This window comes from Pantherophis guttatus, chromosome 9 (genome assembly GCF_059756535.1).
Source record: "Pantherophis guttatus breed Tessera chromosome 9, ASM5975653v1, whole genome shotgun sequence".
Lineage (NCBI taxonomy): Eukaryota > Metazoa > Chordata > Lepidosauria > Squamata > Colubridae > Pantherophis > Pantherophis guttatus.
This window is the reverse complement of record NC_142071.1, coordinates 11,875,641-11,947,729: the sequence shown is the minus strand read 5'-3', so window position 1 is coordinate 11,947,729 and position 72,089 is coordinate 11,875,641. Positions and strand designations below refer to the sequence as shown.

Sequence of the window (72,089 nt, the reverse complement as noted above, 5' to 3'; positions counted from 1 at the left end):
GGTAATCTAGTCCAATCCCCTGCACACGCAGGAGACCTATACTAGGGATTCGAACTGCTGAACTGCCGACCTTTCTGATTGGCAAGCTCAGTGTTTTAGCCACTGAGCCAAGTGTACTTACTAGGCTCTGGGCTTCTGGTGAAATTTACTTCTAAGAAAATCTATTTGTGGTCATATATACACCAAGGAAACACCATATACTCCCAGATAACATGTTGGTGTTTGTGCTTTTCTAGAAAGCTGCTTCCACATTCTTTGAGCTGGCAAAGCCCAGGTGACAGCTATGACTGATGATTCCACACCAATAGGGGTTGTTCTTACATAAATTGCCTTCCTCAGCAACTTGCCTCTGCTATCGCTTTAATTTCACTGCAAAAGGTACACTCCCAATATATTTGCATATTTCCTTTCACAATAACCTAATCTGCCTTCCATTTTATACATACATACTGTGATGATTTTTCTCTTTCCCCCCCCCCTTCCTTTCTTTTGTTTTCTTTCTCCCCCCGCCCCCCAAAGCATCTATCTATCCAGTGGGGAGCAGCAACTGAATTTAAATATCAGTAATTTCATTATCTCTAGCCCAGAAAAACAAATTTGAGAGGGGAAGCATAGCAATGCTGGAAACATGGGAACAATACATTCCATAATTGAACAAATGTATGGTGTATATGTGGGTGTGAGAGAGAGGGAGGGAGAGAGAGAGAGAGAGAGAGGCAGAGAGAGAGAGAGGGATGGAAGGAGAGATGTCTGCTGCCTTGTGATATTTAATATACTTTACCCAACATTTTAAAATGGAAACAGATACAGATCATACATCATTATGTTACCTTTGGTGTTGTCTTCTTTGTATTGGCCATAAAACTATTTTTGATATGGAAAATGGGCAAGATCTTTCTAGGTGCATGACAGACATTTTCAGAAACAGTGCATGGAGTCTTCAAGAGATCACAAAAAGCTAAATTGCATATTTGATGGATCTAACACAGGGTCACTTATGACCTTCCAACCCAATCTTTGTATCCTTCCAAACCTCCTCTAATCATATTGCCAAATTTCATTAGCAAAAATACCAATAATCATAGGTGTGCTTGTATTAAAACATACAATACCACAACTATACAATACTATATTTCCTTTCATCTATTTTACCCTGGAATTAGATCCTGTATTTTATTTTTGTTTTGTTTTTTAATATGGTCCTAAGACTAATCAATTAATAATTAATTAATAATTAATAAACTATCTACTACTACTATTTTTTTTCAAAAGAATATATACTAGTGTTGCCAAAATGTTATTAGCATTTTGAGAGATTATTCATCTTATGCTGCATAGCAGCCCAATTTAATCCAGAAGAGACAGGTTTCACAAGATGCATATCTCTGGTAGTATAGATGCATATAGCAGGTTTCCTGTGCTTCTGTCATTTTGGATGGCCATCCTTTTTGACATTTTTTGTATATTGGTAGGACCAATGCCACTTTACCTATTCCACAGATTACTTCTGGATGCTAATGTCCAGGATCACTACAGCCAATTCTGAGAAACATTGGTCAAAAATGAAATTTTATTGGTGTAGATTGCATCTTTCCACATAACCTTGTGCCCTTCCTTCCTGTTACCTGTCTGCTATGCCATTTCTGGCATAGAGTTTGCACTCTTTCAGAAGACAGACACATATTCATAAATATGTCACTGATACATTGCAACCATAATACCTAGCAAGAGAGTTGATGAGTTCCATCCTGATTCCTCACATGTCATTCCTCCACCTGTCAGTCATCCTATTTTGGGCCATAAATCTAACACTCTTTCAGAAGTTCATTGAACCCATGTTCAGAAATAGGCCAAATGATAGATAACAGATTGGTTTCAACCAGTTAGTCAGATGCCAATTATTCGAAGCACTCCTATACCCTTGACCATCCTCACTCAACCATCTGTTAAAGAGAGCAATTGAGGATTGTTTTTTCTACCACTTCTTCAGTGGGAGAAGAAATTAAGCAAGGAAACCCACCAATCACTTTCCTTAAATTGTCCCACATTAAAACAGTAAGAACAGCATCACTTGCCAGCTTCATTACTGAAGCATAATAGGGATCAAAAATGAGGGCAGTTTAGTTTATGCCAGTATGTTCTTCTCCCGGCTCAAAAACTGGAGGAAAGCACTTTATCATAGCAAAGTAACTATGCCAAGACATTATGTACTGGTAAGGAATAAAATCAGGAAACAGATTCAAATGAAAGTCTCCAGAAGTTGAAGGTATCTAAACCATATTTTGCATTTTGTTCACATGGCCTGAACAAAATTTTGAACTTGGTATTTGGAATGTAGCTTCATTTTGCCCATAAATATGACACCTAGATTCAAGGAACAAGACTTCTGTATATTATCATCCAAAAAACTATAGAAATAGAAAGATAGAAAGAACAAAATGTGTTTTGTGTTCTGTTCTATGAACATCTATAGGCTTTTGACTTAGTAGACAAACATTGGTCTCTCTGTTCTTTGTGTCTGTCTCCTTTTCTCTCTTTTTGCAAATGTTCAGGATGACATTGCAAAATAGCAATGTCATCCTGGACATTTTGTATGAAATGAGAGTGGGCAAACGTTCTGGTAATGATAGCCAATACTACCTTTCTGGCATTTGCTTTGCAGCAATAACACTAGGAGACACCTAAAATTGAAAGGGGGAGCAGGAGAGGGAGAGGGGGAGAGAGAGAGAATAAATAGAAACATGTCACAACATTCTTGCACTTAAATTGAAGAGTAGCTGTCACCTGTGAAGTTTGTGACTTATGGGCCTTTTCTGTTTGTGGAAGAAATGTAATACAGATCTTTGGTCAGACAGATCCAAGAGTTGGAGCCTAAGCTTCTTAGGTATACATGACTTCAAAGGATATGTAATTAGATCTTGATTGATTATATGCCAGAGACTTGGTGTATTAATTATATCTCAGTCAATTAATCATGTACATTTTGGTCAAGGAATTCATCAGTTAAAATAGCTTCTATCTGCATATAAACCAAAGGAAATGCTTATTTTTAAATTATGCATGCAAGTATGAATAATGCATGCAAATATAAGTAACCACTCAGAAAAAAATTGTCCCCTTTTATGATAAAGGTAGATCTCTTCTCAGATAATACCTACCAGTCTTTTTCATAGTTCTATGAAAATATGCTCTTATGCTGAATTCTCAACCTTACAACATGCCATGGTTTGTAGAATATACCAAAGGAACCAGGGTCATGCATCAATCTAAAATATAAACCATGCTTTACAAACACAATGTTAGGCTTCACTTGTCAAGTGAAAAAAATCAACCAAATCATATTAAAACTTTAATGCTGTGACCCCAGCCTATAACCTAAAATATTGCATACATTACAGGCTCGGGAGTCTGACCTGCCAATGATAAAAGCAAATGTTAATTAGATTATGGGTGGATTAATGCAGTGTACTCTAATATGGGATTACCATCAAAGAGCCTTAAAGCAGTAGTACTTCCAGCCCTCAGCAATAACATTGCTAGTGAGACTGTAGGGCCAAGTTACATTTGTATTTCATATCCTGTCTCATCTGCCTTGATACCAAATTGCTATATCATTTCTGTCTTTGGTCTCTGCTTCTGTTGAATTATGTTGAAGCATAATTACCCTTAAGGATAATTTGTTAGTTTCCCATAGGATATGAGTTACCAATTGTAAATACCAAGTTATTTAGGAATGAGAAAATAAACCTGATATGATTTAATCTACATCATTGATTAGAATTCATTTGCAAAATTTATTTATTCAATTTTCAAAATAAATGTTTTAAAAATATTTTAATTGAAATTTCAAATCAGTTCAGAGATGATTCAGTCTGAATTGCTGATTTAAGTCATAAAGTCAGTTCAGTTCAGAGATTTGATGAAATCTAATCTTTGTGCAAGCCTTACTAATTATATTGTTGCTCTCATAGCCATTCAAATTTCCCAACAGACTAATCTCCAGATCTCAAGAATCTAAGCTAAATGCAAGAGTTGCGTAAATATATTTAAATATTTTCATGAGTAGTAAACAGAAAATTCCTCCACAAAGATTAATATTTTAGTCAATTTCAACCAGTTTAAAACAATGTTTTATTAAGTAATCTAATGATGAATAGAAAGATAGACAGGCAGACGGACAGGACAGGACAGGACAGACAGATCTAGTTCTGTTTATTTTGATTCTCTACTGAAATAGGCATAAAAAGAATCAATATCAGAACCAGTGCTAAGAAAATAAATAAATCCCAGGACTGTGTTTCCTTCAGTCTTTCAATTTTCACTACTTGATGCTAAAAAGAAAAGAACAAAAATGTTGCTAGCTTTTCGCTAAAAAGTGGGAAATGGAGATCACTCCCCAAGGTCAATTTCCTTTGAAGAAGCGACCACTGGAGACTTTGTAGGAAATTCTTTGCTTACACATTTTTAATCTGAGAAGAACAGAGTGAATAGTACAATCCATCTTTGGACTCCAATTGAAGAAGCTTGGACTAAGCTCTCCAAGCCAGGATACTGATAAAAGTATGATCCAAGTGGTGAAAAGTAAAGGGAAGGGTAATAATTCAAAGGTAAAAGAGAAAATGTTCTCTTCGCTCCCTGGCATTTGTTGTTAAAAGGGCTTGAGAAGTCTGCTGTTGCAGCAGAGCTATGACAGAGGCCAATTGGCTTTCTTTCCTCTCAAGCTCCAAAATTAAATAGTGGTTTGAAACAATAAAGCTCAATACAAGTGGCTTGAAGAAGAGAGGTAGAGTGCCAAATGACTAGAGAGGATGACGTTGTGTTCAAAATGTCTATTTTCAGTCATCCAGGCCATGGTTGTTTCAAAGGTGCTTTTTCGAAAGACAACTGGACTGTTTTTTCCTTGAAGAAGAAGATATTTTGCTTCTCATCCAAGAAGCTTCATCATTTCTGGCAAGAAGGATCGTGTTTCTTTGCAACCATCTGATTGTTAGCATTCTCTCTGAGAGCTCTTGAGCCCACTTATCTGTGCCCTCAGGGTCACCTGTATCAGTGTGCAAATAGGAATAAAACCTTATTGGAAGTGTTGCAAGAGCTGCGTTGTAGACAGGAGATAGGAAGTGTCTCTGTTGAGAGAGGGCTGCTTAATGTTAACATAAATGGCCTCTTTTACCCCACTTTCAAACCAGTGATCCTCTCTATCCATTGTCCTCTCTATCCATTTTGCCAGAACCAATGAAGCTTCTGGAATGAGAAGCAGAATGTCTTCTTCAAGATAAAACAGTCCACTTACCTTTTGAAAAAGCACCTGTGAGATTATGTTCAAAATTATGAGCTAATAACTGCATGCTTTGCACCACAATGGTATGCAAATTCTATTTCTTGTCTGCGTTCCAGAAAACCCACCACTCCAAGTAAAGACACGGAAGCAAGCATTTTCCAAAGTCCTCTTTACTAGAATAGGCAAACTGACACATCTGGGGAAAACCTGAATCTGAAAAGCCCGGGTTTTCCTTCAGTAAGTCAAAGCTCCCAAAACCATCCCCTTTTCCACCCAGTTGGTCACATGCTCCAATCAACGTCCGTTCCATCCCGATCCAGCCCCCTGATCACTCCTTCTCCAGATGCAGGATTGCGCTGACCTTGACCAACAGGAAGAATGTTATTATGTCTACTAACCCCCCTCTACTACTTTCCCACACATGAGGAGGTGGCAGCATTGGAGCTTCCGGCCTAATATGGCTTCCAAAACTGACACGGGTCCCCACCCCCACCCCGCAAAAAGAACCACCTCCTCCAGACAAAACACAATATAAGGGGTTACCGCCTAGCACCAATCCCTTTAACCCCCTCTTCCCCCCCCCAGGAGGACCTTTCGGTTTGTCAGGAAATTTGTCGTGAAACTGTTTCATGAGCATATCAGCATTTACATCCCAACTCTTAACCCAAGTAGCTTCAGCCAAAGGGTAGCCTTTCCAATGCACCAAATATTGTAAGCGATCTCTGTAGAGTCTAGAGCCCAGGATTTTCTTCACCTCATAATGAGTCTGCCCTTGCACTAGCAAAGGAGGGGGTGGAGCAGATGGCAAGGGTCTTAGAGTAGATTTTCTGACCGGTCTCAATAAGCTACTTATTGAGCGGGGTGTACTTTCCCTAAGATGCGAGGGAGTCTAAGTTGGACAGTCACTGGGTTAATAACTTTCACTATAGGGAAGGGACCTATGAATTTGGGTCCAAACTTCTTGCTGGGTACCCTCAATCTTAAGTACTTGGTTGACAAAAACACCTTATCGCCTATTCGGAACAGTGGTTGGAGGGACCGGCGTTTGTCGGCCTGGGCCTTATATTGTTCCGCTGACTCCGCTAAAGCTTTTTTTGTATTCTCCCAACCCTTTCTCAACGAGGTCATCCACTCTGTTAGGGACATAGAAGTAGGCGGCTCTCTAGGGCCTAGGCAACTCAGGCATCAGCACAAAATCCATGCCCGTAGTTATTTGAAAAGGAGTCAACCCAGTACTGGTGTGTACTGCATTATTATAAGCCACTTCTGCGAATGGTAGCAAGTCCGCCCAGTTCTCCTGTTGATAATTTACATAACACCTAATGTATTGCTCCACCATTGAGTCCAATTTTTCAGCTGATCTGTTAGTTGACGGGTGAAAAGCTGAGCTAAGTCCCTGGGACAACCCAATGGATCGCAGTCCCCTGACCACTCCTTCTCTAGATGCGGGATCGCCCTGACCTTGACCAACAGGAAGAATGCTACTATGTCTACTAACCCCCCTCTACTACTTTCCTACACATGAGAAAATGGCAGTATTGGAACTTCCGGCCTAATATGGCTTCCAAAGCTGACATTTCTATTATATTCTTCCAGTTGCTTCAATATATGTACAAATGTCTACATAAGCTCTGACTCTTAATATTTTATGCTGATTTCAAACTGAACACTAGTTACAACCTTGTACAAATTTATATTGATCTTTCAACACCAACATTATCTATCCTTGCTTGCAACATTGCAACCACCAAGGAACATGTTTTTTTCCATTCTTTATCAAGTGATTTTTTTAAAAAAACAAAGAGATGCTTAGAATTTTCTGCATGTAAATATATGCTCCACCACTGAGGTATTCTAAGAATTATATTTCCCTTGAAGACTTACCAACTATTATAACATACACCAATATCTTGCTAGTGGTTTGTAGACCACAGATGAAGAACCACTAGTCTAAAATATCCCCATCCAGTTAATAATAATTCATCTACATTGGAAAATAGCAGGAAATTGTTTTTTCAGTCTGCTTTCTATTTTCCTCTGGCCAATATTCAGTTTCTGTTGGAAATTTTACAAAGGCATATAAAAAAACTGTGTAAGGAAGTAATCTATCTCTCAATCTTTCTCCAAGTGTGGTCTTCCAAAGCATGATGGTTTTGGGCTACCTTGTCTGAGCAAAACAGTGCTTTAAATAAAGAAAGACTTAAATGTGTCTCATTAGTCAGCCAGAGTAAGTAACTTAATCATAATCTTCTGTGGTTTAGAGCAAGGTCTAGGAAAACAGCATTCTGGCACAATGGAATATTATATTTATTGATTCATGGTTTGTGCTATTAACTATAATTTTGATTACCACAACTAAAGAAAGCAGACTAGCAAAAATATTGTAAATATTAATTTTAATTCCCAAATTGTTTCTGATGCACTATGATTTTACAGCTAAGCAAGACTTGTGGTTTGATTCTGTTTTTAATAGTTTGCTTTCTGTGTGAACATTAACTTTGTAAATAATTTGTTATTCTACATAGGCTTTACTCAAACTGGGCATCCTTCAGATGTATGGATTTCAAATTTATTTATTTATTCATTTATTTATTCATTTATTCATTCAATTTACATGCCGTCTTTCTCCGGAGATTCAGGACGGTTTACAATGCATTTTTAAAAAAAACCATTATAAAAACATTTAAAAATTAAAACATTAAAACCCATTCATACCATTCATGGCTGGATCTCACAAGATCGCAACAGCGAGATCAACGGCCCCAGGCCTGCCGGAAAAGCCAGGTCTTCACCGCTTTTCCGAAGGCCAATAGGATGGGGGTGGTCCAGACCTCAGGAGGTAACTGGTTCCAAAGAGCTGGGGCAGCCACAGAGAAGGCCCTCCCCCGCAGGCCCGCCAGCCGGCATTGTTTAGCTGACGGGACCCGGAGGAGACCAACTCTGTGGGATCTTACCGGTCTCTGTGAGCTATGTGGTAGAAGGCGGTCTCGAAGATAAACTGGCCCTGAGCCATGTAGGGCTTTAAAAGTAATAACCAACACCTTGAATTGTGCCCAGAGACCAATAGGGAGCCAGTGCAGCTCGCAGAGAATTGGTGTAATGTGGGTGTATCTAGGTGCACCCACGATAGCTCACGCGGCTGCATTCTGGACCAACTGTAGTCTCCGAACACTTTTCAAGGGTAGCCCCATGTAGAACGTGTTGCAATAAGCTAACCGTGAGGTGACAAGAGCATAAGTGACTGTGAGGAGAGAATCTCAGAATTCTCAGCAATTGTCTTATGAGCTAGGCAATTATGACAGTTGTAGTGCACATACCTGAAGACAATCAAGTTCAAGAAAATGTCTAGGTGCCCTATGATGCATCATAACAAAAGTTCATCAATCAAAAACAACCACCAAAAACCATTCACATGTGTGCTTTCTTTTTTAACATTTATTTTCTTCTTCACTGAAAAGTAGTCTTACACCTGGAATCCTATTATGGCTTCCTTCCATGGATGGGCATATATTTATGGAGCAATGAAATACACCCTTTTGTTCATGCCTATGATGATGAGTGGTGTGGTGGCCTAATGGTTGAAGACACTCACCTCCCATTCGGAAGGTTGAGAGTTCAATCCTAGGTAGCGACAGATGTTTTTCTCTTCGGGTGCAAAGAAAAAAATATCTGCTGAGAACTCTGCATGGCGTCAAGAAGGGCATCCAGTCACCCCAACTCTACCCCGAATTAAGAGATTACAGGGACGTAAAAAGGGAGGGTTCATGCTCTAAATTAAGCACAGTAATAAAAAATCAGATCATGGGGAACAGTACCAAAATTGATAGGGACTAATATCCATAGGAAGTGTGTTACCTAATGAAGGCCAAGCTTCACTTAAAACTGAACTCAGTCTCTATAATGACATACAATATACAAGAAAATATTCTTTGTATGTACCAAATATCACTTCTCCCATAATGAACAGATTAGTTTATGGAATAAACAGCAAAAAATAATAGAAAAGCAACTAATATGTTGATAATTGTATAATTGTGGTATACAAATGTCAAACATTAAGTGACTGATTGAATGACTGAAAAGAAAACAGTGTTCTGAGTTAAGCAGGAGAAAAAATAGAATCAGGTGAAAAGAAAGTTGTGTCTTAACCTGAGGATTGGGAAGAAATTATCTTGAACTTATTTCATTTTGCATTTTCAGACCAATACCCTAGCCATAACAGTTATCATTTCAATTTTCTGAATTTTGCAATGCGTTTCTCTAATTATATGTGTTCAAAATGCATATATTCACAAAACTAATGTCTTTTATTATGATATAATAGTTCATTATATAAAAAGTAATTTGCAAATGCTGGTATATGAAGCGACGTTGCAAACAGAAATGCCTAGTCTTGGGGAAAGGCTTATCATAAGGCATATAAATTTTAAACTATTTTTAAAAAGCCTCAAGTTCAACAAACTAAATTGAGAAATTGAAATTAAGCTTTATCTCCATCTTTTATAATTCTAGCTAAAAAAGACGGGTGCAAGGATCAGTCCATCAAGCCTGTCAATACCAGCGGAGCAGAAGAGCAAAATAGGTTACTCTGTGATCTATGTTCAGCTATGAAACAATAGAAAATATATTTCTCCCTGGCAGTAAATTCTTGCTTCTTCCATTCTTTCTCCATCTACTTCCTGTGAACCTGAGGGAAAGTAAGCCATTTTACATTTTTTTTGCAATGGCCACAGTTATTCCTCATGGGGGAGGGGGGGAATGCATGTGTTTTCAATAGAATGCATCTATTCATTGCCACGTTTGTCGTACAAATTCCCATCCAACATTTTTTGACACAATATTAACATCTAATTAAGAAGAACTGAGCAACTTAACTCATCACTGGATGCAATTATTTCTAATTTTGGGGGACGGAAGGAAGGAAGGAAGGAAGGAAGGAAGGAAGGAAGGAAGGAAGGAAGGAAGGAAGGAAGGACTATACAACAAAATAACAGATATAAAAGAATAGTAAAAAGGTATTTGGTAATTTCCACCTTTGTCACAGACTTGAACTTTAGATGTGAATTTATGCCAGTTTTGACATTAAAAAAGAGATTTAAGAATTCTTGCAAAACAAATCAACAGTAACAACAAAAAATTAAAAAGAGAAAGAAAGGAGAGAGAGAATTCACAAAAAAGATTTTGTGTTCCAGGCGGAATAAATTATAGAATGATGTTATTAAAACACTTAGTTGTTAAGTTGCCAAAGGAAAAAAAATCCAGTACATTCACACGGACTTGAGGACCTGTCTCCATGCAAAGTAATTAAATTAGATTTATGGTCTGCATTACATCAGTGTTTGATAGTTCATTTTTCCTTTCTTCATATTTTGTCCTGGTTTATTAGAGCATGTGACAGATGGTAAAAATAGTGTGAAGTTTCTTGGCCCTGTGCTAAATCCCCCTTTGGTAGTATATCTCTCTTCTGTCAGTTCTCCCCAGTGATGATAAATTAACCTCTCTTCCTTTATCCCTAGTGTGGCAGTAAAGCAGTCTTTGACACAGAACTATCACTTTATCTTAATCTGTGCTGTTTTAGGGGTGGGGCAGCATGGAGAAGAGACAGACAGACAGTGAAAGATGATGCAATTGCAATTCTGAATTTATTGTGCCAGAAGAGGATTTAGCTATGGGGCATAAGGCAAGAGGGTCATCTTGGAGAGGAAGAACTGCACAAAAGTACCCTAGTTCACATGTTTCATGCTAGAAATCACTAGCAAGACAACTCTGGCCTCTAGATATTTTTGACGTTCCCAGAAAGCATACCTAAAATAGCCATCATTAAAAAGTATTTCTGTATGTCATGGTTACAATAGCAAATAATGCCAATCCTATAAAATTGTAATATTATTGCATAAACTCCAATATATGCCATGGTTAGAATGCAGCATTGCAGGCTAACTCTGCTGACAGTCAGTAGTTTGATCCTGACCGGCTCAAGGTTGATTCAATTTTCCATCCTTCTGAGGTCAGTAAAACGAGAACCCAGATTGTTGGGGGCTATTTGCTGACATTGTAAACTTCTTAGAGCATGCTATACTATGAAGTGGTATATAACTCTAAGTGCTATTGCTATTGCCATCAGGAAAGCATGAGTATAACACCTACCGTACTTTCCAGCATATAAGACAACTTTTTAACACATGAAAATCTTCTCAAAAGTCGGGGGTCATCTTATACGCCGGGTGTTATTCTCCTGTAACCAGGCAGACCAGCCCGAAAGACTCTGACGAGCCTTAAATGGCTCTGGCGATCCATGCTATGATGATCCCAGCTTTGCCTGCTAATCAGGCAACTCAGCTGGGATCGCCAGAGCCCTGTAAAAGAAAAAAAAGTTTTTCCCCTCCAGCTTGCTTACCTTAGCTGCTAATCGCAACGCTTGCCTTGCTTCGCTTGCCTGAATCCATTCCATCAGCAAGCCACTCCCTGCCTGCAATCAAGCAGGCAAGAGTTGTGGACTTCAACTCCCAGAATTCCTCAGCCAGCAAAACAAAGCTGGCTGAGGAATTCTGGGAGTTGAAGTCTACAAGTCTTAAAGTTGCCAAGGTTGGAGACCCCTGATCTATTGGGTAAGTTTTTTTCCCCTTTGGGATCTTTAAAAAAAATAGTTAATTGGGTTTTTTTTTAGTTGTTCTTTTTTAGAGTGAAAGTTGTTTTTTGGGGCTTTTTGTGGCTGTGTGAGGTTCCTGGCTTGTTGCAGGGGCCATTTTGGGTCTAGCACAGCTGCTTTTACATTGTGGGTGAGCCAGTTTATGTTTTTTAATTTTTATTTGGTGTGCATTGGAAGAGGGGTAGTCTTATACGGTGAGTATAGCCTAAACCCTATATTTTAACAGGAAAAGTTGGGGGTCATCTTATACGCCCAGTCATCTTATACGCTGGAAAATATGGTACCTGGAAATATTCAACCCTATCAATGGACAATGTCTGGCAGGGACCACTGAATGTATATATCATTTCCAGATAGGGGCTGCAAGTCTAAGAAACACTCCTTGAAAGTAGTTGAGAAAATCCAGAATATGGTGAGGACAAAGATATACTAGACCCCTTGATCTTTCATGGGGCTCCCCCTGAAGAGCACTCGGAGGCTCCAGCTGGTCCAGAATGCGGCCGCGCGGGTGGTTATGGGTGCAACTCGTTGTGCCCACGTGACACCCCTCCTGCGCGAGCTGCACTGGCTCCCAGTGGTCTTCCGGGTGCGATTCAAGGTGCTGGTTACCACCTTTAAAGCGCTCCATGGCATAGGACCCGGGTACCTTCAAGACCGTCTTCTGCCACCAGTAGCCTCCCACCGGCCAGTTCGCTCCCACAGGGTGCCATCGGCCAAATTATGTCGGCTGGTGACACCCAGGGCGAGGGCCTTCTCTGTGGGAGCCCCAGCCCTGTGGAATGAACTGCCCCCGGAAATATGTAAGATCTCCGACCTCCGGGTATTTCGTTGCGCACTCAAGACCCTGTTGTTCCGCCAGGCTGGGCTATCAATATAACAATTTTAAATTGGGTTTTAAAATTCTGGGGTTTTAAAATTCAGCCAAATTCATTTAATAATTTTAAACTATTTTAACTGATGTTGTTTTGTGTTTTTAATAGGCTGTACACCGCCCTGAGTCCTTCGGGAGAAGGGCGGTATAGAAATAAAATTATTATTATTATTATTATTATTATTATTATTATTATTATTATTATTATTATTATTATTATTATTATTATTATTATTATTATTTCATGTGACCTTCGGGCTGTAGACCACTGAGCTTGCATATGCAGAATGTTCTGATCAAGAAGATCCTCCTCCAACACTCATACCTTTTCAGGATGTCATAATATGACTACAATCATTGGATATCTCAGATGAACTATGTCCTAAAATTAGCTAAGGAAGCAGAAAATGAGCCAGGAAGCAGAATGAGATAGAAACTGAGCACTACATAATATGTGTAGTAAAATTAATTTTTCTGCATTGCCCATTCACGGCAACAAAACTGATTAAATTTAGAAGAGGGACAAGTTAATGCCAGAGGATGCATGGCACTGATTCATATCCACCCAGCATCCTTTGACTGCTGTTATCCCAGGTGATGCTAGCTGGAGTCTATGCTGGTTTAGGAGAATTCTGTTGAGATTGGGACATTTTGGCAGAATATGCCAGGTGTTCAGTTGTGACTGCCAGTTAACACAACCCCCATTGGACTTTTCTTATGCTCCTGCATTATCCCAAATTTTTGTTCCCTGAAAACCAATGGCCAATCAATTTCTCTCAATAGGTCTCAGTAGGTAGATGTCTGTGGGTTTTTGTGTGTGTGTGTGTGTGTGTGTCTGTCTGTGTCTGTGCAAAATGATTTTTTGTGTGTGTATGTGCAGAGAGGAGATCAACGTAAGACCTACCCATAGTTTGTGTATGTAAAGTATGTGCATATAAAATAATATATATCTAAAGTTATATTAATCTTTAATATGTAAACTTAAGGCATCCAAGCAAACATTATATATAGAGGTGCACACAGGTTAAACAACCAGCTTTAAAATTTAAAAAAAATCCACACTAATGTAGATTCCCATTTTAACTCAATAAACTTTTGCATCCTGCTGCCTTTTTTAGCACCACTGCAATACTTGTTATAGAAACTTTTCAATAGTTCAGTGGTTATAACTTTTGTGCCAGTGGCGGGCTTTAAAATTTTTAACAACCAGTTCTCTGCCCTAATGACTGGCTGGGTGGGCGTGGCTGGGTGGTCATGTGACTGGGTGGGGGTGGCCAACTCAAAAACCTCACAGCATCAGAAATTGTGCCAAGAGACTCAAGCCAGCCCTTCCCCCGTTGGGAAAACTCAGAGCAGCCCAAGTAACAACTGAGAATAGAAACACTTAAGTACAGCCATTATACACACCTGGAACTTCTCTTTTCCTCTTTCCTGGCAGAATTAACCCTCAGGATAGGAAAGACAAAGCCCCAGGAATAGGATTAACCCATTAAGGCAGGAAGACAGAATTCAGAACAATCACCTTAATTGTCCCAGCTGGAAACAAACAGGGAAATTTCTTCCAACAGGCAATTATATCACAATGTTTTCTACTATTCCAAAAGATTTCACACAAAAAACAATCAGATGTAACCAAATACTAATCCAAACATTCTCGTTACCATTTTATTCTGTAGAAAGTTAGCACCCACCCATCTCCTAGAAGAATGAAATATTCTAGGAAGTATTAAAAAGGCAGAATATTATACCTCCCTGGATGAGAAAAGGGGAAAACAGCCCCCACCTTTGTTAATAGCCCCAGAAAGACTGGGCCATCCTATTCCTATCTACAAAACAAAAGCCCTTCAGCTCCAGCCTCCAGGGTGATAGGATTCCAAATCAGGTTCCAAATCAGGTCAAACTTCAAAGCCAATAATCCAGAATAGGAATTGCTCAGCAACACCCTTTCACAACACAACTGTCACACATCATGATATGTCACCCAGCAAGATTCAACCAAGCCTGAGACACAGACAGCCTACAAGGTTAGCTGGCCTAGATCCCTCCCCCTGGGAGTCTGATGGCCATTAGGATACTTACTTGCCACAGGAACAGAAAGAGCAGCTCTTGCTGGGAGAGTGTCCTGCATAGCACAGCAAAATTTAGCAGCTGTGAGCCGCCGCTTTCCTCTAAGTCCCATCTGGAAAGCACTGAGGCAGAGAGAAGCAGCCAGATTGAATGCTGCTTCTCTCTGTCGCAGCACTTTCCAGATGGGACTTACAGGACCCAAAGCAGCGGCTCACGCCTGCTAAATTTTGCTGTGCTGCACAAGACGTTCTCCCAGCAAGAGCAGCGGAAGAGAGAAACAGCTGCTGACCCAGAGAGCACATGGAGCATCTCTGCAAGCGACTGAGGCTTGCCCAACACCAAGGGCTGGAAAAAGCAGCTGAAAGATCTGAGAGACACTGGAGGTTCAACCCAGCTGCTTCTCTCTGCTGCAGCGCTTTCTGGATGGGACTTCTTACAGGTAAGAACCTTACCCAAACCGCTTTGACCCCCTGTGCCCACGCCACCCTCCCCACTGCCCCCGCCCCATGGCCCTTTGGCCAAGGATGACAGGCCACACAGGCTGGATAAATTGCTTTGGCCCAGGGAGGTGTAGTTTGAAGCCAGAGGGGGGCATGCGGGCGGCATGCAGGTGGCATGCAGGTGGAGGCCCTGGGAAAGGCCAGAGCCAGGGACTGTCACATCCCCTGACCAGTGTTGGGCTGCTACCGGGTTCTCCCTGGTTCAGGAGAGCCGGTAGTGGAAATATTCATAGGAGAAAGAACCAGTTCGATATGAATGTAAGTTTGGCCTTCCCCCCCCCCGCCCTTGCGCTATACCTACCTTTCTTTCCTTTGTTTTTTGGTCAGCTGTAAGGCATGGCTGAGGTGATTGCCATGCCTCAGCTGTTTTATTTCCTAATGTGCTTGCGCGAAGTGCAAGTTCATTGCATGTGTGAGCGAAGCGAGCATGTGCACAGCGATTGCGTGCAAAGCATGTGCATGATGTGAACTGGTGGTAACTCAGGCAAGGCCAGAGCCAGGGACTGGCACTTCCCCCAACCCGAGGTGAAGGGTGAATGGGCATTTGGGCAGCTGCCAGAGCCAGGGACTAGCGTGTCCCTTGGGCCCCAACGCGAGATGAAGGGTGAGCGGGTAGCATGTGGGCAGAGGCCCTGGGGAAGGCCAGAGCCAGGGACCGGCATGTCCCCTGGGCCTGACCCAAGGCAAAGGATGAATGGGTGGTATGTAGGCAGAAGGATGGCAAGAGCCAGGCCCGAAAGGTGGCCGAGCCTCACCGTGTCCATCCCAAGGCTGATTTTCAGCTGAGTGCCTTACCTTCGCAGGCAGCCACAGTGAGCAGAGCGGATGATGCACGAAGATCAGATGGGCTGTGTGGTAGGTCGCGGCGAAGGCAGGCAAGTGGATAGGTTAACCAAAGAATTACAAGAAAAAGAAGAATCAGACTATTATAAAATATGGAATAATTGGTATAATTGGTTAAAAATTAGAAATATACAAAAAATATAGGGGATATATTACCGATTGATACATATATATGTAATAAAAATATTATTAGATTAAAGAGAGGTGAAGGAATATATTATAAGTAGAATTGTAGAACGTCACTCTGAAAAAATGCTTAAGAAGAAATTACACTCTTTTTGTGTATATGTTGTATAAATGTTTGTTGTGTATATGTTATGTATGTCTTTTCTAATATTTATATTCAATAAAAACTATTTAAAAAAAAAAAGAAAGCAGGCAAGTAGGCAAGGTGCAGAGATCAGGGGCCCCGCATGGTCTGGGTGAGCAAGCCAAAGAGTTGCTTGGCACGGGCATGACTCTAGCCACCAGCCAAGGCGGGCGAGGTGAAATAGGGTGGGCTGCGGCAGAGCAGGCCAGGGTGGGCGGGGGCAGCCAGTGGTGGGATTTGCTGGTTCATCGAACTGTGCAGAATCGTAACAACCAGTTCGCCTGAACCGGTCCGAACCAGTAGCAGCCCACCTCTGCTTTGTGCAATATGCAGAACATTCAAAATTCAATTGAAGCCATTTTTATTAATATATTTCTTCCTCCAAAATACCACTGTATTGTTTTTTCTTAAATCCACTGATGTGTTATTTCATCATTTTTTCTACTTGCTTGAGATAGAACAGTTTACCCCAATTTATACTCCAGTGACTAAAAATGATCATATTTTGCGTTAGTATTTTTTTTAAAAGGTAAAGTAGACAGTTCAGGAAATAATATTTCTTTAAAAATTTCTGCTGCATATTAAACCAGCTGATGCATGTCAAGCAACTGTGTGCTTAAAGCTATGAACCCCATCAATAACAACTGCAGCAGAGTTTAGAGGGCTACAAGGCAGCAACCATAGACCCAGCTGAGGGTGGTTGAAGGAAGGAAACTGGATAACAGTGCTTGAGTGAGTGCAAATCAAAATAAAAACCTGTTTTCAACACAATGCAGAAAAATATGGCAGATGCCGCTTTTGTGGTGGACTGTGAGAGGCTAGAGGACGGTGTGACCTTTACTGGCCTCAGGAGCATATCCATACTGCTCACTTGTTTCATCATGCATACAGGTAGTCCTCGATTTACGACCACAATTGAGCCCAGAATTTATGCTGATAAATGAGAAATTTGTTATGTGAGTTTTGTCCCATTTTACAACCTATTTCACTTAACAAGTGCAGTTGTTAAATTAGTAGCACAGTTGTTAAGTGCATCTGGCTTCCCCATTGACTTTGCTTGTCAGAAGGTCACAAAAGGTGATCACATGACCCCGTGACTTTGAAACCATCATAAATATGAACCAGTTGTCAAGCATCTGAATGTAAATTACAGGGCCATGGGGATGCTGCAATAAATGTGAAAAATGGTCATAAGTCACTTTTTCCAGTGCCATTGTAATGTCGAACAGTCACTAAATGAACTGCTTTAAGTCAAGGACTACCTGTATGCATGATGAAACAAGTGAGCAGTATGGATATACTCAAAAACACCATAATGCAAAAAATTAGAGATACTGTAAAAATATTCCTATCTAGAGGGATTCAGCTTTTTCCTTGCTTGCAATTTTTTTACAGTATATTATTGTGGATTTTCTTTCCTGCGCAGGCCTGAATGTCTCATCATATTAACTAACCAATCCAATTCTATTATCATTCTAAGTAATTCTTATCGTTAAACATGTAATTTATTTTTTCTGCATTTTACAAAATGTGAAATATGACTGTTCGTTGTATGCACAGAGAGAAGGTGAATGCTCCATTAAGTTCAACACAGCTCCTCCATAAGATGCAGTAATTATATGCATTTTACTGCTAATTTCCTACTTGCAGATGCTAACAAAAGAAATAAGCTTTTAATCCAAACATAATTAATATGAATTACCTTCAAACTATACCCAGGCTTTGCACCATTAAACTTAATTTTTGTTTTGCCTGATAATTGTGTTATCATTATCATTTATAAGAGGACTTGGGGACTTTAACACTATTCTTAGCCAAGAATTCTGGGAGTTGAAGTCCACCAGGCTTAAAAGTTGCCAAGGTTGGAGACCCCTGGCTTATGCAATTGAACTGTTTGCAGTCCAGTTTCTGAGATTGTAGAAGAAAGCATCATTTTGGCAAGGATTAAGCTTTTTTTAAACGATGGTTATGAACTGGGAAGAATTCATAGGTTTTGTCAGGCTAATGAACACTGAACCCAAGAGCAAAGATACTGAAGAAAGGTGACAGAACATCAAAGGACTGAAAGAAAGGAACTTGAATTAAGTAAGAATTGAGATAGAAGCAAGCAAGGAGCCAAAGTTCTTAAGTCAAAAAGGACTTTACGCTATTAAAGAGGTAAAAAGAAGTGATAAGACCCATGGAAGCTAAAGGAGATGATGGTGATAGTGATCCATCAAGTTAGTGTCTGGTCTTGATGACCACGTAGATAGATTTCTTCTGTAACAATCTGTTCCTAAGCTGATCTTTCAGGTCTTCCAATGTTGCACTCTAAGTCCATCCTCTTGCTGTTGGTTATTCTCTTCCCTGTCTTTTTACCTTTCCAAGATTTAGAGCTTTCTCCAGACTAATTGGTCTTCATTTAATGTGTCCAAATTAGGATAGTTTAAGTCCAGTCATCTGTGCTTCAAGAGAGAATTCTGAATTGATTAGTTCATTTATATAGTTGTTTATTCTCTTGGTTGTCCATGGTAAAAAAAAAAAAAGTATCTATAAAATCTGGACTTGAGAAACTAATAACTGCAACTGAAGAAAAGACGAGTCATAGAGCAAAGAGAACTGGGTTAACCTTCAGACAGAGGCAGTATATGGGCATGTAGGAAAAAGTTTATGAAGATTCAGCCCCTTCTGTTGGCTTCTGCTATGTACTAAACCACCTCTATGAATACCCTATAAAAGAATGTAAGGGAAAACTAAATATAATAGATTTTCTTTGCAGGGTACTAAGTTATCCCTCCCTTTCACATTTATTTAACAGATTTCAATCTCTTCCTTCTCCAGGATACTGTAAGGTTGTAAGGCTCTAAAATAAAGAATTGCACACCCTTCCCCTCTGCTTTTCCATATATGTATGTATGTATGTATGTATGTATGTATGTATGTATGTATGTATATAGAGATAGATAGAGATAAAGATAGAGGTAGAGATATTCAGCTCAATCTTCATTGAACTGTTTGTGTGTATATGGGTATGCACAAATGATTTATTTTATCTGATTTTTCAAATTTAAAATATTAATGTATTGCTTCTCATTATAAACAAGGCAGTTGTTATTTATTTTGTTTTTATTAAGCTGTTTGTACTTCTCCAAATCCTGTGGTTTCTCCCAGCATGTGGAGACCTCCTCTTGTTTTTTTCAGTATCCTGAAAAGCAAAAAGTTTAAGTTTGGGGGGGAATAATAAAATACTAGTAGATCAAGCATCTGTTAAGCCTAAAAAGTGCAAAAGAAAAAATGTGGAAAGAAGAGCAATTAAGATGATTAAAGGCCTGGAGACAAAAGCATATGAAGAACAACTGCAGGAATTGGGTATGGCCAGTCTAGAGAAAAGGAGGACTGGGGTGACATGGTAGAAGTATTCCAATATTTGAGGGGCTGCTGCAAAGAAGAGGGTGTCAACTTGTTTTCCAAAGCATCAGAAGACAAGAAACAATGGATGGAAACTAATCAAGAAGAGAAGCAATCTGGAATTAAGAAGAAACTTCCTACAAATGAGGACAATTAACCAGTGGAACAGCTTGCCTTCAGAAGTTTCAGGGGCTTCGTCACTGGAGGTTTTTAAGAAAAGACTGGACAGCCACCTATCTGAAATGATATAGGGTCTCCTATTTGAACAGGTGATTGGACTAGAAGACCTCCAAGATCCCTTCCAGCTCTATTCTGGTTGATTGATTGATCCCTGGCATGGCAGCTTCTGTGGACAGGCTTCTTTAAAATTATCTGTGTCCTCTGTTTCCTTCTGAACAGATGATTTACAAATCTGGAAAACAGGAACTAGAAAAAAGCAGGTCTGTGAACATGTCCCTGAGGAGGCTGAAACTCTGCAACTGTTTATTTCAATCTTATTTTTCAATGCATCTTTGTTTTTGTACACGACTCTCAGATAGTCTCTGATAATCGTGTACAATTCTCAGACCACCTGGAAAGGTCCCTGCTATTTCCTTGGCAATAGCCAAGTGGTTCTGGTTTTCCAGAAGTGGTTTGCCATTGCCTTCTTTGTTGAGCTGAGAGATCTTGACTGACTCAAGATCATCCAGCTGGCTTTGTGCCTAAAACAGGACTAGAACTCATGGTCTCCCAGGTTCTATCCTGATGCAGGAAACTGTGAGTTCTAGCCTCATCTTAGGCACAAAACCAGGTGAGTGACTTTGAGCCAATCATTTTCCCTCAGCCCTAGGAAGGAGACAATGGCAAACCACAGTTGAATGGATTTTTTAAAAAATAGTTTTATAGTAGTTATATCTCCCCATGTGATATTGAATCAGGAAGAGGCGAAATAGCCATCTGTCTGGGATGCTTTAATTTGGATTCCTCCATGGAGCAGAGCTTGCATTTGATGACCTAAATGGCCCCTTTCAAGATTCTGAGAATCTATATATAGGAAATATGATGGAGCCCCAAGGAGAAAAGCAGCAGATTGCCATTCCTTGTCATCAGGGCACCCAGTGATTAGAAAGCAGGTGCAACAGCTTTGGAATGGAACAGGGCAGAGCTAATTGTCTGATAATGCCCACAGGCAAATCATGAATATTCTGCAGCCATCCCCTTCTGAAAAGACAATCCAATTAGCTGCCCCATTTGAAACATAAGCTCACAGACAAGGGAGGCTGTTTCAGATTCTCCATTCCTTTCCCCATGAGTGTGTTGGGAAGCCTCAGCTTGGCACAGATTTTCCAGTGAGCAGGTGCTAAAAACTTCTATGACTCATTCAACCAAACTCACCATGGTGCTTGTTCTCTACATGTGTGTGTGTAGAAGGGCTCCATGTCGGAACAGAGATTGGTGAGAAAAGCTCAATGTTCTACCAATCAGAGTAGTGGCCTTATCAGCAGGGGGTGGATCAAAGAGAAGGAATGAGGGAATAGCAAACTGGGTGGGCAGCTGCTGCTCTGGCATTCAGAATGGGTGTGAGTTGGAAAGCTTCCCAAGTGGTTAATTCATTTGTCACAATATTCTGGATCCAGCCGGGCTCCATATGTTTCATGTGCAAACAAATACCAAACTCTTTGTGTCACATCTTGCTTCCCACAACTGGGAATACAACTGCATTCATTCCAGAGTAGACAAAAGAGGCTGAAATGCAGAGTGAGTAAATACAGAACTGCTGTTCTGCAGGAGAAAGGGGTTGAAGTGATGTTATTCATCTTAGGATCTCTTGTTCCTGGTTTTCCCCAACAGGTGATCTCCAGGGATTAGGAAACATTATGGAGGTGGCAGAGCATGAGGGGGGGGGACATGTCATCTTGCAAAATTCTCCACCAATATTGTGGGCAAAGAAATCAGATGGATGATGTTTCAGACTTTCTTCAGAAGTATCAGTCCTACTAGGTGGACCAGAGCAGGACATCAACTCAACAGGAAGACTAGAACTGCTTTTACTGAGATAAGCTACAATAACAAAATCTTGCAAGTCTGGTTCTTCTGTACATCCATCCTTTCTCTTCCAATACTGCAATGAATCAGGAAGGGATGTACCTGAGCTGCTTCTGAATATTATCTTGTTTCCCAGAGCTAGAAAGAAAGAAAGAAAGAAAGAAAGAAAGAGAGAGAGAGAGAGAGAGAGAGAGAGAGAGAGAGAGAGAGAGAGAGAGAGAGAGAGAGAGAAAGAAAGAAAGAAAGAAAGAAAGAAAGAAAGAAAGAAAGAAAGAAAGAAAGAAAGAAAGAAAGAAAGACATGTTTTAGCCCTCTTTGTCTAGCTCATCTTCCTCAGGGCCCCCTAGTGTTTACGAACAAGTCCTGAAACTATGAATCTTGTAGCACCATGGCAGTTATTCACCCTTATAACCACCCACAGAGGCTCTGCAACATTCGTCCTGCACTTTGCCGGCCAAAATGGAACTTCGGAAGTGTATGGGCCTGCCCCACCCCTCCGACACTCCATTTTGGCCTGCACAGGCCTCACCTAGCACTTTGCAAAGTACCAGGTAAGGCTTGAGCACATCAAAATGGAGCTGCAGAGGTACGTGCATAGTTGAGAGGCTGAAGAGGAGACAACTTGCTAGATCTTCGCATGGTAAGTGACCTGCCGTGGCAGGTTGGGGGGAAGCAATTGTGGGGAGCGTGAGGTATTTCAGTGGGTTGGGGAGGCCTTGGGTGGTTTTAGGCAGGTGGCCTGTTCCATCGCTAGACCCCACATGGCCTTCCCCACCCTGAAATACCTCATGTGCACTAATCTCGCATTAGATTAGCCAATGCATGGATGAAAGGAAGGAGTGATCCCGTCAAGATAGGAGATTCACTCCCACGAATCCTCAGGTTACGAATGGAATGGGCAGGCTCCATTACATTCGTAACTCGAGGACTACCTGTATATCCTTTTCTTGACTATAGAAGTAAACAGCCATTGACTTCTTCCAGGGATTTTTTCCAACAATTTCTCACAAGTAGTAATAACACTAGCAATAGCACTTAGTCTTATACGCAGCTTTATAGTGCTTTACAGTCCTCTCTACAGAGTCAGAGAATATGTTTACAGAGTCAGCTTATTGCCCCCAACAATCTGGGTTCTCATTTTACTGACCCTGGAAGGATGGAAGGATGGAAGGCTGAATCAACCTTGAGCCGGTCAAGATCGAACTGCATGCTTAATCACTGTGCCACCACAGCTGCTGTTTTAAATTGGACCTTCTAATAGGCTATTTTCCCATAAATGACCTATTAAACTTTTCCAGCATCATCTAGCTTTTGTCAAAATGAAGCAAAACCTGTCACTATGTCTGTTGTTTTGGAATAATACTATAAATTATTAGTAAAGAAATCTCTTTTGAGAAAGCCATAAAAAGCTTTTTTTCATGGAATCTTCCATTAGAATTAAATGGATCCATAAGAAGTCAGGAAGACTCAGTTGGATAAATATTTATACTCAATAGTAAAAGATACAATTTGCCTAGGAACTATCCTTATTCCTTAACAATAGAGTCCTTTTTCATCTTCCTTTTCTTTTTCTTTTCCATAATGTCTCTAATGTATCCCTCTGTTGATGTCCACTACAAAAAAATGCCAAAGGACAAGATGTGCATCAATTAGCATGAGTAATGAACACAAATTGATTTTAATGAACGCATGATAAAACAGATGGAATTTTAATGAATGAATCATGAAATGAATTGATATTTAAACACCCAAAAAAATAGATGGAGTAACCCGAGTTAAAAAAAGAAAGAAAAGAAATAACATTGCTACATACACACCCCTTCCATTTTCTTGTCCTAACAGAACAACATTTATGGAAGTGGGAAATTTCCTTTTTTTTAAATGAGCCCCGAAAGCCCAGTGATGAAACTGTGAGAAGGAGACAAAATAATGTTTCATAATTATTTATTGAAATTACCATTGCTGTCAAGCAAGTCTGAATTATTGCCTGACTCCATTAGCTGACTTTCTATATGTGTGTGAGACAGAGGGAATGAGAAAATGATGAATGAGGGAGAGACAGAGAGAAAATTAGAAAGGGAGAAGACAGAATGAGGGAAGGGGGGAGGGAGAGAGGAAGATCTCCTCTCACCTAATTTATTTCTGCAACTGGAAGCTCTCCTGTCAGAATCCAGGTGATGGTGTGCTCTGGAAAAAATGCTGTCCTATTGTCACATTTCTCAATAAACCTACAAGATGCAACTGAGCAGTGTAAGTTTTTAAAATCTCTTTAGCTTTTCAGGCTCCACCTCTTATCTAAATAATTTTACAAAGATGGTAACATCTAGCCTTGGATTCCCACTTCCATCACCATTTAAAGAGTATCCTGCTCTCTGACTTTTCCTGGAGCTGTATGACATGGATAATGGTCTGTAAAGGGTTAATTTCCCTAGAAATAGCAGCTGTCATTTTTAGAAATCCACTTGTTGTTTGTGTGTAGCATAAGAAGTGTTAGTAGGTTCAGGAACTAAACCTGAATGGCTTAGGACCAGGGTACTTATGAGACCGCCTTCTGCCACCAGTAGCCTCTCACCGACCAGTACGCTCCCATAGAGAGGGGCTCCTCAGGGTGCTGTCGGCCAAACAGTGTTGACTGGCGGCCCCCAGGGGGAGAGCCTTCTCTGTGGGGGCACCTGCCATCTGGAATGAGCTCCCCCCAGAGATACGGAGGATCCCAGATTTACGCACTTTCCGCCACGCCCTCAAAACATTTTTATTCCAGCAGGCTGGTCTGGCTTGACTCTCCCTTTTAATTTGCTTTTAAGTTTTATACAAATTGGGTGTTTTTAAATTTGTTTTTTGGGCCAAAATTATTTAATGTACTTTTAAATGGTTTTTAACTTTTGTATGATGTATTTTTATCTTGTGGCTGTTCACCGCCGTGAGTCCTTTGGTAGTAGGGCGGTATATAAATTAAATAAAATAAATATAAATAAATAAATAAATAAAGTGCATGAATGCAGTTCTTATCCCAAAAGTGCTTTTTTTTCAAGAGGCAACTGGACTTTCTTTGTTTTTCCTTTAAGATGTTTTGCTTCTCTTCCAAGAAACTTCTTCAGTTCTAACTGAATGGTGGAGAATGGAAGATTCCTACAAGGAATGTAAAACCTTCCATTCTCCAGCAGAAGCTTCTTGAATGAGAAGCGAAACTTCTTCAAGGAAAAACAAAGAAAGTCCAGTTGCCTCTTGAAAAAGCACCTTTTGGACACTCATGACATGGATGACTGAGAATCTCCACAGGCACAATGCAGTTCTTAGGTCCAAATGAAATTCTTATCCCATTTTACTCTCAATTAAGGAGAGATTTATAATTTTACATGTAATCTCATAAGTAAGTAAAGGGAGTCCAGTTTGAGAGATCAGAACAGAAAAAACGTTTGTTTTTTTCAAACTGAAGATTTGAATTTTGAAAAGACTGTCAAGAGGTATACACCAGTAAGTAGCTGGGGTCAGGACAAACTCCTAATTAACTTAATCTAATTTAAACTAAATTTAATTTAATTTAATACAGCTGACATGATTGCTCTTCGTTTATACTTCTGACATATTAAATGTTTATTCATGTATTCATTCATTCACCTCTTACTGTTTATGAATCCGGGTGGCATAAAAATAATAAAAAATAAAAGAGAATCAAAATCCCAAACCAAAATAAAGCAAAACAAATAAAAACCACAGAAAGCTAATATGAAAAAACTGAAAGCCAAAATACGAGCAACACAAAACTGAGAGTAGTGATAATATTCTATTGCCCATATCAAAATTGGTCTCATATGCAATTCTGGATAAAAGCATGGGAGAAGAGTCAGGTGTGTTGATGATCATTATGATGTTTTCTTTGCAACTCTATGATAGAGTCAGACCCATCTGAACATCCAGAACCCCTCCCTTAAATATTACCATCTGATGGGACCTTGAAGGCTCACCTTCTCTATGGCTGCCCCAGCCTTTTGAAATAGACTTTCATCTGAGATCCATGACCTTCCAGAAGGCCAAGAAAACCTGACACTTCCCCCAAGCATTGGGCTAGAATGAGGGTTGCCTAAGGAGGTTTTTTGCTTTATCACCTGGGGGCAAGTGTGTTCTGCTTTCATTCTTGTTGCTATCAATTGTTGTGAACACTAGGCAGTCATATAAGTTATTCAAATAAGTAAATAAACAAGTCAATAGGTAGATCAGAGTCTGGGATTAACCATTAATCAAAATAATCACATGCTTAAGGCACAAAGAGATACTGCAAAGTTTTTTCCTTCTAGTTATCATGTCTTTAATTATTTCATTGCTACACTCATCTTTGGTCAACTTTTAGGTCATTGTCCTTAATCTCCATGTTCAACTTTAATCTGCATTGTTAACAAGATTTTGCCCTTGGCATAGTGAATGATTAAAGTTCGAAAAATTGGTTTGAAGGTGTTGTCAGATATCCCTTTAGTTTTCATCCCACAGCATTGAAAAGCCACTTCCATGAAGGGGCATCGTTGTTTGGCTACGCTTAGAACAGGAAGGGCAGGAAGGTGCTTTAGCTTTTCTCAAAAGAAATTGAATGAAATAATCCCTTCTCCACAATTGCTCTGCCCTGAGTTGAAAGTGTGAAAAAAAAAAGATATGCAATTTGCTCTTTAGAGCTGGCTTCATTCAATTTGTTGAGCCATAATATTTTTTGTTGATTTGGGGTTAGCCTGTTGGGTGAAGTCCAGCACTGTGATTTATCAACCTGTGGTCTGAAGCTCAGTGAGTTGTATGGATTGTTTGCACATGAAACATATGGGGCCTGGATCTGAAATACTGTGAGAAATGTGTGGTTTAGTTAATAAACCATAGTTAAGAAAACTACAGTTTAGTACAATTGTGATAGACAGCCATGAACTTCCCTGACATTCTCACAATCTCCACTGTTAGACAGAATCCTGGAAAGCTCCTTTAGAGAATGAGATCCATTTGACTTCCTGTTCTCTTTTGATTTCCCTTCTGGATTCTTTGCTCTTCCTCCAGACAATGTGAGAGGGCTTAAAATTCAAAACACTGGTCCCCATGGCAGAGGCATTTCCCTGTCCCCAACTTGCCTGCTGATAATAATGAGCCCAGACACTTTTATTATCATTATTAATTAGCACTTTCAAGCAATGGAATTAAATCAATATGGTGGACTGAAACTAATTTTAACAAGCCATTGAGATCAATCATCAGGACTTTTATCTACATAAATGCCACTAAACTCAGCTCGTTAGTGTAACATTAGTTGGAAAAAAAGGGTGGGGGGGGGAGAAAAGGAAGACTGGCGGAGTTTTAATTAGGGAGACATAAACTGTGCCATGATTTTTCTTCTTTGATTTGCTTTTAATCTCATCTGCAAGTTCTGCCAGGAACTCTACTCGATTATTACTCTCTTCAAAGGCAGCAGGGGGAGAAAGGAGAACATGCAAGAGAAAGAAGACCCTCAGATGCACTTGAGGGCGTAACTGGTTCAGAAGACCTCTCCATTTATATTCCTAATGGCTTTCAATTGTCCAATGACTTTCATCTCAAGGTAGAGTAGTCAAGAAAGGTAAACCCAAGGTAAGAAGAATATGAGTGATCCAAAATTCTTTGCGTGGTGGAAGGTTGTAGCCTACAACCTGATGGCATTATATCTCAAGCCCCTCAAAACCAGGAAAGAACATGCAATGATTCTTCCAAGCAGATCTCTTTAATGTTCCTCACCTATAGACAGAATCTTGCCAAACTAAGGAAATCTACTCCCTACATTAATCCTATGGGAACAATTAGAGAAAGGATGTCTTCACCCTATTTCTCTCACACACAAACTATCTGAACTAAATTGCCTCTTAATCCTCTGGAATGCACGCCCTCCCTTCTGAGAATTTGGCCCAATAGATTCTGTTGCATCACCCTATAACAAATTTTGGAACTTCAAATTATGTATTGCTGCATATTTTGGATCAGTCACATTCTACATTTGTGTGTGTGTGTGTGTGTGTGTACCTTCCCTGGTTTCTGCTATAGTATTGTTCCCTATTGATATCCAAATGATACAGATATGAGCCATATGGATCAGTCCTATTTTTCAAGACTGCAGTTCTTAAGACAGTGAAAGATGTATTGCAGGCTAGAAACCTACTAAGAGTCCTCTCTACCCATTGTTCTGCATCCTGCAGTAGCTGCCAAGATTCCAAAACTGGATTTCAGTGACAAATAATTAACATTATTTTTCTATGTGTGGTATTTCAAGGAGATTGGGAGTAACATGCAATAGGTTTATAAACTGCAGGATCTAATCTGGGTTGGTCACCGGTCAGGACAAAACCTCTAGGCCCATGACTGACCCAGATTGGATCCTCCCACCCATTATTCTGCAACATGTATATATGCCTTCATTTGTGAGGTTTGTAAGCCCATGAAAAACTAAAAACATTGTTTTTCTCTAAAATAACCCATCCTATAATGTTCTTTAAAGACTTTAAACATTTCACACCTGCTGATTCTGGTAATCCCATCACATACTGTAATTGACCATTCGGAGTTAATGCAAAACAGTTTCAATAGGTAAGATTCCAGTGAAGAATCCTTCACTGTTGGGAATCAATATTATAAATAAACACTTGACCTTAGAAATATTTGCACAAACTTTCCACATCTGGGAATCTGTTCCTTTTCTTCCCATCTTCTCCAGGTTCCAAAAACATTACATCCATTATGGCCTTATCAGTTTATAGCCTTCTTTCTCCTGGCAATCTGCAGCTACCTCTTTCCCCACATTCTAAAGATGAAAGTTGATTTTCCATAGTGGTGCTGAAATGCAATAGAAAGAAGTGAAATATCCCCACTCAAAAAGTAGGAGGAAAAAAAGTATTTTTTTTTTGTCAGTGAGGTAGTAGTAATGATCAATCATACAGCCATTGCTTATGCTTCATGACCCAATGGACATGATTTGTCAGGACTGTCTGTCAGTAACTTTGGTAGTCTTCTGACAGCTTCTTTTTCAACTGCCTTCAATTTTGCCCAACATCAGAGATTTCTCTAGTGACTCTTGTCTTTATTTTGTATCCAAAATATTGAAATGTTACATTCATCATTAGTGCTTCTAGTCATACGAAGTATCAAATTGCCATAAGAAAGAGGCAGAATATCCATCACTTTATTTGTGGGAGAAGAAAACTTTCAATAAAAGTAAAAGCATTCTGACATTTAAAGGAGAATATTTGTACCTCAGAGTTGAAATAAGGGGTCCTTGGTGCTCACTGAGTTTGGTTGTTTTCTTGCAGAAGTTTCATTACTCAGATTAGGTAACATCATCAGTGCTGATCTCTTCCTCCCACTCACTCAGCTCAGGCCCCAAAGACAGCTGCCTCTCCACCTGGGGGAGGACAGAAGGCCCCTGCTCTGCATCTGCTTCTGATCCTGCTTCCTCATGAGAGCCTTCCAAAGGCTTGGAAACTGACCCAGGCTCCCCCTCAACTTCCTCCTCATCTGACTCGGGCCACGACAGATGTAGCTAAACATGACTATGTTCATGCAGTATAATCATAAAGATCTAGGCGCATTTGGAAAATATGCTAAACTTGGGTTGAGCAGTAATACAAATCAGTTTAAGATTCTATGTGTTGTGCAAACCTAGGAAATGGTTAATGCTAACCAGATTAAGCAAGATGCATGAACATGCCCTTGTGTATGTACTGTCATTCAACATATATATTCCAACACAGCCATGTTTGTTTACATTTATAGATTTATTGTGGCATAATCTTCATGAGTAAACTCTGTTTTTGAACCAATGTATAAATGGTCATAAAAAACAATAAATAGGGAAGCCTAACTGCCACAAAATAAGAGAAGTAAGAAAATGTCTACATAAAGCTCAATTGATTATTGCGGTAAACCAAACAGCATAAGTCAGCAATAATGTGCAATCCACCTAAGCTTTTGCCACAGAGGAGAAACCTAATCCTGAATAAAGTAGCACAGATTGCACTATTTGTGTACTAGTGCAGTAGTTGCAGTGCATTGTCAAAATCCCAAATCAAGCAGAGCTGTATTTGCTCATAAATTTAGCAATGTTGGGACTTCCAGAGAAGCAATGGCAAACTGCAGATAGCTGAGATGACAACTGCAACCAAAGAAGAGCCAGAAAGTAGAATGGCTCTTTATAATGTCAGAGATTATACAAGTGCTTCATATAGTTGCATCTTGCAAGGAGACTGCAAGACGTCAGCTCCAGTGTGTTTAGAGCTCTGGATGATGAGGGGGAAACCATGTTTTTACACAAACCACAATCAACGATGTCCAAAGGGATATTAGGTTCACATACTTCCTTTTCTAATCACTTTTGGAAATAGTTTGTTTACTACTTATCAGATATTATGAACCTTTGGATCAACAGGTTTTACAGCATCTGAAAAGTTTTCTTCAGTCCTTAACAAAAGATGTTGTACATACAAGTTTAAGAATTTTAAAACTTTTTTTAATAAACAGCATTTATTTTTGAAAGTTACAAATGGACTAAGCATCAAGATAAATTTGGAGATTTTGGAATTAATTATAAGAATCCTTCCTGTGGGAAAATTCTTTTGTTTAGGATTCTCTTTTTAAAAAAAACAAGAGAGGATGAGACTATTAATGATGGACACTAGAGGGTACAAGAAAGAACTAAATTAAAGGAGAATAATACTTAGAGCTGGCTTACTAATAGGAATAGAGCGAAACGGACATACTGAATGATATTTTTGCACAATGAACCAGTTGTTAATTTTAGGAATGACTGCCATTTTGATAGATTTATTGGACAAAACATTTCCTGAACAAGACAGAAGAAGAGGAACAAGTTTTACCAGACAAAACTGAGACTGATCTGAAAATGGATTTAAAACTGGCAGATTACAAGAATGATATGGAAAAAGATACTACATCGGATATACAAATGAAACCAGTTGATGTTTTAATAATTAAAAGGATATACAAATAACAAACCAAAAGAGAGATCAAAACAACTTTCCTATGTTGGATTTACAAAAGACATTTATTAAAACATTGAAGAATTTTGTGAGAAAGGATAAGGGAAAAATGGGGGGGGGAGTTCTAGATTATTATTTAAAACAACTAAACATCAAGATTGTTAAAAGTAAAAGGAAGAAATATAAAGTTGGTTTATTTCATCAAGATTAAAATAGATATATTGTTATCTCTTAACGGGCTTTTGCTGATCAGAACTGAATGATGGATTTGTTTCTAGGTAAGACATGGGACAGGGAAAAATTGTTCATTTTTTTGTATTTTAAGAGAAAGTGATACTTGTGATGAAGGGGAAAGTCATTTCTTTATATTTTTCTTTTCATTTTCTTTTCTTTACCAACTTTCTATTTTTTTCTGAACTTTTTATTCCTTTATAGTATATAACTATTTATTAATTTGTATTTGTTAACATTTTTAAATTGTGATTTCTAATAAAATTACTATAAAAACTTTAGCAATGCCACACAAGACTCTTATCTGGAAGATTTTGTGAAAGCTGATGACATCGCCTTGTCCTTTCACTAATACTGCTATTTTAAAACTGTTCATTTATTATTTTGCAGAGACTGACTTACTTGACTATGCAGATCCAGAAATGTTGACAAGTGACTGCATATGTCACATTGAAGAATAAGCAACCACAGAACTCTGAAAGAAGGAGAAGCAAATATTTTAAGCAAAGGAAGAGTAATGCGGTGAGATCCACCACACTGATATATGACTAATAAGCATCTTTCTGCACTTTGTGCTCTGGAGGTGAACTGAGAAAGAAAGGACAAATGCAATGAGAAGGATAGCAAACTTCTAACCTGAAACTCCTGTTCTATCAGGAACTGCAAAAACCTGATAGGAAAAATGAATCTCAACAAAGTTCTTTTAAACTCGACTGTAATCAAAGGCTATAAAAGTGTCAGATGTTAAGATTAGCAGTTGATGAATGACCCTGCCATAGACCAAGACTCCTTCTCCCCTTTCAAGGCCTCAGTTAGTTTAATATATGAGCAGCCTTGAAATACAATTCCTTTAGGATTCTCTTGATTGTGGTTGTCTAAGGTGGGAACATCCCCACCTCCCACTTTGGGTGCGGTCAAAAAGGTTAAATCTCTGGATCAAATGTCGCACATAAACCACAGACTCCTAACCTTTGCAGTTTCCTGAGGGTCAGAATCAAGAGTGAGACCTGCTGAGAGAATAATAGTTCCTAAAAAAACCTTTACTATTCAGGAACTCCCATCTATGACACCATGGCTACATCAGAGCATTTGGCAGAACACCTGGATTAGCTCTCCTAGGGCAAATGGAGCAGCCAAAAAAGCCAGTGCAAGGCTTGGTTGCAAAAATAGAGGGATAGAGTCAAGATCACATGAAGTATTAGTTCTGCTTTAGAAAACTTTAATAAGACCACATCTGGAATACTGCATCCAGTTTTGGTTACCACATTATAAAAAGATGTTAAGACTTTGGGGGGGAAAGTGCAGAGAAGAGCACCTAATATGATTAAGGGCCTTGAGACTAAAACATATGAAGAACAGTTGCAGGAATTGGGTATGGCTAGTATGGCTAATCTAGAGAAAAGAAGGACTAGGGGTGACATGATAGAAGTGTTCCAATATCTAAAGAGCTGCCACAAGGAAGAGGGGATCAACCTATTCTCCAGGCAAGTCAAGAAACAATGGATAGAAATTATCAACAGGAGAAACTTCCTAACAATGAGAACAATAAACCAGGGGAATGGCTTGCCTTCAGAATTTGTGGGTGCTCCATCACTGCAGGCTTTTAAGAAGAGACTGGAGATTTTAAGAGATTTGTCTGGAAAGGTCTCCTGCTTGAGCAGGGCATTGGACTAGAAGACCCCCAAGGTCCCTTCCAACTCCGTAATTCTGTAATGTTCAGTGAGACTACAGATTTCCTTTATAGAAAAGAAAAACAAATTTTTAGTTCTACACTTGAACATTTCTGGTTCCTTCTACTGTGTTCTGTTGCTTGTGGTTCACCATGTTATCTTAGTCTACATAGAAGGGCTATTTAAAGATTAGTTGATTTGACCAGAAGACCCTTTGATCAAATGTTCCATTCGAATCAACTTTCCAAATAGCATCAAATGCATCTCTATCCATTTGATGATGAAAAATATGTACATATGCCTTTTAAAAACAGATTTGGAAAATTCCATTAATTTTCCAAATGGATTTTGGGATCAAAGCCAATTTGTACATCCCAGTTAAACAAGTTTGGGAGCTGCCTCCATAGTGCCATATTTTCTTTGAATCTTAGCTTCATGTAGACAGTAGAAATATAAATAAAACCTTGAAAAATTCATTTTGCCCCCTTGGTAGTTACTTGTCAGAGATTATCACTTACCATCTGGAGAGAGCATCAAAAGAATTGATGTAAAATGAACTTGCCCAAAGGATTAGAAATCTGTCACTGTAGTGGCATGATTGGGTTGTAAGCTGTGACTCCTTTTGTCAAACATGCTCTGCAAGAATTATTCTAAAAATGAATGATGGGTGAAATTTGGAGTGACTTGGCACATTATTTAGAAAGGCGTTCAAAATACAATTAAATTGAAATGGAAGGGTACCAGAAATAGGAGGGAAATGTTTGGAGCAGGACTGAATTTGGTATTTTGGCTGTTAGGGTTGTTGTTAGAGATCACTGTGTAATTTTATCCTAAGAAAAATCAAATAGATGTTGCCACAATAGACCAATTGGTTCAAAGCCAAACCAAAAGAGAACACTGTTTTGCCTCTGCAGTGGAAATATACATTTGTGAAAGATTTGATCCTATGAGGATCACCATCAGAGATGATCTTGGACAACTATTAGAGTCCATGCCAATCACCAGTTTTCTTTTCCACTTCCTTGTTGTTATTGATTATCAACTGTTTGTTTTTGAGCAAGCAAGGAAGCAAACAAGCAAACAAAGAAGCAATGAGTTGAATAAAAAAGAACTCTCATCCAACATAAAATTCAGATTGGGCTCAGGGGAAGAATAATGTAGATAGGCAGCAGCCATGATGAAAGGTGGTTGTACCCAGGGGCAGGGGCTCAGAGGACAGCATCCCATCAAAGGTTATCCCTGACATCTAAAACAGACTTTGGCAACTACTATGCATTTCTTGATATTGTGGGAGCTGCAAGTCAAGAGATAGGCAACTGGCAACCCTGTAGATGTTTTGGAGTTCAATTCCCATCAGTCAGCGGAATCAGCAGCAAGGGACTTTGTTAGCTGTAATCCATGCTGCCCCCGCCCAGCTAGGTCCTCCAATATTATTATTCAGTGGTTTCCAAATATGAGCTAATGCTTCTATACCAAAGGCCTATGAAGAGAGTGGGATGGGAAGAGTGAACAATACTGAAAACATCAGAATGGCATTGGGATTTTAAATCACTGAGCTTGCCTGTCAGCCAATTTCTCTGCAGAAAGCTCTTAGCAGTTAATTTCTGGGTAATTTATTATCCTTCAGCTCAGCCCCACAGTGCCATTAACAGTACAGTGACATGACTGAGTGAAATATTGTCTAATTTATTATCTTATTACTCCTCTGGAACAGGATCAATTAATTACCCATTAAAGTATTTCAGTTGCAAAGATTTATTAGGGAGCTCGGCATTTTAACAGATGATTAGTTATATATGTTTGTTTGCCTGAGAAGCACAACCAGAGGGGGAAAAGAAAGGGGGGGAGACACGGACTGCGTTAGGAGGGAGCTAATGGATCTTTTCTGGACTCTCTGAAAATGGAGCAGTCAGTGACAAGAATTATCGACTCATTCGCTTGTGGCTTGGAGATAACCATATGTACAGGAGAGGGGGGTGGAAGTGGTGGTGGGAGAAGAGAGAGCAAATGAAGGGGGGGAAACTCTCATGCAATACTTTTTTTTCTGCTCCTCCATTCAATAAATTTGCTTCAGAATATATTGGATTGAGGTTTGATGGCTATTTCGTGTTTTGCAGAGTGCTGACACCGGTATGATTCAGTAATTATTGTTTCTTTTAAGTTATTGCTGTAATTTTGCTTTCTAAGATCCCAATCAATTCCTGCCTCTCAAGGGCACGCTTGAAAAGCCATATTTGAAAACGGCCCTCTGATAGATTGCGCCGTTAGACAGTGGCGGAGACAAATAGCCTAATCTGGCAGAAATTAGCTTGGCTTCCACAGATAGTTTTATACAGCGATGTAAATTATATTGTCAGGGCCAGTCACTTTCCTGCTTAGAGTGCAGCTAACAAGAAGCCATGGAGATATTACGCTCATCCTTGGAGCGAGCTGTGGCAAAGACATTTATAAAAGGGAGAAGGCAAAGATCTAACTACTGAAGAAGAGCTATAGGGAAGACAATATCCATTGTTGGCTAGGCTGTTCCTGAGCCTAGTCCTAGATGGGGAAGAGGACAAAACCAGATCATGGACAGGGTGGATCTGTTGTATAAACAAGGCACAAATATGAAAACAATGCAGATCACTCTACCTTAGGTGCAAAGCAAAGTGCCAAGGCTATCTCCTCATCTGTAGAAGTCCATGGCACCATTGTTTCCTCCTTCAATGAAATATGAAGTAGGGTGCTCCTCCTTTTCCTATATAGCAATGATGGCTAACCTTTTCCGGATTGAGTGCCCAAAGCGTGTGCCCCACCCCCCTGTGCATGTGCACACACCCCGCACACCCCCTGCCCCCTCACACATGTGCACGGCCTCCCCATGCACCCCCTGCACATGTGCATGCGGGCCTCCACATGCGCCTTCCCCCCACACATCTGCAGCAGAGACCCGAAGACCAGCTGGCTGGTGGGAGGCACACGCGTGCTGCGTGCCACCTTTGGCATGCATGCCATAGGTTCTCCATCACAGCTATATAGGCTATATAGGTACCAGTGAGTTTCTTAGAAATAGATGCAAAGGAAGGAGAAAGAAGGATAACAATGCTTATAATTTTGGCTCAGGGTTCAAAACAGCTGCTTCATGAATGGAAGGTCCCAAATTTTACAAATAAAGGCAAATATACGTGTTCCAGGATAACACTGCAGGATCTAATCTGGATCGGTCACCAGGACCAGAGGTTTAGTCTTCTGAGCTTTTGTGCTGGAGCCCATCCTCAGGGAATTTCTTTCTAACAGAACATGTGCTTTGGGCTATTCTATGCATGGTATTTATATGATGCCTGGTTGTGTGTGGTTTTTTAGTTGTTGATTGGGGTGCTGATGGCCAGCTTTGCAGCACAAGGAAACAACAGCCAATGACTTAATAGCCAGCCATCAACACATACAAGTTCCTTGAGGATGGGCTCTAGCATGAGTCCAAAAACTCAGAAGACTATACCGCTGGTCCCGGTGACTGACCCACATTGGATCCTACCCCAAATTTCAACCATGTTTGATCCGCTGAGCTCCTGATCCATTATCCTTTTGGGAAATATTGGGTCTATGTGGAAATATTGAGACCATTCCTGGGAAGAATTGGCTAGTTTTAATACTCGATTTACAAAAGGGCAATGTAGTAAGATTTTTCCCTGCCACCTACTCTATCCATTATCTTCCATCAGTTGCTTTTTTGCCATTTTAACTTACTTTAATCCTATTCTGGACATCTATATGTAATGTGTGAGCAGTTAGGCACACTTTGAAGCAAGGAATAACAGCTCTTTTTATTTCTTTCAGGCTACTTCTTAGGCTTATATAGTACTGCGAGGAATTTTGGGAAACAGAGATGATGCTTGAAGAATGAAAGCGCTCATACTGAAGATTAGACAAAATTGTGCACCAAATTTGATGCAATTACAATGCATTTGGATCCCAGTGCTTATAGTTTGTAATAAATCTGCTCACTATTGTCCATTTAATTCTTCCCACCCAGAACCCAAGGCAGGCTGTCCATCATTTGGTAAAAATGATGTACACACACATACAGACAAGCACACACACAAGCATGTTCTAACTAATTTGTCACAGATTTTCCCTCATTGCTAAATATGTGCTCATTTGAGAAAATTTGGTTCCACAATATAATTCAGCACAAGGGAGAGTGATTGAACAAGGAAAGCATACAAAAGCTTTTTGAACAAATAAGTAAATGTTTTGACAAAGGTGTGGCCCTCCAGAAAATAGGTATCTTCATAACTTTTGTCTCAATGATGGTTAAATACAGACTTATTGCCATTCTTTCAAGTTAAGAAGCTTAACAGGATCAGTGATAGTTTCTGCACTTTGATACCTGATAGTGTTTGAAACAGAGCAGGGACATTACATTACAGGAACATTACACAGAGCAGGGACCAAAAGAGACTTGTGCTAGATGGATCACTGAAGTGATTAAGCCTAACTTGTTACAAGGGAGAACCAGCTCCAATAAACATTCTTAATGTTGAAAAGGTTAACTCCAAGTCATTACCAATTGTACCCATCCTCAATTTACAGCCTACAATTGGGACCAGAATTTCTGTTGCTAAGCAAGGTGTTGTTAAGTGAATCACACCCAATTTTACACCTTTTTTTGCTACAGTTATTAAGTGAATCACTGCAGTAGTCAAATGAATCATATGGTTATTAAGTGAATCCGATTTCCCCCATTGACTTTGTTTGTCCCAAGCTGGCTGGGAAGATAGCAGTAGCAATTACATGACTATAACTGTCATAAGCACATGCCAGTTGCCAAGTTAATTTTGATCATGTGACCATTGGGATGCTTGCAACTGTTCTAAGTGCAAGGACCGATTATAAGCATTTTTTTCAGTGCCATTGTGACTTCAAAATTCACTAAACAAATGGTTGTCAGTCAAGGACAACCTGTAGACCTTAAAGAGGAAGCAAAAGGAGAAGGAAGTGTAAAGGAAGACATACATTCCTTAAAACATATCAATATAAATTAAACTCTCCACGCATACATCCATTTCCCAAAAGAGTGAAAATGATTTGAAAAGATTTTTAAAATGCCATGTCAGGTGCAAAGGATCAGAACCATATGTTAAGTTGCGGTTCAGAATATTTATTGCTCAAGCCTATATGCAAAAATCTTCAAATAAAGTTCAATATTAAATTGGCACCAGTTAAGGATCAACAGAACTCAAGAGGGGTTAGCCTTGGACCATTTGCAGCAACGTAATGGCTCTAAGCTGATGACATGCTTAACACCGATCCCCAGCTCTTCTCCTACATGTCATGCCTCAGGGTGATTTTCAGGGTGATTCCTCAGAAGAGGGGGATCTTCTGGTTTAGAAGGTCAACACCTCTGATGGGAAATATGAACTGGGTTCCTCAGGGTCTGTGTCTGTGCATCAGACATCTTCTAGAAGGCAAAACAAATATGCCAAAATGCTACTGCTGTTTTTTATGACAAAGCTCGGGGCAATCACAAGAATTGAACCATTGTTCTGAAATCCATACTGATGTGTATTCATTAATGCATTATCAACCGAGGCTTGTCTTGGCATGGGGAATTCTACCGCCATTCCTCTGGTGTTGCTGTAAAATCTTCTATAACACCCTAGGCGTTCTTGAGTATTGATTCTCTCCTTCTCCTACTTCCCATGCACATACTATATATTGTATGTGTTTGAATTAGCAGTTTGCTAATATTTTTGCTGGAATGTTTTTCGATTCAGGTTAGTGAGAAAAAATGCTTTTGCTTTTTTATTATTACTGCTATTATTAAACATAGAAAGTTTCAGCAGAAATTATTCTATGTGTGATATTTACAAGCTGGCAATTGATCTCCTGTTTTTCATTTTACAATGTTCTCTCCAGTTATTTTTGGGCTTCCTGGCTTTCCATACTTCAGTTAAATCCCAGGGAAAGGAAAGTGTAACCAGGTTTAAGAAGAGAGGACAATCAGAGAAACCACAGATTGATACAGAGGGGGGTAACAAAAAAAAACAACAACAGCACCTTCTTTTACATAATTATAAAGAAATCTGACCCTTTCAAGGAAATAAAAAGGTGTCTCCAAGGGAAAGAAAGATTGGAAAAAATGGAGAACAAATTTCATTAGAAAATTCTGGATTTTATAAAAAAAATTGCACATCATCAAGGAGTTATGAAGGTCTAGTTGGTCCCCTATCAAATAAATCAATCACTAAATTTCTATATCCAAATGAACATGTATACTTCATGCTTTGTAAATGGGTATGAGATTGTTTCTGCTAATAAAGTTTAATAAATTATTATGGTTAGATAGTCAGCTGGATGTTTAGACTGGATCTGGCATTTTTATCATTTTTATCTACCTATCTCGTCTATTCCAAGAATTTGGGAGAGACATTGGTTGTTTAGTAATACTAAAGACATTATTGCAGGATATAAATTGCTCCAAATAAAACTATCTTTTACAATTGACCAGGGTGATTTTGAAAATACCAATGGTATTCAAATGGTGTTCCAGATGTTTTAGTCTTGCACCCAAGGTGGCTATGACTATTGGTACCATCTTTACTTTATTTTGCTGCAGTTATTCTTTTTGTATTTGCAGATCGTATATTTTGTGATTTTCTTCAGCTCTTTTTCTTCTATTCTGCTGTCTCTAGGAGTTGCAGCATCTCCTATCCAGACTTTTTTGTCATCCTTATCAACAATTGTTGTTGATATTCTGGGGTGTTGCATGACAGATGCTTGTCTATTTGAATTCTAAAGTCCCAGAGCACTTTAACTTCTTCATGTTCTATTTCTTTGTCTATTTTGGAGTTCCCACCCATACTTGCTTGTAGGCAAAAGGTATTTCTTGCAAATATTCTAATAAACCGTTTTGCTCCTTCATATTGTATTGTTTATAGTGTGTCTCTGTGATCTTCTTGTAGGAGCATAATAATCATCCCAATGTGCTGCTGCTGCTGCTGTTGTTATTCCCACTCTCATTCCTGACTAGCCTGCCAATCAACCCTTTGTACCTTCTATCAGCTACCCGTTTGGCAAGTGATGTAAAATGGAGTTGGCATTTCAAGGACTTTGAAGGGCAAATATTTGCGCAGGGATGGAATCTGCTAAAGCTTGAAATGGTGGTGTAATATTCTGATCTCCTGTGAGCAGTAGGATAGAAATAAGGCAAAATATGGGTTTCTTCTAAAATGTTTGCTACATAGTTCAGAAATATGAAAAGATAACATCTATTGCTTCACACCAACTATCCTAATTGAAATTATATGCAGTGAATGTGACAGTTTTGTTGTGTTATGCTTGGTGTAATGAACATGACAGCTTTGTTGCAGTGTGTGTGAAAGCACACACTTATTTATGTAAAATCACAACTTATTTATAAGCAGAAATATGCACATTTCAGCTGCAGCTTCCCACAGCACAAAGAACAACCTAAATAACTAAAATAAGTTGTTAGTTATCCATTCAATCCATTCAGGTGTACTTGCAATTGGTGGTAATACTGTACATGAGTACACCACCAGATTGAAGCCCAATTACATAAAACAATATTTTTAGCAATTTATTAAAATGATCTTTCTCTGTAATCCTGGCAACCAGCAATGCAAATAATGGCCTAGACAGCTAAATAGTCTGGTCTTTTTTAAAGAATTAGCAATTTGGACCTTAGGCTACAAAGAAAGGATGTTCCTTATATGATCATAAATATTCCTTTGCCTCTTCTACATGATGTCATTTTTCCATCATTTTGGAATGAATACATACAGGAGGAATAAATGCCTTCCAATGAGAAAAATTATTCTCAGAGAATGTCCCGTTTTGTATTTTAAATCACAGCATTATCATAACTACAGGATTCAAATGAAATTTGCTCCTGCTGCCCTGATCCTAAATGCATTTACTTGGGAATAAGCATCTTCATGAAAATTATTATTATTGGTATGAATAAATTGAGTCTCTATTGCAACGTAGAAACCTATTTGGCTCTCATTATACAATAAGTTTAAAAAGGATGCTTCAAAATCTACAGGAAGGTTCAAGTAATGAATTCAGCATCTGCTCCCATTACTTACTCTTTGGGACCATCAAGACCCAAATATGACCTTGGGAAAGCTTCAGCAAACCTCACTGTTCTCCAAACCGGGTTCTGCATTTTCCTTTTGTATACATTTTATGAGCTGCCTATGTATTTTGGATGCATAGCAGCTAAAAGGGAGGGAAACATGCAGGGAAAGAAAGGAGAGGAAGAAGGAGATGCATCTTTAATATCTGCAGGCTGTCTTCAGTCTCAGCCTTCCTAAATAGAAGAGGTTAAATATATTACCGCCATTATACTCTACAAGGAACACATTCCATAAAAACCAAGGTGCTGTAAATTATACAAATATGATGCTAACAAGGCAGGAAATGCACTGCTAATGAGGTCAGTGATGGAACTCCTGCAGTTCTGCAAATCATGTGCCAACCCTAACACAGGAGGTGTAAAGCTAGCCTGGGTCAGCATTTTTTTAGTGGCTTTCATAGCCTGCTGTTCGGAGGATAGTTATACACAGGTAGTATGAATATATATATATATATATAAATATATATATATATTCCCCCTTATCTTGTCTCCTTATTTATGTGTCAAATAAGCAAGGCACCAGACAAACCCGCTTTGTGTTAATGCACTTTGCTGTTATGTCTATTGTTCTGCAATGTAGAGCTCACTTATACACTTATCAGTGTGCACACACACACACTCACATTCACCCTCAAAGCATCAATCTCTTAGCAGAGAGTACCTCATACATTCTGTTTTCTTCTTGTAAGGCTGGTATGTATATAGAAAATAATAAATATAATTAATCCAAACATTTCAGGAAACACAGTAAGAAGTTGCAAATTTACATCCAGTTTTCCAGCTGTGACCAAAGCAACAACAATTCTAGCCAAATGAAAACACACATGTTGTGGCATCACACAAATGCCACCATTATGGACTTGTGTCTTGATATCTAACAGAAGAGCATAAGCCATAGCATTTGCATGATGCTATTATTGCGCATATTTCATAATTTGCCTTCCAGGCCTACGAACATTCTGGCAATTTTTCTTCTGAGGCATGATGTGTATGGTTTGATTCTTGTAACAACAAACTTGTGAAGTAGACTAAGCCAGACACAGTCAGACACCTTCAAAAAGGACTGAGGTTTTAAATATAAATCGTCTGAATTGTTGTCCATTTAAGAATTTCCCTACTCTGTATCTAAGTTAGAACTGAGGTAATAGAATACAAAGAGAAGGGGTGACAGTCTAGTTGGTTCCCTATCAAATCAATCAATCAATCAATCAATCAAGAGAAGGGGTGATCATACAATTTCAACCTTTTTGGGTTGACGTAAACTTTCTTGAAGACCATTTCCTCCAACTAGAGTCAACCCATCCAGAAGAAAATACTTCAGGAAGTGACTGGTTCTGAAGCCAGCAAGCTTCAGGAATGGCTCAGGGATTTGGAACAGCTTCTGTCTGGAAAAAAAGATTGGCCCCATCTGTTTGAGCTTTTCAGAAGTTAGCCAAAAGAGATTTGCTCCATGGTTTAAGACAGATTGTATTCCTTTATGAATTAGCATCCTAAAATTTTGCTTTGACAAGAGTGCATATACACATGTGCCTTTTATAAGCATGGTCTCAAGAGATCTAAGAATGATTTAGTAACACTAGATGCTTAGATGGAAGAATAGTTGAACTGCAACCCTTGCTGAAATGAGCATCTTCATCTCACATTTTCCCTATTAGGAGGAATCCTCAGGTATTGAACTAAAACTGCTATCTCAATTGCTACCTCTAAGATTTTGTAGATTTTATCAAGTAGATAGACAATTACTCAAATATCAGTGAAGAAAAAGAAAATCAAGGGACTACTATAAATCAATTCACTTGAGTTCACTCAAGATACAAATAACCATGTTCAAATCATCATATTTTGGACACATCATCTCTATCTTTACTTTACTTTACTTTACTTTACTTTACTTTACTTTACTTTACTTTACTTTACTTTACTTTACTTTACTTTACTTTACTTTACTTCATTTCACTTCACTTTACTTTACTTTATTGTCATTGCACCTCGTACAACGAAATTAAATGCCATCTTCAGTGTTGGAAAAGGTAGGAGAAAAAGAAAGAGGATGACCAATAGCCAATTGGATGACCCATTTCGAGGAGCAATAGGTGAACCATTGAACGACCAAGTTGACTACAGATTGTCCTAGAGAATATCTTCACTTCACTTCACTTCATTTCACTTCACTTCACTTCACTTTATTGTCATTGCACCTCGTACAATGAAATTAAATGCCATCTTCAGTGTTGGAAAAGGTAGGAGAAAAAGAAAGAGGATGACCAATAGCCAATTGGATGACCCATTTCGAGGAGCAATAGGTGAACCATTGAACGACCAAGTTGACTACAGATTGTCCTAGAGAATATCTTCACTTCACTTCACTTCATTTCACTTCACTTCACTTCACTTTATTGTCATTGCACCTCGTACAACGAAATTAAATGCCATCTTCAGTGTTGGAAAAGGTAGGAGAAAAAGAAAGAGGATGACCAATAGCCAATTGGATGACCCATTTCGAGGAGCAATAGGTGAACCATTGAACAACCAGGTTGACTACAGATTGTCCTAGAGAATATCTACAGTATCTAAATGGACACGAAGAACCCTGTCCTGATGGGATATAATTAACTAAACAAACAAACAATAGATTCACTTTTGGTCTTCTTTTTCTTTTCTGCATGATGCAGAAATTTCAGAATTTATTCTAATCACGTTACCGAGCTGAAGGGTCTGTAAATTATTCCCAGACTCAATTTTCTGCCTGGAAGACCGAGTATCCTCTATCATCATATTATAACCAGTTAAGTTGGGAACAGAGGCCTGCTTCTAAGGTTCCTAATATGGCTTTCCAATTATATTTTTTCCTTCCGAAATCTCTGTATGAAGAGTGTCACTCATATTTCACAGATGATCACAATGGTGATGCTGGTACCTAAGAGGCAGGAATCCTGCTGCAAAATGAAATGGTATAGGGTCTCCTCTTGAGCAGGGGGTTGGACTAGAAGACCTCCAAGATCACTTTCAGCTCTATTCTGAATTAAAACTAGGGATTGGAGACCACTAGTGGTCCACAGTTGCTTTAGCAGCCAAAAGCAAATTGCTGCATAGATACTTTTAGGGATTCTATAGAGTCCTTCTTCATTTTAAATAAAAAGATTGAACAAGAAAGAATAGAATTTGGTGACTGCAGTAGTGTATTGACATCACAGGCTTACAGGGGGGAAATCCATATTAAATAGACATGATATTTATTTTAACTAACCAGCTGCTAATTATGACAGTACATTTTCAAGGCTGAACAATTCAACACTAATATTTTATACAGTTTATTAAGCTTCCCCTATGCCTATTCCTAATAGCCAAAATATTAATGGCAGGCACTCTTCATTTCCACAGGTGTTTTGCTATTGCAAGGTAAGTAGTCTATAATAGGGAAATTAAATGCCATAGCTAGGCAAAATGTAGGATAATTAACCAATAATGTTTCCTTGTTCCAAGGCCAATTTTCCCCCAACACAACCTATTGCAAACTTCAGCAGAAAATGATTTTGAATTTCTTTCACCTTGCTCCTAAGCAGAGATCTATGCATCAGCCAGCAGAATTAGAAGTGAAACTATTCTAAGGCAGATTTCTTTTCTTTTCTTTCTTTTTTTTTAAAGAAAGTCATTCATATAAAATAGGGCAATGGTAGATTATATGCTTTGGCAATGCATGGCCAAAGGCCATATGTACCCATATGATCTGTTTCAACTCCTCAGGATGTCATTGCATGCCAAAACAACTCGACACAAAGACAGTTTTTTTCCTCTTATGCCATCATGGTGCTGAACACCTAATCTTCCCAGTATTGTCTTATGTCTCAGTATTTTTACCCATTTGTATGGGTGAGGTGTTATTATTATCCTTCTCATCTTCTCTACTACCTCCTATTGGTATCATTATTATGATTATTATTACTGTGTTGCTTTGCATGTACATTGAGAGCTTCTGCACCATACTTATACTTTACATACTTCTTTTCTCTCTCCTCTCCGCCCCTTCCCTTCCCTCCCCTCCCCTCCCCTCCATTCCATTCCAGATCCTTCCAACTATTTGAGCTTCAAATGTTTGACAGCAAAATCAGAGAACATCAATGACACAGCTGGGGGCTGTTCAAGAAGATTCTGGAATGGATCTAGATTGCCTCTCTGAGGTTCTTGATCTCATTCTCACCATCTCTCCAATTCTATCTCCCCTTCCTACCCCATCAAAAAATTATTCCAGTGACTTCATAATATTACCAGGCAGCCTTTTGCAATGCACCCAAAAGTCAGAATGTCACATTGTAATTTTCAACTTCTTAAGTGCTGCCCACTCCTGATTTAGAGCAATGTAGGATCCAAGGCAGTAGAATAACTGAAGGAGACAGGTTAGATACCAAAATACTGCCTCAAGGAGGCCCCAAACTTCTATTCTCAGAATTTCTCACTCACTCTTCATATAAGGTAACTGAAAACAAACAAACAAACAAAAAATAAGGTTAGGTTTATTCATTATATTAATTCATAAAGCCATTTGTTTGGCCTAGCATTTTTATAGGAATTTGAGCATTATAGTTTCTAACCTGTGATTCATATCTTTGCACAATGTATGAACAGAGTCCATTTTCACTTCACAAATCTTAGCAAACTGAGTATGAATTAGTATGAAGTGTGAGACATGTCAGAAAGTTTCTGATTCTTGCCTTAGTAATTCCTGGCAGATGTTTGGAAATGGAATATATGAGTTGCCAACATCGTCATTGTCATCATTGTCATCCTCATCCTCACAAAGTTCATTTAATCCAATTTGAGTTGCCTGAAGTTATTGTCTACATCGAACTTTCCAATCGGGCAACTGGTTGCAAAAATATTTAAAGGTTTAGCCTTAAGAAAGGCTGTCCATCATACATACAACATATGTGCATTGTTTTTTTCAAGCCACTATTTGACCACTGAACAGTATGTTATCAAAATGCAGAGAGTGGGGGCAGGATTCAAACATCTATTTCTTTTCAATTACATTGAAAGCTAATGACAATTAAACATGATTTATGCATTTAATCTTTTTGTCACATTAGAAAATGCAGCTAAGTCAAGCCTTTGGAAAGCCTTTGAGGGCATGCTTTGGGTAGCATCATGTAGTCCCCCAGCTTCAGAAAGTCCATCAATATGTTACACTATTATAGGAGAAATTGCAAAATCTACAAGGGAAAACTGGAAAGGTGTCTCTGCTGCTGTGTTCTATCTCTCGCCTTTCCAAGAAGGTCTTCTCTGCTTGCCCCTGTGATGTGATTCCATGGGTCGCTCTGCCATCTGGCTTCAGGTTGAGATGATTTATGAGGTGAAGAAAAAAGACTGATAAATTTTACTGCTGGTCCCAGCATAAACCAAGGTATCAACAGCCCAATCCAGACAGCCCTAATGGAAACTGCCGGCACCAGAGTGCAAGGCATTATTTATGACTGTCTGTAATGCCACTGTAGGAAATTTATCATTGCTTCTCTTGAGCAAGCTGGAATCACAGCAGCATGGCCAGGGGGGAGAAAAGGGAGGAGGCAGTGGAGCTAACATTGGGGGTAGAGAGGAAAGAATGCTGCCAGGTTACCTGGTCGACTCCTTCCTGCATCATCACAGGCCAAATAGGTCTTGAGGGGGAGATGGAGAGAAAAGAAAGCAAAGGTGGGAGGGGGAGGTGCACAACAAACTGATGAAAGATTTCAAGACTTCATCCTTCATTGGGGGTTGAAATGAATTACGATTAGAGGAGAGAAAACCAACAAGATCAGAATCGAGGGCAAAATGAATGCTGGATTTATAAGTCAAGGTATATTCACTGCAGCTAGTGGTGAAGACAAAGACAAAGCTGTGCTTAGCAGAGTATGCACAAGGTACTGTTCATCTCTTCTGCCTACCATGGAATTAAACTGAGCTCAGTTTCTTATTCCTGCTTTGCTTCAAGGCCAAATCCATATGAAGAATGCTTCAGCAAACTAGGAGGTCATCAGAAATGAACTATGGATGTATGGGATATTAGGAATGCATAAATGTGCTGTTAAATGCATGTCTTCTAGTCACACTATTAGAATACAATGCACATTTGAATTAATAGATCTAGGACAACTTGCCATGGCCAACTCACTGTGGCCAGCTTGCCACAGCCAACTCACCACCGGACAATTTGCCATGGCCAAATCACTGTGGGACAACTCACCACAGGACAAGAGTTACATTAATACAGGAAAAAGAGTTATATTAATATAGGAAAAAATGATGAAATTGAATAATTAAAGGGTGCAAAAGGAGGGACAAAATTAAATGTGAATGACAAAAATTAAAATAAATTTTAAAGTATTTGAAATAATTAAATTGAATTGTTGAATTGTCCTATAGCGAGTTGTCCTCATGGTAAGTTGGCCACAACAAGTTGGCCATGGCGAATTGTCCCATTCCATGTGTTAATTGACACAATTTTCAATCCAGGATCTTAGTTGGCTAATAGTATTTGACTATTAGGCCTGGCCAGAGACACATTATCTAAATATCTTTTGGGATATAAACCAAAGAGAATGTCAAATTTAGCTATTAATAAAATTCATAAATGGAGGTCACCCACTGAAAATAACTTACTTTTTGTGCTGAATTATTGAAATGCATTATCCATGAGCTCTCACTGGTCTTATTTATTCACAGATGTTTCAGTAGTATTTGGCCACTGATTTCATATAGAAACGGAAATACCAAATTATGTCCTAATGGTGGGAATTTAAAGAAATGTCAATTACCAAGAGACTTTCTAGGATAACTGATGCCAAGTTCTCCCACTCTTTCATCTCTACTGAAATTTAAAGTATTAATACCATAGGGAGAAAACAGATTAATTCTAGAGATGTTGAGTATCATGCTCTATAGACAGATGTTGTCAAGTAAGAAAATATTACAGCAGAAGGAAAGGAAACCCCCTTTTTGGCAGAAATTAAGACTCTCAGCACTATCAATGTTTGCTCAAGTCCCAAATTGTCTCAACAGGCTGCAGTGATGACCACCTGTTTCAGTAGAAAATTATGGTAATAGAAAGAACTGATTAAACAAGATGTACACTTCTAGAAAAAGGAATATGACATGGGTTTGGGAGGGTATAAAGTAAAGAATTTTATCCATTCTCACACTCCAAAAATTCACAGATCACATGAATGTGGCATCTACAGAATCAACTGCTTGAGCAAGAGGTTGCACTAGGAGACCTCCAAGATCCCTTCCAAGTCTGTTATTCTGCTTCAGTCTTGTCTTTGACTTGAACCTACCAAAATTTGGAACTTGCAAGAAAAGAAGTTGCATGTTACTTTCTAAATGCTTTGATATCAGTTGGATGCTGCTAGATTAATGGACAAAACACAGTGAAAAAAGATGAAAAAAATTAGAAGTAAAAATAAAACAAAAGTATAGATGATAATTTCCTCAAGGTAACAGGAAAAGAAAAAAACAAAGGAAAACATGGGTACCAATCTTTTCCCAGTGTAGTGTTTTTATAGATAAAAATAATTAAATACTGCATGGATTTAGGTAAATTTTAGTCTTACTGGTAGCTTCAGACAGGAGTTTTCTCCAATTAACTGCTTTCAAGAAATATCTTCCTGTTTACATGGAGGGAAATAAGCATTGGGGTACCACAAAGTTCTGTCTTAGGCCCAGTACTCTTCAATATGAATCCGACCGGACACTGGTAAGATCTCATATTAAGAATTACCTAGTGGCGATAAAAGTAGAGAAGAGTAACTACTTTTCTGCTCTTATTGCATCATCAGATAATCACCCAGCCGCCCTGTTTAGGGTGACCCGCTCCCTGCTCCACCAGGGGGTGCGGGAGGACCCCTTGGAGGGTAGAGCTGAGGATTTTGTACAATATCTGCATGACAAAATCGCTCAGATTCGGGAACAGCTGGACTCTGACTGGGTAGATCCAGGGGAGATGACAGGGGCAGGTCCTGAGAATATTATATGGGCAGAGTTTGATCCTGTGACTCCCGAAAGCGTGGACAGGATACTGAGCAGACTGAGTGTGGCCACATGTTTATTGGACCCGTGTCCCTCCTGGTTGGTACTGGCCTCCCGGGAGTTGACGCGAGGCTGGCTCCAGGGGATTATAAATGCTTCTTTGAGTGAGGGTGTCTTTCCCGCCACCTTGAAAGAGGCGGTGGTGAGGCCCCTCCTCAAGAAGCCCTCCCTGGACCCGGCTGTGTTAGCAAATTATCGTCCTGTCTCCAACCTTCGCTTTGTTGCGAAGGTTGTTGAGAGTGTGGTTGCACGACAGCTGCCTCAGTACCTGGATGAATCGACTTATCTAGATCCGTTCCAGTCAGGCTTCAGGCCCGGGTACAGCACAGAGACGGCATTGGTCGCATTGGTTGATGATCTCTGGAGGGCTCGGGACAGGGGTTGCTCCTCTGTCCTGGTCCTATTAGACCTCTCAGCGGCTTTTGATACCATCGACCATGGTATCATGCTGCACTGGTTGGAAGGATTGGGGGTGGGGGGCACTGTTTTACAGTGGTTCTCCTCCTTTCTCTCCAACCGGTCGCAGTCTGTGTTGACAGGGGGGCAGAGGTCGACCCCGAGCCCCTTGTATGTGGGGTGCCGCAAGGATCGGTCCTCTCGCCCCTTCTGTTCAACATTTATGTGAAGCCGCTGGGTGAGATCATCCGTGGTTTTGGGGTGAAGTACCATCAGTATGCTGATGACACCCAGCTATACATCTCCACCCCAGACCACCCCAATGATGCCCTCGAGGTGATGTCCCGGTGCCTGGAGGCCGTACAGATCTGGATGGGGAGGAACAGACTCAGGCTCAACCCATCCAAGACCGAGTGGCTGTGGTTTCCGACATCCCGATATAGTCAGTTGGTGCCATCTCTGACTATTGGGGGCGAGTCATTGGCCCCCACAGATGGGGTTCGCAACTTGGGCGTCCTCCTGGACTCGCGGCTGTCTTTAGAAAAGCATATGGCGGCTGTGGCCAGGAGGACTTTTTATCAGGTTCGCCTGATTCACCAGTTGCGTCCCTTTCTGGATCGGGACTCGTTACGCACGGTCACCTCACGCCTGGATTATTGCAATGCTCTCTACATGGGGCTCCCCTTGAGGAGCACCCGGAGGCTCCAATTGGTCCAGAATGCAGCCGTGCGGGTGGTGACGGGAGCGATGTGGCACTCCCATGTGACCCCCCTCCTGCGCGAGCTGCACTGGCTCCCAGTGGTCTTCCGGGCGCGCTTCAAGGTTTTGGTTACCACCTTTAGAGCGCTCCATGGCTCAGGACCAGGGTACTTACGAGAGCGCCTTCTGCCACCAGTAGCCTCTCACCGACCAGTTCGCTCCCCTAGAGAGGGGCTCCTCAGGGTGCCATCGGCCAAACAATGTCGACTGGTGGCCCCCAGGGGGAGAGCCTTCTCTGTGGGGGCACCTGCCATCTGGAACGAGCTCCCCCCGGAGATACGGAGGATCCAAGACTTACGCATCTTCCGCTGCGCCCTAAAAACGTTTTTATTCCAACAGGCTGGTCTGGCCTAACTCTCCCTTTTAAATTGGCTTTTAAATTGGGTTTTAAATGTCTTTTAGATAAATTGGATGTTTTAATTTGTTTTCTGAGCCTAAATTATTTAATCTGTTTTTAATAGTTTTTTAACTTTTGCATGTCTTTGTATTTTATCTTGGCTGTTCACCGCCCTGAGTCCTTCGGGAGTAGGGCGGTATACAAATATGATAAATAAATATCTTCATAAGCGACTTAGATGAGGGAATAGAAGGGGAACTTACCAAATTTGCAGATGATATTAAGCTGGCAGGAATAGCCAACACCTTAGATGATAGGCTCAAGAGCCAGATGGATCTTGACAGACTTGAACACTGGGCCCTATCTAACAAAATGAAATTCAATGTAGAGAAAAGTAAAGTCTTGCACCTAGGCAAGAAAAACAAAAGCACACATATAGTCTGGGTGAAACCAAGCTTAATAGTAGTAACTGTGAGAGGGATCTTGGAGTTTTAGTGTATAACCAGTTAAATATGAGCCACTAGTATGTGGTGGCAGTCAAAAAAGCCAATGTAATCCTAAATTGATTAACAGAGGGATACAATCAAGATCAAGTGAGGTACTAATACCACTCTATAAAGCCTTAGTAAGACCACACCTAGAATACTGCATCCAGTTTTGGTCAACACACTACAAAAAAGATGTTGAAACTCTAGAAAAAGTGCAGAGAAGAGCAATCAAGATGATTAGGGGACTGAAGGCTAAAACATACAATGAATGGTTGCAAGGACTCAGCATGGTTAGTTTAATGAAAAGAAGGACCAAGGGAGACATGACAGCAGTGTTCCAATATTTGAGGGGCTGCCACAGAGAGGAGGGGGTCAAGCTCCTTTCCAAAGCAGCTGAAGGAGAGGTTCAATCTAGAAATAAGGAGAAATTGTCTGACAGAGAACAATCAACCAATTGAACAGTTTTCTGCAGAAGTTGTGGGAGCTTCATCACTGGAAGCTTTCAAGGAGAGACTGGACTGCCTTTTGTCAGAAATGGTGTAGGGTCTTATGCTTGGGTAGGGGATTGGACTAGATGACCTACAAGGTCTCTTCCAACTCTGTTAATCTGCTACCTGTTTTTTCTACTGAAGCGAAAACTCGGGATTGGGTTGGTCATTAGAGAAAATGTGGTTATCTTAGATGTTAGATATTTGGAAATGGCATAAAGAGTTGAAAAAGAGCAATATCCTGCGTTGCTTTTTCTCTCTTCCTGTTTTTTCCAGTTCAGAAGACCTGTGTACAGGTAGTCCTCAACATTTGACCACAATTGGGACCAGAATTTCCATTGTTAAGCAAGGTGGTTGTTATGTGAGTCATGCCAGATTTTACAACCCTTTTGCCATGGTTATTAGGCAAATAGCAGTGTTCCAATATCTCAGGGGTTGCCACAAAGAAGTGGGAGTCAAGCTATTCTCTAAAGCATCTGAGGACAGGACAAGAAGCAATGGGTGGAAACTAATCAAGGAGAGAAGCAACCTAGAACTAAGTTAGAACAATTAATCAGTGGAACAACTTGCTTCCAGAAGTTATAAATGCTCCAACATTGAAAGTTTTTAAGAAGAGATTGGACAACCATTTGGCTGAAATGGTATAGGGTTTCCTGCCTGAGCAGGGGGTTGGACTAGAAGACCTCCAAGGTCCCTTCCAACTCTGTTATTCTATTCTATTGAAATAACTGTAATTGTTAAGTGATTCATGCAGATATTAAGAAAATCTGGTTTCCCTCTTTGGACATTGCTTGTCAGAAGCTTACTGGGAAGGTCCCAAATGGTGATCTCATGATCCTGGGAAGCTGCAGCTATTGTAAATACATGCTGGTTGCCAAGCACCCAAATTTTAATCACTGTTGGGATGCTTTGACATTGGAAGTGTGAGGATTGGTCATAAGTCACTTTTTTCAGAGCTGTGTAACTTTGAATGGTCACTAAAAGTCAAGAACTCCCTGTATGTTGAATGAAACTGCCATTGTTTCCTTTATTTCTGGCAACAAATAGCATGGGAGAATCTTACTGAAAGCAGCTTCAGTCCCAGGGTCCATGCCTCTGCACCTACCTCTTTCCCTACCTTAAAATGCTCTACATAATATCCTCCTGCATTAGCATTATGTACTTCTACATGCTGCCCCTAATGTCGAAATGATGTATGGAATACAACTTCATATAGGTTGATGAACTCATGTAAAAGGATGCATATTATAAAGAATGCCAATACTATTTTTGTTTCCCTCCTCCATTCTCTTATTATCGAACTATTGTCGTGATATTGATGGATGAGGGAAAGAAAAAGGGTTTTGTTCATACCATTCTGAAAGAATTTGTTCAACTTCCTGCCACTATACATGGTGATTAACAGTAATTTGTTTGTTTATTGCTGTTTAAGGATGCAGCTTGAACCAAGCTCAACTCTAGGTGACCATATGAAGATCATCATGCCATTTACTTAGCAACAGTATGAAAATAGTTTGCTGTTTTCTTTTTTTCTGAGATAATCAAATTTACAGCCCCTAAGCCCTGATTTCCATTTTTGTACTACTACGACAGGGGTGGGTTCTAAATTTTTTTACTACCGGTTCTGTGGGTGTGGCTTATTTTGTGGGTGTGGCTTGGGGTAATGTGACTGGGTGGGCGTGGTCAACTTTTTTTTTTCTTTTACTTTTAAAAGCATTTTTTGTACAACCTTAAGAGGTTGCAGAAAAAAATGCTTTTAGAAGCCTCTGACGATCAGGCAAATCTGCTGGGATCGCCAGAGGCTTTTAAATGGATTTTTTCCCCTACAACCTCTTCAGCTGCAGAAAAAAATGCTTTTAGAAGCTCCTGACAATCTGGCAAATCTGCTGGGATCAATGCTTTTTTGCAGAAAAAAATGCTTTTAGAAGCTTCTGATGATCTGGGATCACCAGAGGCTTTTAAAGGGATTTTTTTCCCTAAAACCTCTTCAGTTGCAGAAAAAAATGCTTTTAGAAGCTCCTGACGATCTGGCAAATCTGCTGGGATCACCAGAGGCTTTTAAAAGGGGTTTTTTCCCCCTACAACCTCTTCAGTTGAAGAGGTTGCAGAAAAAATGCTTTCAGAAGCTCTGATGATCCCAGCTGAGCCTCACGATCATCAGAGGCTTTTTTTTTTAACTTTTAAAAGCATTTTTTCAGCCGAAAAGGTTGTAGAAAAAATGCTTTTAAAAGTAAAAAAAAAAAAGCCTCTGTTGAGGTGGGTGGGGTAAGCGAGCGGCGACTGGGCCAGGGACCAATTCGGGGGCGTGGCCAGCCAATCTTATTACCAGTTCTCCAAACTACTAAAAAATTTTACTACCAGTTCTTGCAAACCAGTGTGAACTGGGAGCAACCCACCACTGTACTACGGCCTAGTCATTTGAACTCAGGCAAGATTAGGCAAATGTTACCAATTTTTAGAGTATAACATCAATAAAGGTTGGTCCTCCAAACTGAGTAAGAGATATCACTCCAAAGTAAAATCCAAGAAAGTGTGACACTGAGAAATTAAAAAGGAGACAATAGGTTTGTGCAACAATGTCATGGCATCACCTTAATAATATACTTTGGTTCTATTTGATGCAAGTTTTCTCATTTAGGTGAAGGATGTGTTTTTCCTTGACAAGGAGATTTGTGTCACCTTGAAGCTTCCAATGGAAGGAAATGCTTCCTATGCAAGAGTCTCTTCAGGCTATTGGAATGGATGGATGATTCAAACTGTGGCCCATTGTTTCATGGGGATGGAAAAGGTAAAAGTAAATTCACGTTTATATTCTTAGTTCCAATTTCTTTATTTAAAAAAGCATCCTGAATAGAAACCATTGCAAAAAAGAAACACCATGGTCATCAGAATTTAGCAGAGAGGTGTCCTATTTCTCTATCAGCCTCAGTCAGATGCAATGGCAATTGCTAGATGGAATTGGTCCTAAGTTAATTAGAATTTAAGGAGACACTAAAGTTCAGCGAGTATCAGACATGACAGGCCAGATCCACAGTTGAAGGTTCTATTAAACTAATTTATCGCTAAAAGCCTACGCACAGGAAACTTCTCAATTAAGGGTTAACCCCTGCTTAGAGTTGGATAAGGGTCAACAAGTACTCATAGGGGGTTGGACTTAGTTCTCTTGTGGCTACATAGAAATTCTAGACCTCTCTTTTCATTCCATTCCCAAGTTCTCCTACAGTGAGTAACTACTAGCCACACTAATTAAATAATAAATTCACATTGATCTATCTCTCTGTTAATTGGTCATTCCACGCATATCTCATTTGTTTGTTTGTTTGAATTTATTAAACACCCAACTCCTGTGGACTGACTATCCCTTGGGGGAAGCATGGTGCTAAATTAGATGGGATTTTTTTCTCATTCACCAGATCTTTTACCAGTAACATCTGGAAGTTGAGTCATGGCAACTGGATTTCTTTTCTTTTTGGGCTTGAAACATTTTGCTGCTTATTCAAGTAGCTTCTTCAGTCTGAGCTCAGACTGAGTTCTGAGGATGACTGAGAATCTTTATTGACACTTTACCAGTAATGCTTCTGTCATGTGAAAATGCCACATTAGTTCACAGCATTTTTTCTTTCTTTCTTTCTTTCTTTTTTTTTCTTTTTTTTCTTTTTTTCTTTTTTGCAGGAGTTGGTTGCAATAACAAAATAGCTCATTAATTGTCCTCTGTTGCAACATCTTTTATCATGCAGCTGTCAAGAAGCAGATCCCTTTAAAAAGACCCTGTTCCTTTTTGGTTTCTATGTAGTCAAGCTTTAAAAAAGGTAGATGCCTATAGGGGTAGAGGGGAAGGGAGGGATCAGAAACAGAAATGCAAGTGACAGTAGGGTCAACTCTGAAAGAAATGATGGTGCTTGTCTGAGCTGGTACAAAGCAGCTCGATAAGAATCTGACCTCTCAGATGATGTTCTTCAAAGCCAACCCTGAACATCCAAATGATGAATCTATCATTTTCTTTCAGAAGCAATCAAATCTTTTTGAATACACTTCCATCAACATCATCCCCAACTTCATTCCTAGTAGATTTCCACAATATGAATGTATATTTTGTCAGCTCTGTCATTTTATATCTGATTATTTTAATTTTTTAAATGTTTATTATGCTGTAAGCTGCCTAAATAGTAGCATGGTGGCTTCAGTGATTGGAACGCTGGACAGGAGGTTAGCAAGCCCATGTTCAATACCCGAAAGCTGCCATGGGGTAAGTTTGAGCTCAGTGGTGGGTTGCTACCGGTTCAGTCCGGATCTTGCAAACTGTGGTGGGAGGCTCCGCCCACCTGCCCGGACGCCATTACGGATGCTCTGCACATGCACAGAAGCTTATGCACATGTGCAGAAGCACCACACGTGAGTGAGGTGCGCACGCACATGGGAGCACTCCTGTTATGAACCAGTAGCAAAGGTAAGTGGAACCCACCCTTGGTTGAACTCTCATCCTTCACGCCAACTCCTGCCAGGGACATAAAAGCAGCCCCCAGCTGGGCATTCCCAGGGCAACGGTGATGTCGCTGGCTAATCCTTTCAACCAGAAGTGCCTCAATGCTTCTGACTTGAGTGCAAAAAAAGCTGCTTAGAATCATTTGAAATAAAATGGGCAGCAAATACATTTAATAAATAAAATAATAAAAAATAAATAAAACATCTCTCATCATGCAAAAACAGTTTGAAAAGACTGCTTTCTCTTTTGGTTTAAAAAAATCCTTCTAGGGCCGTCATGGTGGGGGGCACGCCTGCATTGCATTTTGGGGGTTCAGGCGCATGTGCACTCACATGTGCACATGCACACTTTGGGCACTCAGTCCAGAAAAGGTTAGCCATCACTGTTCTAGTGGAAAGAAAATTATTGGGACCTTCATGGATATGAATCCAGCTCTACTAATAGAAATACCAGACAATGCCATAAATCAAAAGAACAAGGGAAAATGCAATAATGAGGCAAACAGGCAGAATTCTTGAAATATGTCAAATGTTCAACCATCATATCCTTACCTGCACTGAGAAAAAATTAAATAAATTCCCTTGAATAAATTTTGAGATCCCATCATATTGGCGCTGTCATCAATTCACTTGATTTGGGAGATTCTCCTATGTTGCCCAGATTTTCTCTGCTTTTTGTCTCTCTCAAAGTTCATTCTACAATCAGATAAATTTAGAAAAATATACTATTATTTATCAGCATTGTTCATATTCTATCATACTGACTTGAAGGGGATATCCTTGAATCAAGAATCAAAAGAAGGAATTCGGATCCATGCTCCTGCTTTCCCTTAGTAAATGTTTTGCCATTTTTAAATAGCTATGTCATAGGCAGAAGACCAATTTGTAATGATTCTTCCCATTCTACAGATGATTCTTGGAAGAAACAAGGTGTCTAGAATTTTAATCTTTCATGGTCCCTCCCCCAAACCATTGGTACACCTACATGGGTATTTTAGAAAGCTTTCCATCTTTTCCAGAAAATGAATTTTAGGAGAAAAGTCAATGAAAAATTCAATTTTCCCCGAGCACTGTGGCCCCAAAATAAAGGGGATGCATAAAAATCTATCAGTTCAAAAGCATACAAATGAGAGTAGATAAATAAGTACCACTTAGGTGGGAAGGCAACAGCATTCTATGGATCTCGGCATATGTAGTCATACTGGCTACATGATCACAGAAGCATCTTCAGACAACGCTGGTTCCCTCTGCTAAGGATCAGAGATAAACATCGCCTCCTAGAGTCAGACATGACTGGACAGGGGAAACTTCCTCTTTTTAATGGCCAGAATGTATTAACTGAAGCTATCTTGAGCCTACAAATTGTATCTTTCCATTAACCTATTTTACTGGCGCATGATAGAAAAGCATTGCCAGGTCCCACTTGAGCATGTCGTCACACCAAAAACAGTAAATAAATCCTCCGTATTCCGAGTATACATTAAAATTAGGGCAAGGCATTTCCAAAAAGCAACAGCAATAATTTATCAAGAATGGAAGCCCAGCCCCATTGCTACAATTCTAAAAGTATTTTTGCTTCTAGGCACCTTTCTGTGGATACTTATCTTAAAACACGCATAGCAGGTGGCCCTGTTAGTACATCTTGCATCATAAGGAGTGAGAAATTCAAGGGTGGGGGGTGGATGGGAGGGATCCATGTTCTGAACCAGTTATCTAGATGATAACTGGTCCATTCATTCTTCAATTTGCAAAGAATAAATATTTCAAGGTCCCTGTATCAGGGAGCAAGCGAATTCAAAGACACCTTCTTAAGGCCAGTACAAAAGGATTCCCTTGCTCTTTGTTGTTTGGGAAGGAGAATCAAATATACTCCCAGCTCTCTTTCCACAGTCTGTGCCGATTTATGTTTACACCTACACTGACAAGCAAAAAAAAACCTTGACAGCCCAATTACAATCCACTTGGGTGTTCCTTCTCTGAACACAAAAGGATCTCTAAACGTTCTCTGAGTGAGTCCTTAAACCCTAGGCTTGTTGAAGCATCATGACAGGCACAGGCAGCCTGGGTGCCTTATTAAGGGTGCAAGAAAGATCATCTGGGTCTGACTATGCAGGCTGCCACCGGAGCCCAGCCTGAGAAAATTTGGCTGTTGCAGCTCCATTCTGAAACTCCCAATTAGCAAGCAACAGCCTGTCACCAAGCTGTTAACACATGGAGTTTCAGAGGAAGAACAGCACAGCGCAAAGTAGAATAAGCAGAGAGAGGGAAAGACAGAGACGGAGCAAGAAAAGGGAGATGCCTTTTATAATCTGCACAACAAGCTCTAGGGTGTTGCAAAAAAAAAAAGAGAGAGAATTAAGCATATTACATTCCAACCAACCCACATTTAGAAGGTACAGTGCTGGCAAACTTATTGGCAGGTAAAGCTGATAAAAGAGATGCTTGCAATTTTATCTCTAGACTTCAAGGGTTCTAATTATGTTGTTTGTGCATGGCACCGCCCATATGCTGGAAATCTGCTGCTCTTCCAGCAATGCTTACCAGGTCATATGCAAAATCTTGCTCCCTTCTGAAATTTTTCCAGGTGTGGATCCAATGCTTAAAGCAGTAGAAAGGAGAGTTCTCCTGAAGATTTCCTGAAGACCTAGTGTACATGTCTAGGGTGCCATTATTTTCCATGCATTTGTGACCCTTTTCCTATACGTGAAGATACAGAAAGTTAATAGACAATAGGGAAGATTCCAAAGGAGCTGAACTTTGGAAATATGCTCTATTTTCTCAGCTCAACTTTTGCAAAACCAATGCAGTTAATGAATCACATTACTCGAGAAACAAAGAAATGCATATAAGGCTTTCAATGAAGGAACTACAGTAACATTAGTTTGAATTATTACATGCATATCAATGCAGCACAGGGCCATAAGGAAGAATGAATTGTATCTGCAGTCTTTGTATCCTGGTGTTAACAAGTGAAAATAATTGAAAGGCATTTATCTCCCTTTGGTACCATCAAGTAAAGAAATCTAGATTAGTTCACATAAGATTTTTACAATTACCCTTCTACAAATGTGTAATCTTCCCAGAATTTGATTGCCTTTATTTTAGGGATATCGTTACATCATCTCACCTATCCTTAGAAATGAATTTTGTAAATATCAGAATACTTGTCACTTACTTTTTGCAAGGCCTCACTACAGCAAGAGTCTTATCTGTTACTGCAATGAAACTGCCTCAACAGATGGCATGTTTATAAATTTGTTTTTAATTTTTAATAAAAAGCAATGCCAAGCAAGAATAAAGTTCTAGCCATGATTCTGGACTTGTCAGTCCAAAAGCCAGTCTTATTTAAAGTCTACACTAGGATTAGAGAAGCCAAGATTCAAATAAAATCATAATCATAGAATGATGCTATGATTCTGTGGTTTTGAGCCAGTTCTCATTACTATCTACATCAGATTGTTGTCAGAAAAGAACATAAAAGGAAAATTTTATTTGTAATGCTTTGATTTCTTGGAGGAAAGACAGATACAAAATTAGATACTGGGGATAGAGACAGTGTTGTTGTTCCAAATTTTGGAAAGGAATGAGAGAATTCCAGAAGCAGGGCCAGTGATATAGTGATTAAGGCACCAGGCTAGAAACCAGGAGAATGGGAGTGTTAGTCCCACTTTAGGCACAGGCCAGCTGGATGTCCTTGGTCCATGGATGGGTCCCTCTCTCTCAGACCAGAAGGAGACAATGGCAAACCACTTCTGAAATAGATATATTGCTATTCTCTTTGGAGAAGAAATCTTGAGCTTGATGCCGGAGGAGTTGGTCCATTCCAACAACTCTGTACCTAACCAACTTGCTCCAATTGAGGAAGCTGTTTGGATGAGCAGTGAAATGTCTCAAACCAATAAGACGTCCAGTTGCCATGATTCAATTTTCCAGACAACTCTACCTGGATGACTGAGAATCTTTGTTAACTTCTGAAAACATGCCAAGATAACTGCAGGGACCTGTCCAGGCAGATGCCAGGAGTCAAGATTGATTCAAAGGTACACAAAAAAGCAATTTTTGGAAACAATAAAGTAAGTCAACATCCAGGAACATATTTGGCAGAGAGAAAAATTTCAGAGCATCTCTTGCTATCATAAATCCACATTCAATGTCTAGCAGTATAACACACCCACCATGAGTATCTGTAATAACAGGTTACAGTGCAGCTAATGCAGCAGGCTTGCAAAAGAAAAAAAGAAGATGAAGGTAGAGGAGAACAAGCCAGGAGGAAAATAGATTTTAATCTCATGAAACGCATTTGACACTTTAAAAAGCAGGTACAATCTCCCATTTGCTTTCTAACTCTGAAATGGTTAAGGCTACAGGCTAGAAACCAGGAGACTGTGAATTCTAGTCCCACTTTAGGCATGAAAGTTGGTTGGGTGACTTTGGGTCAATCACGCACTCTCAGCCCAACTCATCTCACAGGGTGGTTGATGTGGGGAAAATAGGAGGAAGGAGCATTAGGTATGTTCAATGTCTTGGCTTATTTATAAAAATAATACAGGTTGGATTAAAAAATCTCTTTAAAAAGTATTGGAAAAGATTTTGGAATCCATCAAAAGTGACAGAGCCAGCAACTGCAAACTGCCAGCGGGGATAAGGGAGCCTGGCTGATGGGTTCCAAGTCAGACACACAGCCTCAGGAGGGTCTTGCATGCATCATGGTCAAAGAATGTGCAATCTTTTGATTTCCACGTGACATTTTCCTTCTGGCCCTGCATTTATGATCATTGAGAAACCGAGACATTGGTCAGGGTAGCAATTTTATATACTCTTTATCTTTTGTGTCTCCCAAGGCAAGGAGTTGAAATCTGCCTGGGATTTTAAAATGCCTGCATTGTCTATACCCAATAAAGTGCTGGGTATAACTGATATTTTCACTAAAATGCATGAAAGACACAGTGGGAGACAAAGATCCCACTTATCAGTAGCCCTAATAAGTGAGAATTCCTTCTCCTCTAACATATTATTGGAAAACTGTATTTGGAATATCTCCTAAAAATATAATGCACAAAGAAGCACATGCATATATGGAGAGGGGGGGAGGGAGGGAGGAAGGGAGAGAGAGACCTTGATGTTGTTAATTATGCCATAACCCATCTATGTTAACATCTAGATTTTCCAACAAATGTGCACAGAATACAAGGTAGCCGTAGTACAGGCCCAAATACTCTAATGTCTGTCTGTCTGAAGGCCACTTAGAAGGCAATTGGTAACATTGTTTTGAAGATAGATGTTTCTTTTCAGGTTAAGGAAGAATGAAATAAAATGTGAAAAAAGAAACAGGAATGAAAAATAGAATCTCATCCCATCATCATGGGAATTAGCCTTCCACATTCACATTAAAATATTTCATTCATGATGTGTGTGCTGGCACCAGTATTTTCCCAAGCTTTTTTCTAAGAAAAGTGAGATGATGTAACAAATCCATCAGACCTCATCTCTATCTACTCCAAAGGCTCTCCAGTTTATATTTTATGTTATTTCCAGAAGTACAAAGGATAGGCTTAATAGGGCTAGAAATGCATTGAATCTAAAGACTACCAACTGAGGTAGTCCAATATCCTATCCTTGTTGATGACCTACAAAGTATATAAAGGTTCAGTGGCTAAGACACTGAGCTTGTCAATCGAAAGGTCGGCAGTTCAGTGGTTCGAATAGTAAGCTCCCGTTACTTGTCCCAGCTTCTGCCAACCTAGCAGTTCGAAAGCACATAAAAATGTAAGTAGAAAAATAGGGACCACCTATGGTGGGAAGGTGTGTTCCGTGCATCTTTGGCATTTAGTCATGCTGGCCACATGACCATGGAGAAATCTTCGGGCAGCTCTGGCTCTTCAGCTTTGAGATGGAGATGAGCACCACTCCCTAGAGTCAAGAATGACTAGCACATATGTGCGAGGGAAACCTTTACCTTTAATAGTTATCCTCACCTTAGGAAGTGTGGCTCAGAGGCATGTTTCTTATAAACATAGAATTTCCATTTAATTGTCTGTAATTAAGAGGACACTATTAGCAATTTGTATTACTATCATTTTAATCAAAAATCCTTAATACTTAAATCGGTGCAGATAGGTTAGTTAGTGTTTGAGAGGTCCTTGGTACTCTCTTGCTTGTTCTCTTGCAGATGTTTCATTACCCTAACTAGGTAACATCATCAGTGCTAGGACCAGGGCAAGGTCCAAAAATGCCAGGGAATTTCTAGAAGCCTGGCACACTGAGAAATCAGCCATCATTAGATACATGGACATTAACAGCATCTTTAGATTATGCAAAAGAGACAATCAACCAGCCCAAAAGAGAACAAAAGATTCCAGGACCTCTCCACCAGTAATCAGCACCCAGATCAGCATAGATTAACTGCAAGGTTAACTTCAGACCAACAATCAAGTAAACAAATTGCCAAAGAGCCATTAATAAGCCCAACCAAAGAATCTCTAAGACCACCCACATCAATGGTGGGTTTCAGAAAATTTTACTACCGGTTCTGTGGGTGTGGCTTGGTGGGCGTGGCATGGCTTGGTGGGTATGGCTTGGTGGGCGTGGCAGGGGAAGGATACTGTAAAATCTCGATTCTGTCCCCAATCCAGGGGAAGGTCCCCATTTCCTCCCAATCAGCTGGGACTTGGGAGGCAGATAATAGATGGGGACAGGACAAGTCAGAATTTTTACTACCAGTTCTCCGAACTACTCAAAATTTCTGCTACCGGTTCTCCAGAACTGGTCAGAACCTGCTGAAACCCACCTCTGACTCATACCCACACAGAGAGGCAAATCACCAGAATATAAACTGACAGCAAACAGCACTCCCTGATGATGTTACCAAGTTAGGGTAATGAGAACAAGCAAGCTCAGAGACATCAAGAAACCCTCATTTCAACCCTGAACTACAAATATTTTCCATTATTAGTTAGTGTTTAGCAGGAATGGGGATTAAAAAAATCAAGGTCTATTCTTTAAGGACAATTTAACTATAATACTAAATAGGGAAAACAAGATTTGAGATCAATTATCTTCCAGTCAATAGTATACATCCCACATTATGAATTTCTAGCAGAAGTATTGTCCACATATCAAGTAGAATGAAATTGAAGCAACAATGTTTTCCAAGCACTGGCAAATATTTGAAATAGGGACTGTCAATTTATCAAAGTTATAAAGCATCTTTAAAGGTTATTTTGCATTACGGTAAATTGCATTCCAGACATTTCTGAGGTCATTTCTTCATTGACTTCGTCTTCATTTCCAGATTCAATTTACAAAGGTAAATTTTGACTTACAAATGTCTATGTGAAGAAAGAGATTTTGGAACCTGATAAACTCCATTTTCCATATGTATCTATTTTGGGTTTGGGGGCACCTGTGAATTCCTTTCTTCATATACCCTTCAGACAGAACTTCTGGATCCTGGCCATAAGAAAGATATTTCTCAGTGGTGGCCTTGCATATTTTGATATGCTTTACCTAGAGACGTCTATCTGACATTGTTATTAATGACTTTTCAATGTCAGGCTAAGGCGTTATTTTTCTCCATGTCTTTTAAAGATCCCCATTTTAATTGCTGTCTTTTGATTTTGTTGCTCCTAGTTGTCCATAGTGCTTAAAGTCTGGATCAATTGATATGGCCCATACATTTCATAAATAAATAATTGATTGTATGGTGATGCTAACCACATTAATTAAGCATGTTGTCAATACTGGTGGGCTTTATTGAAAACGAGTGCTTTGATCTGTCCATATATTTGTCCATATATATCCTGAACCTATGAGAAAACACTAGAATGAAGAAGATTATTGGCTCGCTCCATGGAGTGCTAAAATATTGAATAAATAAATAAAAAGAAACCATAAAAGATTGCCTTGCCCTGCTCTACATACAATTTCTTCCCATGTTTTCTCTATTATTATGCTCTTTAAAAGTGGGTATTCTCTTTAGAAGTACTGTAAATGTCGATGGTACCAATAATAGATTGTTTAGAAAAGTTTAGAAAAGAAGTGTTTAGCAATTTGTGTTAGAGTTTATTCAAAACTTTTAGAGTGCTTTCACCTGTTCTTGATGACAATTTGTTCTTGGACAATCTCCTCACCCTGTAACTCTTCTCAAATTTTTCTAAATCTTATACATATTTCTTAAATCCAAAGCTATACTCCAGATTGATTAAAGTCAGAACAGAAAGCTTGTTGCTAAAGCTTTCTTTAGTAAAAACAGATTGCAATGAATGCAATTACATGACTCAAAATCCTGCAACATTTAATGAATGCTTTTTTCCCTGATGTGAATGGCAGCTCCATACGACATTTCTCAGGATTCATATGGGAGTGTCTGTGTCTGTGTGAATGTGGATGTTTCAAATGCTTACCATTCCTTCTTGGCTATGCTCCTAAGCATTGTTTTTGGTATACCTTTTTTTTGCTTACAATTAACTCAACAGAATTAATGCTCTCTATCCCACACTGGGACCTACGATGCCTTTTTCTTTTTGTAGATGGGAGCTTTTAATTGCTTCCGTAATGCTGCAATTTAGCTGCACGGGTGTGCTTTTTAAACCACTTTCTGATTTTCTCAAAAAATTTGTAGCCCTCTATCCTTTAATTTGTGGCATTCTTACATCCCTCATCAAAGCATGCTGTTGAAGCATTATTTAAGCTTCCATTGGTTGTGTTGTTTTAAAAGGTGTCCATTAATTCCTTCAAAATGGTTTTCCCTTTTTTTCCCTACTTGTTTTGGTAATCAATCATGATAATTTGTCCTCTTCAATCTTTGAACATTCCCTGTTTCTGAACTTACTTTGCTTCAATTTGGCAGCTGTGGAAATGCCAATGGCTGTTTGCAGGTCTTTAGTTGGTGATCTTTAATTCAACATAAGACCATTTCATATTTCACATTTCTCCCTATTTTCATCTGAAAAATATTAGATGGTGTCGGCTTGTACATCTTGTTACCATTTATTATATTTGAGGGTTTTTTTGCATTAGATATTAATTAATCCTCAGTAACTCTAAGGCTTCCTGAATCCATTACTTTTCTGATTTTTATGCTGTGAGCAAATTCACTGCCAGAGCCCATGTGTTATCTAAACCCTGCAGATTTTAAAAATTATTTCTATTTTATTGGAAGCAAGAAAACATTTCAAGAAATTTTATGGCTTTAATACATTTAGTTCTCACTCCCGTTGTAATATGTGAGCTGATACATCCTCCTTGTGAGGTATGATCTCTGGCAATGCAGAAAGAGACTTTAAAAAAATGAATAGATTTGCTTTGGTTTTTATAACTTGGATTTTTTAAAAAAACAGGTTAATTTTATTTCTCTTTCTGCTGCTGTATTTCTTTGCATTGTTATTGAATGTATTTTTGTATACATTTTCTGGCATGTTTATAAAATGCACCCTTCTTTTGCATTCAGTTTCTCCATATACTTTTTTTCCCAATGAATCTTTTCTCAACTATATACATTTCTCTGGATCAGCAGCCTTAATATGTGCCTTGCTCTGAAGATGATTAGAGACAAACTATGAATTCTGGGACATACAGATTGCCATGAATAACATCATTATACACTTTTAATAAAGCAATGAATACTTTTTATTTTTAATTTTGAAGTTGCCAGTTGGAACATGCAAGCACTTTTGTTTGTGGGTAAAATCAAGGTAAAAATTGCATTGCTTTCTCTCTGTTGAAAATGTATTACTTATTAATTTTACCCACTTATTGTCTTACCTTGACCCTAAGGATGGAAAGGTGCAAAAGAATGCTTTTCCACCATGCTTTGTCATCATGCTTTTTAAAGGCAAGAGTAGCATCAGAGCCCACATGTCATGTGCTGATGCATATTCTAAGTGATGTCAAAGGTGGAGATCTCTCATCTAAGCCATCAGCAGTTATCTTGGGCCTAAGGAACCACAAAGAAAGCCTATTCATTGTTTCCAAATTGAATTATATTTCAGAAATGCCAAACTTTCAGTCTTTCCTTCATTCCTTTCCACCTCTTTTACAAGGAAACTCAAGGAAGATTTTTGTCTATTAGTGTGATTACAATTTCCACAGATAAGAAAATTTTTAGCAAGACATTTTTTAAAAAAAATCCTGCATAACATTAACTCCATAACCCAGAAGATCAAATGGAGGAAAAGGAAGAAGAAAGAAAATAAGAACAATGGAAGGAAAGAAAAGAACAGTGGCAAACACCAAATATTAAATGAACCAATTAAGACTGTTTTTTCAATGATTGCCCAATGAATTGAGCCATTCATTGATTTTCAATCATATTTAAGTTAGATTGGAAGTCATATTTAGAAAATTCATGTGGAATCTTTCTATAAGCCTCATCCTATGTCAATGTACGTCTTTGTTTCCAGTTTCTTGTGTACTTATGTTAATGTTTCATTGATTGATGCATCATGTTCAAGACATTTCAAAAGCTACAATAATTACTCTTTGGAAATAGTTATTATTTAACTGATTAATTTTATTGACTTGAATGAAAAACATTGAGCCAACTGATCTTACCAAATGCAGATGCAATCATTCAAACCTGTTCGGAACCTGGGGTCCTCATACTTCCTTGCCCTATGCAAGTTTGCTGTGACATAGCCATGTATCTCTAAAACTAAATCAATGGATGGAAACTGATCAATGAGAGAAGCAATCTAGAACTAAGGAGAAATTTCCTGACAGTTAGAACAATTAACCAGTTGAATGCCTCGCCTCCAGAAGTTCAACTGGAGGTTTTTAAGAAGAGACTGGACAGCCACTTGTCTGGAATGGTATAGGGCCTTCTGCTAGAGCAAAGGGTTGGACTAGAAGATCTCCAAGGTCCCTTCCAACTCTGTTATTCTGTTAAGCCTATGTAGTTTATTTGGTTTATAACAACTCTTTTTCTAGTTAAGGCTATTTAATGAAAAGCTATCATTTTAGATTATGGGACAACCAAAGATTTGCAAAGAGAAACATCCAGAAGAGATAGTGGATGAGACAACACCAGTCCTCCAAGAGTGATCATTCAACAGAGCCATATGCATAGAGTATGGCTGGGGAATTCTAGGAGTTGAAGTCCACATATCTTAAGGCTAAGGTTGAGAAACACTGCACTAGATCTTGATCTGAGTAGCTTACATTCTAATTTTCCTTATCAGATGGTTTCCAGAAATTGGATCAGACAAAGTTTAGATTCTGGAAATCAGTTTAATCCTTCTTTTTGAAATTAAAGCATTGGGAAAGTGATGCAGAAGATATATGTTCATCTAATCATATATTACTTACATGTAATATATGCTTTGATAATCTATATTACATGTAAAATATATTTAGAATATAGTGAGTGTGGACAACAGTAAATCTCCTTTATCCAAGATGATTCTTGTTACGGGTGAAAAGCCTGGAGAATCAGCCATCATAACTATCACTGAATTGCACAACATTTCTTACAAATGTTCTTACAAATTACAAATAAACCTACTTATTTCCACTGTTATCTATGTGTAACTATAGTAAATCAGTATATAAATGCAGTTCATTTGCTTACATAAGTTTGTAATTTAGCTGCACTAAATTTCATTGGTGTTCCCAAAAATGTGTCATCTCTATATACTTTGATTTGGACATGCACATGTTCCTTTTCAAATATTGCTAAATCATGGCTTTCCTATGGATAAATACCCAACCCAGTGACCTGCCATTGTTATATCAGCATTTGATACTGAATGAATCAGTTGCAAAAATAAGTGGATTGAGTCATGTACCACAGCAAAATGAACCAATTCTATTGATTAAATTTGTCTCTATTGAAAAAGCAGCTTTAAAAATTCAATTCATGAATCTCTTCCCACTTGTGGGTATCTTTATATTAGGGAATGTAGTCCAGAGTTGCAGGAGGGAGAGGCTCTTTCCCAGAGGACAAAAAGGCAAGAGAATTTGAATGTCTGATCGGCAGGAAGATAATAAATAGAGACCCTCCCTAGCAGTTCACAGAGCATATCTAATAGCTACACAAATATTTGGTTTAGTCTGGCAAGATTCTGTTTGTAGGTGAACAACACTAAAGAATTAGTCAGAAGTAATTCTGCATGTCATTCTTGATACTTTGGGCCCGACACTTTATCCATTCAACATAACCCATCATACATGAATATTATAGGTGGACAAGTCACCATTCAGCCAATTTTCTCATCTTACAACAAGTAAACGTCTTTGAATTGATCCCAACATGCTCACATACTTGTTTTTGCTTAGACTAGATGTCTTTTTTGCCTTAAGAATCCAATCAAAGAAGGCAACTATTCACATAAAGTTGTCAAAGAAGATTCTCTTAATCCCCTTCTTTGAGCCCTGCATGGTGTGCATGTGTTTACATGCAAAGGGGGGGTGGACAGGACTGTTATTTTCATCCTTATTTTTAACTACAAAATGTGTCACACCTGGAAATAATTAGAATAAACCTTTACTAATTTAGAACTAATTGCTTTCCAAGGAAGCTTCTGCCCAGGAATAGCACTTGAAGCTTAAATAAATGGAGCCACTCCACACATCACTGCCAAAAACAGCATAAAAACATTTGACTTGCTTTGAGTATATTTTATTAGCTAGAGATTAAGCAATTTTGTCTACTTTTATAAAAAAGAAGCTTGAAGGTCAGCATTGATATTTATTTATTTACTTATGTATTGCTCAAACTTGTAGGCTGACGATGTGAGTCTATTTGCCATTAATAAATGACAGGATAAATATCAGTAACTTTTCTTGTTTTGGGAGTTCAAAATTTTATTAGTTTATCAAAGCATAAAAATATTAAAATATAAAGAAAAAATGAAAATAAAGGTAAAATAGGCGAGGAAAAGGAGAAGAAGGAAAAGTGTGGGCTAGAGAGAAAAAGAAAAAAAAAGCATTGACTTCCAACTCCTTTTGATGCAGTAGAATAAGGTAATAACATAAAATCTCAACTTCTTATATTTGTATAATATATATAAGCCATTTCTATAACACTAAACCTATCTAATCAGCAAAAACCAAAATCAAAGTTTCATTTTTTTTCACCTCAAACACAAAGTCCAAAAGGGGTTTCCAAGTAGAAACAAAATAATTGTGTTCTTTTCTTTAATCAAAGCAGTCAATTTAGCCATCTCTGCTAACTCCATCAACTTTTGCAGCCATTCGTCCATTGTGGGAATCACAGTGTCCTTCCATTTTTGTACATAAAGTAATCTTGCTTCCATCAACGTGTACAACAATCAAAGAATCAATAACTTTTCAATTGAAATAACGATCCAATCCATTATAGCGGCTGTGTGGTATAGTAGCAAAAGTCCTAGGTTAAAAACAGAGACTGTGGACTCCAATCCTACCTTAGGCATGAAAATTGGCTGGATAACTTTGGGCTGGTCACTTTCTTCCCGTCTTCCAGAGATAGGAGACAACAGCATTAGAACACTATCCTGAGTCTATCAAACATAAAGGTGAGGTAAAAAATCTGATAAGTATCAGCCATATATTTGTGTGTTTCACATTGGAGATATTAGACATGTAACTATGAATGCCATTGTTCTCTTTAACTTTTATATTAAAATTGCCTGCCAAATGCCTCAAAATCTGAATATGTCTTGTAGCTTCCTTCAAAGCAGATCTTTGGAGCTTATTTCCACATAGCTTGAAGGCCATGAACATCCTTAGCAAAACAGAAAACAGGAAACTTCACTACCCTAGCTAAGAAAAATTGAGTTCAGATTTTGATTCAGGGCCAAAACTTATGTTTTATTGGAAATCCGTTTGGATCTCCTAGCAAAGTGATTTTTCTTTTTTTTAAAAAAAAAAAGCCATAGGCTGTGGGAGTTGAAATCTAAGCCTTTTCCCTCATACTCTGACATGTTGCAAATCATCTCTAACCACCAATCCTTCTGTTAGTCAGGGAGAGGAAAACATATTTTTATATGCTAAAGTACATGACTTCTTAATATTATATCACGGATATTATGCAAAGTGAAACTGACAAGGCTTTTCTTTCTTCTCTTCTTCCACCCCTTGCCCTACATGTTGAAAATAACAAGGCTTTCTTTCCTCAACAACCTGTTACTATGATATTCAAAATACAAATAAAAAAACTTGAAATGCTCCTTGCAAATTACAATCTATTTGCTTATCTCTCCAACATTAGTAAGATTAGATGGTTAGGAGATTTCCATACAACACCACAGTTTTTGGGAAACTGACTTGAGAAATGATTTCTCCACTTTCATCTTTGATCCATGAATGTTCAGATCCACATTCCTCGTGACATTATGTACTCTACCTAAGAACGATCGCAAAAGCTTGTGGTTGTCCATCAATAGGATTCACATTCCTAATTTACATACCTGTAATATCACCACAGGAGAGCCAGTTTGGTGTACTATAGTGGTTATGAAACCAAGCTAGAAGCCAGGAGATTATGAGTTGTAGTCCCTCCTAGACCCAAAGCCAATTGGCTGACCTTGGGCCAGTCCCTCTCTCTGAGCCCTAAGAAGGAGGCAATGACAACCCACTTCTGAAATCTTGCCTAGAAAACTGCAGGGACTAGCCCAGGCAGTCACGAGGAGTCAACAAATGACTCAAAGGCATACATATACATACAATACCCACAATCATACCATATCCATTTACCCATAGCTGTCGAGCGTCAAGCATCCCTCGACACAGCACCAAACGTGAGAGAACATGATGGGGGGATAGCAACAGAGATCCAGGATGAGAACATGGCATTGATGTTCCTAATGTGCATGGGGAAGGGTGGTGATGCGACTAGGACACTAAACTCAATTTCAGGACTGGAGAGAAAGGCAATGGGCCAAAGTTGAGAAGGGAGACTGGAGTTACTCTACTGACCCTGGAGTGACTACAATGGCTATCTTGAGGGAGCAGTTTGGGGAAGCAAGTTTTAGGGATGCTCCTTCATGGCAGCCATGGGTACCTGGAGTGGACCATTCAGTCACTTGGCTAGGTGGGAGTGGACCAACCTCAGGTGAACATCTGAGAGCAGGTTTCGCTTAGCTAGCCCCAAATTGAGGGCAGGCCAAGCGCGGTATCGGCCGAGAGTAGAGGAACCCAATATTCCTGAATTGTCACCATCGTTGGGAGAGGCGATGCATGGAGTGGCTCAATCCCACGTGAGAGTACCACGAGAGAGGGAAGTAGAACCAACAAATAGACAACAGCCAGGAACCCATAGAGGGAATCAGGATGGTGGGGCTCCCACTCAGGCTAGGGACCAATTACCCATGTGGGCACTGGGTATGTGGCCATATCAAGTACCATGGGGACCACCTCCATTACAGGCTGCGTTCAACGGCAATCCGGACTGTGTGGCTCTCTTTTTGAGCCAGGTAATCAGCCATATGGATGCCGATGGTCATTTTTATCCCTCCCAATGGGCAAGAGTAGTAGCTGTCACAATAGTCTTGACAGGTGAGGCAGCCGGTTGGGTGGCAGGCTTGCATAATATACATGCCCGGGAATAGCAGATCTAGGTCTCTTTCTGGAAGCCCTTCGCAGCCGTTTTGAGGATGATGCAAGTACCCAGGCAGCTGCAGAAGGTGATTTGGTATCATTGAAGCAATGTGGAAGGGCCGCCAGAGACTATGTACAGGAGTTCCACAAAATAGCAGGAAAGCTGAGAGGGTGGACCAAAAGACTGTTGGTGCACCATATGGGTGTCAGCGTTCCAAATTAGGCTTTCTTCCAGCGCTGACATAACAAGTTGAAGCAGAAAGAGCGGAAGCTTGATTTATTGCTGAGATGAACTTTTACCTAGTTTTGTTTATACAGATAGGGTTTCCTGGGAGACGAGGGTGGGGGCTGCATTCCTGTGAAAAGAACGTGCCGGGATGTAGAGATGGATCTGTATGATGGCCAATGGGACGTGGGGGCTGGAGAGCGGAAGAGGAGGGGGTTGGAAGGAGGGGCCAGTTTGGCTGCAAATTTGAGTCAGAAATGTCGGATTCTGCTATGCTTAACAATAAAATGTTTCATTAGACAGCTTGCGCTTGAGAATGAAGTTTATTCAAGATAGCACCGAAACCTGACAGACAGCCAAACTCTCCTCCAAATCCAG

General features: G+C 39.4%; 2 long non-coding RNA genes across 2 annotated transcripts; one reads left to right on the top strand and one right to left on the bottom strand.

Annotated features, from left to right (window-relative positions):
• The first annotated feature begins 14,954 nt into the window (after nt 1-14,954).
• LOC117677023 (uncharacterized) lies at nt 14,955-39,721 on the top strand. Its single transcript, XR_015729331.1, has 4 exons — nt 14,955-15,304; nt 16,169-16,240; nt 31,539-31,670; nt 36,635-39,721. It is a non-coding gene; the product is annotated as an uncharacterized LOC117677023 (long non-coding RNA).
• Nucleotides 39,722-45,031: 5,310 nt separating this feature from the next.
• Nucleotides 45,032-58,655, bottom strand: LOC148112470 (uncharacterized). Its single transcript, XR_015729334.1, has 4 exons — nt 58,511-58,655; nt 56,522-56,665; nt 47,595-47,716; nt 45,032-45,435 (listed from the first exon to the last, which is right to left on the bottom strand). It is a non-coding gene; the product is annotated as an uncharacterized LOC148112470 (long non-coding RNA).
• Between the last annotated feature and the right edge of the window lie 13,434 nt (nt 58,656-72,089).